Source organism: Pollachius pollachius, assembly GCF_949987615.1.
Source record: "Pollachius pollachius genome assembly, chromosome: 3".
Taxonomy (NCBI): Eukaryota; Metazoa; Chordata; class Actinopteri; order Gadiformes; family Gadidae; genus Pollachius; species Pollachius pollachius.
Window position 1 is genome coordinate 33843438 of NC_136936.1, and position 66687 is coordinate 33910124.

At 42.4% G+C, this 66687-nt stretch overlaps 4 protein-coding genes across 6 annotated transcripts in view; 2 read left to right on the forward strand and 2 right to left on the reverse strand.

Moving 5' to 3' along the window:
* Positions 1-5387: 5387 nt before the first annotated feature.
* On the reverse strand, positions 5388-10819 carry LOC307072744 (protein mono-ADP-ribosyltransferase PARP9-like). Its single transcript, XM_079732192.1, has 8 exons — positions 10707-10819; positions 8917-9837; positions 8201-8425; positions 7529-7738; positions 7221-7290; positions 6663-7102; positions 6288-6450; positions 5388-5986 (listed from the first exon to the last, which is right to left on the reverse strand). Exons 2-8 carry the CDS (start codon positions 9805-9807, stop codon positions 5655-5657), a joined length of 2331 nt encoding a protein of 776 aa, XP_079588318.1. The 5' UTR covers positions 9808-9837; positions 10707-10819; the 3' UTR covers positions 5388-5654.
* Positions 10784-27730, forward strand: parp14rs1 (poly(ADP-ribose) polymerase family member 14-related sequence 1). 2 transcript variants are annotated; one of them, XM_079732187.1, is made up of 16 exons: positions 10784-11004; positions 11269-11369; positions 13186-13477; positions 13613-13837; positions 14407-16604; positions 16737-16964; positions 17080-17295; positions 17440-17512; positions 17688-17834; positions 17994-18056; positions 23119-23295; positions 23591-23794; positions 25408-26016; positions 26156-26301; positions 26476-26650; positions 27033-27730. In XM_079732187.1, exons 1-16 carry the CDS (start codon positions 10824-10826, stop codon positions 27311-27313), a joined length of 5316 nt encoding a protein of 1771 aa, XP_079588313.1. In that variant the 5' UTR covers positions 10784-10823; the 3' UTR covers positions 27314-27730. The 2 variants fall into 2 exon arrangements, with proteins under 2 accessions (XP_079588313.1, XP_079588312.1); XM_079732186.1 differs by having other exon boundaries at positions 10785-11004; positions 13183-13477.
* A 2453-nt stretch (positions 27731-30183) lies between these two features.
* LOC307073365 (protein mono-ADP-ribosyltransferase PARP14-like) lies at positions 30184-38976 on the reverse strand. Of its 2 annotated transcripts, none has more exons than XM_079733156.1 (12): positions 38918-38976; positions 38528-38780; positions 37793-37893; positions 36917-37205; positions 36597-36821; positions 34993-36024; positions 34654-34878; positions 33649-34463; positions 33443-33556; positions 33071-33298; positions 32738-32953; positions 30184-32642 (listed from the first exon to the last, which is right to left on the reverse strand). In XM_079733156.1, exons 2-12 carry the CDS (start codon positions 38703-38705, stop codon positions 32598-32600), a joined length of 3468 nt encoding a protein of 1155 aa, XP_079589282.1. In that variant the 5' UTR covers positions 38706-38780; positions 38918-38976; the 3' UTR covers positions 30184-32597. The 2 variants fall into 2 exon arrangements, with proteins under 2 accessions (XP_079589282.1, XP_079589281.1); XM_079733155.1 differs by having other exon boundaries at positions 36917-37208.
* Positions 38977-59622: 20646 nt separating this feature from the next.
* esyt3 (extended synaptotagmin-like protein 3) overlaps positions 59623-66687 on the forward strand; it is an 18259-nt gene continuing 11194 nt past the window's right edge. Inside the window, exons 1-14 of the mRNA XM_079731589.1 lie at positions 59623-60207; positions 61215-61256; positions 61469-61603; positions 61968-62044; positions 62329-62398; positions 62683-62772; positions 62859-62914; positions 63115-63235; positions 64448-64627; positions 65368-65450; positions 65732-65780; positions 66161-66250; positions 66520-66582; positions 66678-66687. The exon at positions 66678-66687 is cut by the window's right edge and continues 50 nt beyond it. Of these exons, the coding sequence (XP_079587715.1) occupies positions 59887-60207; positions 61215-61256; positions 61469-61603; positions 61968-62044; positions 62329-62398; positions 62683-62772; positions 62859-62914; positions 63115-63235; positions 64448-64627; positions 65368-65450; positions 65732-65780; positions 66161-66250; positions 66520-66582; positions 66678-66687 (1387 nt within the window). The 5' untranslated portion in view covers positions 59623-59886. The remainder of the gene's footprint in view (positions 60208-61214; positions 61257-61468; positions 61604-61967; positions 62045-62328; positions 62399-62682; positions 62773-62858; positions 62915-63114; positions 63236-64447; positions 64628-65367; positions 65451-65731; positions 65781-66160; positions 66251-66519; positions 66583-66677) is intronic.

A 66687-nucleotide genomic window follows, 5' to 3' on the forward strand; every position in this document is an offset into this window, starting at 1 on the left:
CCAGTGAAATGACACTAGTGAAATTAACATAATAAATAATCATGGTGGGCCACAATGGCCAAAAATGCCAGGGCCTTTTTTTGGTCCCAGTCCAGCCCTTGTGGGGGGAAGTAGCACCCACAACCTCAGCCCCTCAGCGGTCAACCAGATGCTGATGGAGTTTATGATGTGCGCCAGACAGGCGTTGGTGGTCTTCTACCCGATGTACCTGACGGGGTACCTCAGACTCAGCATCAGCTGGGTGCTGCTGGGCATGATGATGGTCACCTGGGTGAAGAAGAATCTCCAGTAATTAGGGAATGATCTTGCGCCCCAAGGGGCGTTTTGGCGAAAGGAGGAGGCGTGTCCTGGCGCAAACGTTCCCCGGTGCTATTTGGCAGTTTCAGAAATCACTTGCGCCACAAACATGCACATGCATAATGTTGCTTGTGCACCTCGCGCATACACTTTTGCTTCTCTCATCTACCTAGCCACACATTCTTGGTAAATTATTTGGGAAAGAACAGCTGATACAGCGGTAATAAGTTGTACTTTTAAATCAATACATCTGCAAACACCATACAGCAAACACATATTTTCTTGACACAGACATCGTGTACATGCCCATAACTTTTAGGATTGATGAGTATTTGATCTTGAGAAAACATTGTTTTACCGCGAGGGAGTGTTAAAAAGAATGAATGAATGCGGGCGCGTATTTGTGTATCTGTAAAATAATTAATGAATGCGGGCGCGCGTGTGTGCATCCATCTGTTTAAACACACACAAACGTAAACACGTAACTCATAATACAGTCCATGGCAATGTATGTTAACAGGGGGACGCATGCATATTAGGAACACAAGTCGATAACGATAATGCATTCAATACTGATAAGAAACGCTGTTTATAATGTATTGCGTATATCATTAAATAGAAGCACAGTTACTGCATATATGTGTGTTAAGTTTTCTTTAGCGAAATTTATTTGAGAACTCAGTATTTCTGAAGTTGTGGAAGAAAACCTTATTCCATGTGTGAATTAGGCCATATTATTTGGCCATAAACAGCCATTTGAAGTTTGAAATGCATGTGCATGTCTCATCGGAGACTGCAGACACGCTGCCAAATATCAACTCGTCAGATTCAAATGCGCTCATGGGTCTTAAAGGGGATGGGAGCTGGCACTCTCATTGGTTTATTTCACGTTATTCCCAAACCACGCCTAGGGGTAATTAGGAGACTTTAGACCAACCCCTTTTTGATTTGCGCCTTGCGTTTCAGACCGTTAAAATACAAGTACTAACGGCTGCGGCCTGCTGCAATGCAATGGGAGGCGGGGCTTGACCGTCCAGCAGGTCAAGCCCCGCCCATGACACACGCTTGCCCCGCCCATGACACACGCGTCACATGCCAAGCTCTGCGTAGAAGTTCAGGGACAGTCGGGATTTCGGAAACTCAGGATGGAGGATATTGTGTTTTTGCAAGTATTAAATAGGTAGATTTCATCAAGGAGAAATGATGTCGGTGAGTGAAATTACGTTGCTACAATAAATGCATTAAATGAAAAACGTTATTCACATCTCTCGACTCGACTCGTGAACAATCACTATGTTTTCATTTGAAACGTCTGACATGCAGTGAAATGTCTCTAGTGGGATGTTTTGCACTAATTGCACAGGGTGTCCGCGCATCCTTAAAAAGATTGTAGTAGAGCACATTTTGAAACATTTGAAATTGTCAGTAATGATATTCAAGATAAGCACCAAATTCTAAAAATTAAGTGGGGACTCAAAAAATAACTCTTAATAAATTAATAAATCTTTTATTTACCCACAGGCTACGCAGGAAGGGGGAAGAGAGGGGAGCTGCAGGGGATTTACAGCGAGAGCTCACACCCGGCCTTCTGCCCCAACTTCTGCCAGATGTGCTTCCCTGAGTAGAGTTGTGAATTTATCGGTGAGTGTGTCTTATCTCAAAACATTTTTCAAAGCTCTGACAATATTTGATTTTTTTCATCCTTCATGATACGAAGCCTGCAAGGCTAGTTCAGGCAGACGACTCATGCTGCGCCCATCGTGATGAACTGATCAGTCACATGCTCTCCTCATTCAAATAAGGCGTGCTATTTAAACCCCCCCCAGCTTACCTGCTCATCCCAGGCTATGCTGCTGCTGCTTAGATCTTGCTGCTGCTGCTCCTATGGGGTTTTGGAAACCCACCTCCTACCTAGCATCCACCTGTGGGCTCTGTTTTTATGTTTCCCGATGGATGGGTCTGCAAAGCAGATCATTAAAGGAACGAATAACCAAGGCAGAGCCTGTCGCCAAACCTGCTGCAGCTATGCTCAAGGATGCCTGTGCTGTGCAACCATGCTCAAGAATATGCTACGGCAAATCGAGTAACATGTTATGCTTTCCTTTCAGGAGGGACAGAGATGACAGGACATGACCCTCTCTCATCATTCATGCTTCATTTATTTGTTTTCTACTGCTTATATTGGTCAGTTATATGTTGATATGTTTAACAGGCCAATAAATGAAAATAATTTTCTTGAGTCCTTGAGTCATTTTATCTGTAGTTAGATGCTGCAGATGATTTTTCAGTCTGTGGTGGCAAGATTGTCGTTTTCTTTTCTCATTCTGCTGGTGAGGTGGCATCAGACACAAGGATGCAAGGCAAAAAAACTGGGAAAACTACTTGGTGGTGGAGAGATGTACACTGAAGATGAGAGGCCATTCAGAACAACCACCAGGATCATCCACTTCATAACATCTTTATGGATCAAGAAAAAAGGCATTGAAATAACTTGGTCTGCATGAATGCTGCACCAATATTATATGTGTGTATACATATATATATATAGATGTATATTTTATTTTTTTTGCCTGACCTACTGAAACATTTCTTTTGGTAATGATTTGCATTATTTGCTATCACTGGCTTTTTCCAATCATCTATCATTATGATATTCCATGAAAAGGGTTGCACTTTTTTACTTAACCAGTCAACTGAGAACCACTGCCCTTGATTACCTGGACAAGTCCCAAAATACACTCCACATAAACGGGCACATACAGTAACAAAGGCAGTGACACATCAATACAGGTCATGATGCTGTATAGGTGAGAAGGGGTGAAAAAAAGTTTTTCAAGGTATGTTTTTTAGACTGATGCAGACCTACATCATTGGAAGATAGTAAAATTATAGAAAAATTATATAATGCTTTCTTTGATTGTTGTACAGTCTAATTTTTATAGCCTATATAATTGATGTAGCCTATAAAATAATCACTCACTTCTCTGCATTTTGCTGTTCTCGGGTTTCCGTTAATGACAAACAATGACAAACCTATCTATTAATAGCAAAAACACAATATGTCGCTGCAAAAGACATTGCAAAGACAGTTTTTATAGGGTGGTAGTAGGGGAAAATCCTCCCCAGGCGCTGTTTCTACTGAGTTTCCGAAATCCCGACTGTCCCTGAACTTCTACGCAGAGCTTGGCGTGTGACGCGTGTGTCATGGGCGGGGCTTGACCTGCTGGACGGTCAAGCCCCGCCTCCCGCTGCAGACGATTGTATTGCAGCAGGCCGCAGCCGTTACCCACTCTTAAAATAGGGCCCACATACTCACATTGTAAAGCGCTTTGGGTTCCTTAAAAAGCCCTATATAAATGCAATCAATCAATATTGTTATTGCTACAAGTGCTTTTATACTTAACATCAAGCACAACCTCAACAGTTCTACAAGCTCCATATATTGGTTAACATTAATAAGTAACAACAGATTCAGATTTGTTTGTTTAATCATTTATTTGTTTCCCCCAACACAAATATAGCCTGGTTGCCGAGCAACACATAAACATTAACAGATTACAAATCAAATCATTCTAGATATTTCAAATACTAGGTGATTGAGTTAACAACTTAGGGCTTTGATTGTAATAATAATAATAATAATAATAATTGATCAGTTATTTGTAGCGCTTTTCTAAATACTCAAAGACGCTTTACAAATAAGAAAGGAATACATACAGACATTACAGACAATCAAATAAAGGAAAAAGATAAACAACACCACAACAATAGGCAACACATTAAGAGAGCGGGAGAGAGTGGAAGAGGGCAGAGGATGATTTGTCAAATCTTGTAGGTGGTCCTGAAGAAATAGGTTTTAAGTTGACTTTTGAATGAACAGAGTGTATCAGAGTTTCGGATGGCCAGAGGGGGGGAGTTCCAGAGGGTAGGGAAGTTGACGGAGGATGGGAGTAATGTGTTCTCTGGAGGGGGAGTTAGTAAGCAGTCGGGCAGTTTTTGTAAATATTGCAATTTTTGAAGTATAGTGGAAGGGAGGCCATACAGAATGCTATTGCAATAGTCAAGTCTGCAAGTGATGAAGGCGTGGATTAGTGTTTCGGCAGCTGAGGATGAAAGAGTGGGTCGAAAGAGTGGGTCGAAGGCGTGCAATGTTGCGGAGGTGGAAGAAGGATGTTTTTTCTGACGCTGTTTATGTTTGACTTGAAGGAGAGCGTGGGGTCTATGATGATTCCGAGGTTTCTGACTAGGGGGGAGGGATTGACAGAGTGACCATCGATGCAAATTGAGAAGTTTTGGGAGGTGGGGATGATGGTTTTTTGGCCGAAGATGATAACTTCAGTTTTATTGCCGTTGAGTTTGAGGAAGTTGTGGTCCATCCAGGTTTTGATGTCAGTGAGACAGTTGGTGAGAGCAGATAGGATGGCAGGAGTAATGGCTGTGGTGGTAGGTGTGGTTTTGTAGGCTTATGAACGGTTGTCAGAAACACTTACAAAGCGGAGCGATACATTAAAGTGATGATATACTCTATTAGCGCTGATGGAATGCCTCTTGTCTAATCAAATTACTTTTTTCGGAAACTGAATGTTGTATAATATGACTAACCTGTATACAGAATTGGTACTATTCAGATTTGCATTTAACTTTATACTTGGAACAGCATTTAATGTATTTAAAGTATTTAATAAGGCTTTCATATACAGTGTACAATGTATACTAAAAGAGTTGTATTAGATTATGTTAAGGTTGAACTCTGTCTTTTGATATAAATCAACAATACCTTTAATTAATTGTTTATTGCTATTAAGTTATTGTAAAAGTTATTGAAAGCATACAGGCCTTAAAATACTTTTTGTATTAAGACCATTGCCTGTGTAAAAGTGTCACAGTATATCTAAGACCAATAAAATAAAATTCCTTAAAAGCTCATCCAAGGGAAGTCAGCTGGCATTTTTCAAACGTTTTTCATGAAGCTTGGAGGTTTGGGCGGGACATAGCTTTTCAAAAAGTGGGAGCCTTACATGCTTGTTATATCATAAGGAAATAACAAATATGAAATGGAGCATATGACATTTCTATATAATTTCTGTACATAATTAATTGAACATTGGTGTAGCACCTATACTGCGGTTGCTCCTGACTGTCGAGACAAAAACACAGACTCAAAAGGAGTCATAACTTTGCAGATGATGATGCACTCTGGCAGGGTTTGGTGACCGTTAAAAATCACAGAGATATCGGTTCCCCCCGATAAACTGTCGTAGCGAACCAGTGGATCGTCACCAACGGGAGGAGGCATGATAAGGTCACGTTTACCAGGGGTGGACTTTCCTGTCAGCACCTGGGCTTCAACGTAGCACCTATACTGCGGTTGCTCCTGACTGTCGAGACAAAAACACAGACTCAAAAGGAGTCATAACTTTGCAGATGATGATGCACTCTGGCAGGGTTTGGTGACCGTTAAAAATCACAGAGATATCGGTTCCCCCCGATAAACTGTCGTAGCGAACCAGTGGATCGTCACCAACGGGAGGAGGCATGATAAGGTCACGTTTACCAGGGGTGGACTTTCCTGTCAGCACCTGGGCTTCAACGTAGTACTGATACACATCCTGATGGCTCTGCTCTCCCCACAGGTCCACTGCACCCCTCACGCTGCCGGAAAAATAGATACCCTCTCCGTACTTGGGATCTGGGCGTGAAGGGGGCATTGCAGTCAATCACCACAACCCATATAGATGTTCTTTCAATATTAAAACATTATTGTTATTGTTATTTTAGCGTACTTTTATCAACAGTGTCTTGAGTGAAGATGAAAGTGAATTTACGATACATGCCATTAAGGAGCAGGGTACATTGTGTTCATGCCCCAGTCCTTTCGACTGGGAATTGAACACACCATCCCCCCCAGCCCCCTACCCCCAACTCAGCATTATCTCGGCACAACATCTAGGTCAAATGTTGATGAACTTCACATTTATTGACTGACATACCATAAGGTGGTGCGTATTCCCTCTGAAATCCGATGTCCTTGAGCATGGAACAAAACTGTGCAGGTATGCGTTGGTACATTCTCCGAGGGGGAGACGATGAGCCCAGCTGTTTTATCTTAAGCTCAAAGACCTCCATGAGAGCAGCGTTATCAACTGGTAAGATCTACATTGGAAATATGCCAAAAAACAAAGTTTAAACAAGCTAAACAGGTTGCAACAGCATACTCTGCTTCTATATAAATGTCTTAAATTGGAGTATTAATTGTCTTTTATGGGCATTTATGTATGTAGATTGTTAGTTCATATTTTGTGAAACCATATGCAAGTTTTCATGTTTTCTCTCACTTCTTTACTTTGTAGTAAAAAGTTTCTTACCCTCTGAATGGATAGCCCCTGTTCTTTGAATTGATGCTCTCTGTCCCTTGGGTCAACCGACGCTGTATTAGACATACTTCTAGTTGGCAGCATGGGCATGTGGGCCTTGACCCCTCTCGCAAACTCCTTCTGGACGGCACAGAGCATGGTCTCTGCCTTCAACACATGGACAATGACGTCTTTCGACGACTGCGCCTGGACTTTTATTTTCGCACAGCCCATCTCGAAGAACTCCTCAATCCAAGTGGCCGGTGCAGTGCCGCTGTTCAGCTGCTGGAGCTCCTCCACGCCGAGGTACTGGATGAAGTTATTGTTGACCGTGGCTGTGCCGGAGCAACGGAGGAGTTCCTCCAGCCAACACTTGGCCTCCTCGTTTGCTTGGATCAAAGCACTGCTTATCATGACTTCTGGTGCTGCAGATGTATTCTGCTCATCAAATCCTTATAAGCACAGTGAGGGGGGGGCAAAAAAAACAACCAAAAAGTACAGCAAGCTTGAAGTAACATTTCTAAAATATTTCTAATGATGTGAAGGATTTTAATGTGGCTTTCGTCTCACCCCGTGATAGCCCAGTTTCAGGGCCGGGAGAGCTCTGTCCCTGGAGCCCTCTTATTTTAGCTTCAAAGGCCTAACGGGAAGAGATATTTATATCATACCTTTTTCATAAAGTTATGATATAAACTATATCATGCTAAGTGGTAAGGGTAGCACCCTAAAACAACCTAGATGTCTTGTTGTTCAACAGTGACACATTCTAATTGTATTTAATCGATCAAAGATTTGATACGATAAATGTGAGTGGGATGGAAGGACGGCACGTCTTTGAAAGGACTAAACTATAAGCGTAGAATATGACTCATTGTTACCATGAATGTGTCCTTATCAGGAGGATATATGACAAAGTCAACCACCATTAGCATGTTCATGGCAGTGTCTTCCACTGCCTTTGTCATAATCTGGGCCACCTCCTGTTTAGTGAAGCCCAGACGACCAGTGCCGATAGCCGGAAAGGCAATTGACTTGTGTCTCCCAGCGTTTGCCATCTTTAAGCACTCTTGTATTGCATCGTAAAGGATCTGGGAATTGGAATAAGTGGACAAATGGTTATGAGAGGACATATTATAATTTCACACACACAGACACACATGCACACATCTACCCCACTACATATATGCACACAAACAATCACACACAAACATACATACAGATACACAGACACACATGCGTGCCATGTACGCAACAAGGCACTCTCCCTCTCACACACACACACACACACACACACACACACACACACAAAAATACATGTAAGCAAATACACACACACAAAACCATACACACATACACAGCATGACATGCACACAGAAATACATACAATATATAGATTTCCCAAGCATGAGCACTCTCAGGATAGATTAAAATGTATCATCCCACTATGTGTAAGTGAGTCTTTAAATTACATTGTTCGGTTTTTGGCTTTAACAGAGTAACGGAAATTGTTCAAATACAAATATATTGTAATTATAACTTGCTGTAGTTACCTCTCCAGCCCTGTTACCTTTTACAGGAACCAAAGTGTGATACACCTCTTTACAACCAAGACCATAGGATTTAGTCTTCAACACAAGGGGAAGGGATGTCTTTTTTTTATACGTTTTGTTAATTTCTTCTTGCATTTTGCTCCCAGCCTTCATCAGGATGGCGTTTGAAACTTCTCCATTTGATAGACAAAGATTATCTCCTGTTGTGTTCACAATGACGTCGGTCTGAGAGGGGAGGACAATAAAGAATAGGGAAAGTGAAGCATTTGGAAAATGATCTTACGTTCCCCGCATTAAGACCGTAGTGGATGATGAGGTATATCATTAGTGTTCCTTCAGCATAAGTGTTTAAAGATCTCCTATTATACTACTTTTCTGGTTATTAATGACTCCTATAGAGTAACCTGACACGAATCACAGCACAAAAAACGATGTCGATTTTCAAGAAACTCTTCCTCTCATCTGGGCACTTTCAGCATTCTCTGTCAACACTCGGCTTCGTCCTTCTCCGCCCCCCAGTCCCCCTCCTGCCAACCCCACTCTGTTGTGATTGGTTACCTTAAACATGACTGTAAATCACTATAACAATGTTTATAGGTCATAAAAGTCGAAAAAGCACAGGTGCTCTTTAAGGAAATTCATTAATCACACTTTTTGTAAAAATATAAAAAATATATCCTAAGACTTAATGAAAATAAATAAAGATTTATGCTCACCTCCTGATCCTGAATGTTACCCTGCCTGAGGGTCAGACGGACATTCCCGATACGAACAGTCAGGGGGGTTTGGAACGTTTTGGCTCCTCTCATATTGGTTTTGCTCCGGACCGCTTGGCTGACTGGTGCAGTCATGCTGCCAAATGCTTGACGGCAGGCTCTTTCCATTTCTTTTACAGTAGGCTCATCATTATTCACCAGGGCGATTTCGCATAGACTACCTCTGTGGTATCCGCATTCAATGTATTTTTTCACTGTGTCCACGATGATGTCGGCACATTTATCCACGGGGAAGTTAAACAGTCCAGAACTCAAAGCAGGAATGGCCACAGACCTGAACTTGTTAGCTTCAGCCGTACGGATGATGCTCTCCACTGTTTTCCTCAAATCCGGTTCAGCCCGTTGAACTTCATAGATATTAGGACCAGGTGATAGACGTGGGCCCACAGCATGAATAATCTTCAGGTATGGGAGACTCCCTTGATTACCGATAACTGCATCTCCTGTTTTCAAAGCACCATTCCTCTTTATGTAGTTGTCACTGTCACTCTGTATGTCAGGGCCGCCCGCCACACAGAGTGCCTGCGCAAGACCACCATAATGTTGCAGATTCTCATTGGCAGCATTGACGACAGCCTCTGTGTGGAAACTGGTGAGGTCAGCCCTCCACACAGACACCTGTGCCCCTTTGAGCTGGATGGAAAACCTTTTCTCTGCAGCCATTGGTTGATTTCTGGACCGTGCAAAGTCTTGGCCCATAGCAGAGTCCATACCAAGGATATCTATGCTGCATTCATATTTGTATTTTAGGACATATTTTATGGCAGGACCGTGTAGTCTTAGAATCTTGATCCCATTCCCATCAAGAGGCATTTTCATTTGGTTTGCCATATTAAAGAAATTACTTGAATGAGGTGTGCGCTAGAAAAAAATAATAGTAAAACATTATTTATGTTAGTAATGGCTTATGTTTTGAACAAAATCTAACAACAGCTGAAAAAAAGTACACCAGTTGCAAAGTAATACCTCACCCTGACAATTCTAAAAATACACCCAAATGAACATTAATTTTCTGATTGTAGTTTTCTAAATGCAGTTAACAATGCCTCCCGGTGTCTAAATAAAATAATGCAATATGGTAGATGTGAACAATGGTATGCCTGGTTGGTTCTTATCGCGATAGGGGTCGGCTTAGCTCTGGAGGTGGAGCAGTTGTCTTGTAACTGAAAGGTTGCCAGATACCCAGCTCCTCCCAGCTAAGTGTTGATGTGTCCCTGAGCAAGACACTTAAACCTAATGGCTCCTGACGAGCTGGCTGTCGTCTTGCATGGTTGACTCTGCCGTCGGTGTGTCAATGTGTGTATTAACCGATGTAAGATGCCTTGGATAAAAGCGTCTGCTAAATGCCCTAATTGTAATTGATACTGAACAATACCAGAGCCTATCCCACTGACTGAGTTATAAAGCAGAATAATCCTCACCAAGGTAATATGGCGTGTTCGATACATACACGATGTTTTTTTTTAACCTAATATCAGATCACTAAGCACCCAGGTTTCATATTACAAGGCCAGAAGCCACTGTTGACGACATAGAGTGAACTCGCAAAACTATGGGCGCGGTACACTGACTCGGCGAGTAGACCTAAAACACAACGTGTTCACTGGTTCAAAGTAACATTTAACTAAACGTCGAATACATAAACGATCTAGCGCCTGATTAAAGTTGTTTTCTAATCGTTTGCATTCATTATAAACACATTTCTGAGAATCATACGTAATGGTACTCACCAGCAAAAGTGGTTTCAAGCGCTTGGAAAGTGAAAGTGAGGGAAGGTCTCCACGCCCAGAAAACGAGACGTTTAAAGAGAAACTAAACCGAAAGCACCCAGTGAGTTGGCGTTTACGATGGACGACGACGCGTACTCGTACGCTCTGGTCGTGGAGCTCGAAGAAAACAACGTTCTCAGACTTAAAAACAAACTACTTAAGTATTTCCAGAGTAAAAAACAGGCCGGCGGTGGTGAATGTCAAATTCAGTATGAAGACAGAAGCAGGACCGCGGTGCTGCGTTTCAGAAAGGAGGAAGGTATGCCTAATAACTCATGCTTTACTTTGTAGTCCAATGTTTCGCTATGGGGCGCCTGTGGTTCACCAGTTAGAGCGCGGACCATTAAGGCCCAGGCCTGACCGCCCCGAGCCGGGTTCGTTTCCTGCCCGCGGTCCTTTGCTGCATGTCTTCCCCTTTTTCTCTCTCCCATACCTTCCTGTCTGACTCTACAATAATAAGGATGAAATCTTTTAAAAAATATATAAAGAATGTGTGGCTGACGGGGTTTGTTTTCTCATCCAGACAGGGCGAGGGTTGTGGCTCAAGAAACCCATGAGATCGTCCTGGACAAAGGGAGGTTAAAAGTGACCGTGCACTTGCCTGAGGAGAGTCTCGGGAGGCCTGTGAGTAGACGACACTACCACAGACCGACTCTGGATCAGTTATTACATCAGTCTCTTATCGGTTGACTTTGTAACACTAATGTTTATTGTCGTTTGAGTAAACGAAGCATTTTTTTTAGTTGTGTAATTTGTGTGAACAATGTGAATATAGGTATCTCGGATAATGAAGGGAGAGGGGCTGGTGCGTAAAATAAACCGAAACTATGATGCTATTTTTATAACATAGACGTCACTTGTTGACTGCTCCAAAGAAGTCGACAGGCCTACTGAAGATTTAATGTTTTTTTATATGTATCGCTGGCTTTAGAGGCAAAACACACAAAAAATGATGGATTCACTCAAAACTTAACATACAGCCGTTGGCTAAAGTCGTAGGCAGATCATATGAATATTATCTAAGGTAGGTTAGATAATATGGTTATTATAGTGAATAACAAAAATAAATGTTACATAGAAGGACCACTAGGGGGTATCCTATTCTAAGTAAATGGGTGATGTTTAAGCAACGTCTTTTTCTTTTCTTTTTTTGTCTACGAATATAGTGTTTTAATGATATACTGTATATATATAGTATATCATTAAAAAAAATAAGTATATATAGATATATATAGGCCTATATATATATATATATATATATTTATTTTTTTTAATGATAAAACTGACAAACACGCTGCACATGTTGGGGCAAGCAAGGATACGGAGCGGGTGAAAAACTCCTTAAAAGTGTGTGTGTGTTTGTGTGTCACTCTGTTCGAGCCTGCACGAGAGTTCAATGTTGTCATTAGCTGTTACGTCTTTCTGACCAATCGCAGTTCAAGGCCCACCTGAGCTGTACCACTTCAAGAGGAGCCGCTCAGTTACTCCCCTCTAGACAAAATCGACTTGTTTGCGACGTTGACTTGACAGTTTGTGTGTGTGCGTGTGTGTGTGTGTGTGTGTGTGTGTGTATGTGTGTGTGTGTGTGTGTGTGTGTGTGTGTGTGTGTGTGTGTGTGTGTAGGCGTTATTCGATTGCCTGGTAATGTGTATAGGCCTACGTACGGTAGGAATATTCATACTGGTTTAAATAATAAATGTTATAGTATTTCCCATCTTTGCTGAGCAAGAGTTCTGTTCCAAAGTTCAGTGATTGAAACAAATTAAAGCCTGGGCTATTGAAGTTTTACGGTAGTCCTACCACTGTCATGCACCTACCCGATGTCAAGTGGACCGGGTTGAATTCACTGCGGGTCTCTCTTCTTATATCCATCTTACCAAATTTATTTTATTACTGTCCTTCTCAACACGCTCAGATCTCACTAAAAGGCTAGCAGTATGAAATCAAGGGATATTTAGAATAGAAAAAAATTGCGATTAATCGCGAGTTAACTCTGACATTAATGCGATTAATCGCGATTAAATATTTTAATCGCTTGACAGCACTAATATATAGTATATGTAGTGTTCCCATCGGAAAAATCAACCTTGCATCTGGTATGACATTGCCGCATTACAACATGTTCGGAAATATAATTAAGTCTAAACAAACCTTTAGTTTATTGGGTGACATAATTAATACTAAATATTTAATGTTTGAAATGAGGACCATTCAACCCTCAGTTCAAGTGTTGAACTGTTTTGGTCATTTTCTTTGAGCTCATGAAATCTCATCTGAAAAGAGAGATGTTTTGATGCAAATGTTGCCAAATAAATGTTGTTTAGCACATTAGCAGTTCCAAAACAAAAACATCATACAAAGCACCATTACCTTTGGACAGATAACATTATTTGTGTTTATATACGATAAGTCTTATGAGTCTTACTATACTCCATAGCAGTTGACAACCACTTCCAACAAAGAACAAAGCAACTTGGATGGACGTGCAGCTGAGGAGGAGACCCAGCTTTTGGCGGTGAGCAGGGAAGAAAAGACAGAAGAGCCAGCTTTGGGTTCCACCTCCGCTGTCTTACAGAACATTCCCCAGGGCATGAACAAGGAGTTCATTGAGATGTTGGTGCTCAACATCTGCAAGAACATGTACAAGTCACCGATGACCACCCAACCAGAATTCAGTTTGGAGATGCTCTCCGAGACATGCTCCACTGTGGTTTCTTTCTCGAGTGCAAAAGGTTTGCTTTACTCTGTATGATCTAAAAAACACATTACTTAAATAATTCTTGTCATGACAGGTACTAGATATATGCTTACATTATCTATGAGCTAATGTGCAGTTCTATTCTCTGTTTTCTATTCTTCTCCAATAGAAAATGATGAGTTCATTGCAAGCTGCCAAACAAACAAGACCTTCTTGAACAAGAAATTAACTGTCAGAGCTCTGGAAGTCACATCCCAAGTCAGAGTTGAGGATGTGTCAAATATCAAGGAAGATGTCATCCTGCTGTACTTTGAGAATGAAGGTTGGGAGGTTGAACAGGTCACCCCCAATGAAGAGGAACAGTCTGCTGTCATCTTATTCAAAATGGCTTCAGGTATTTATTTTAGTACTAAAAGGTAGTTGATGGTATTTAATTTGATTGTATTAATTAATTTAATAGACGTAAATGGGTTATGGCATAAAATGTATGCATACAAACAGAAATACATACTGTACATTCATAGATGCATGTATACTAGGGGTGTCAAACCTACTTCACAATGAAGTAGGTTCGGAAAGCAAATCTCCACTGTTCTGGACTGATTGAAGTCATAGGTCATAGTCATAGCTTAAGGTGCCATGCTACACAGCAAGTAACAATGACGACTATCCAACACATGGTTGAATGCGGATCGCTGGTCAGTAGAGAGCATAAAGCTAGAGATTTGCGAGCAGAGTAAGCAAGGAGTTGTAAGATCCCCCAGCACCATTAAAGTCTGGGATCATAAGGATTCTGCATAGACAAATGTAAGGCCAAAATAGTGGTTGATCAATCAGTGACCGTCCTGTTATTATATTAGTTAGTATGCAGTCTATTTAATAATATAATTTGTTCAATCAGTTTAACCTTTATTTCATATCATCAAGTGTATGTGAAGTTAAATAATGTCTTTACCTCACTAGCTGTTCAAGAGATAATCATGAAGGAACATCACATCGCGAAGAAATGGGTCAAAGTTTTTCCATTTTACGACTCCTTGGGAACGGTTCTTTATGGCAAAGACCGACCAACACCAAAACTACCCGCTGCCTTCTCTCAAAGCATACATTCCCCGCTCTTGACGTACCTCCACCAGAAGCAGGAAGCAGCAGAGATGGTTTGCGGTCACTTGTCAGCACTCTTCTGCAATATAGACCTCCTACCCTCATCTGTGAGTTTCAGCCCTCTTCCAGCACTGCTCGAGCAGAAAGATGTTACAGCCAAAGACATCAAACAGTGGAAACAATCAGTGGAGCAGGCCTTCACACAGGTCTTGTCCAGGTTCAAAACTCTGAGGCTTCAGCCTCCATCATCAGCATGGGAAGAGTGTGAAGCGCAGATCAGAGAGATTGTTTTAGACAAGACCGTTGAAATCATCGCTGAGAAAGCTGAAGGTACATTGTCAGTGGTCGGCCTTGCAGACGATGTGACCAGACTGGAGCCCAGATTGAATGACCTCTTGACCAGGATTGAGAAAAGGGCACTGTGGGAGAATTCAAGTATTACACAGGAATTTGAGATATCCAAAGTAATGTTTCACTTACTCTGTCAAGATGGCCTAGCTGACCAATTGAAAGGTTTTTACCCAGAACTGGAAATATCATTTCAAGATAAAATGATCTTAAATGGTTTTCTACAGGAGGTTAACAAAGCAGTTAATCTGGTTTTTAACAGAGTGATTGCAGTAAAACGGCAGAAACTCGAGTTGGACAACACTCTTTTCCAGTTTTTGAAGGATAAGGATGAGGAAGAGCTGACAAAAAATGTCTTCACATCTAATGGAATTCATGCAGCAGTTGAGATTGATGCTACAAACCTGAACATCATTGCTGTTTCAGACGACATTCTGAAAAATGCTGAAGATCAACTGAAGCAAGTTCTGACCTCTAAGTACATTGATACTCGTGATAGTTACATCTTGAAGAATCAGGAGTGGCAAAACCTAGTCAAATGTTTGGAAGAAAGCAACAATACAACCTCGAAGAAGATTGTTATTACAACATCTAGTGATCATCAATTTGAGAGAGTAACAGTAGTTGGCTACAAGGATAGTGTAATACCAGTTTTCAAAGAAATTGAAGTGTACTTCCACAAGTATTCCCAAGTTATTGAAACTCATAGGGTCAAGTCTGACATTATTGTAAGATATATTCAAACTCAAGACAATACCTGGTATGAAAAAGTGAAGGACAAAGTGGATATTTCTTTTGAGAAGGAGGCTGTTAACTTCAGAGGTCCTAGAGAAGATGTCATGAATTGTAAAAGCATCCTAGTTTCCATGATCTCTAAAGTTTGCTTTGAGGAATATCAACTCCCCCAGCCTGGGGCAAAGGAATTCTTTCAAGAAGAAAAAGATATGTATGTTTCTACATTAAAGAATGAAACCGGTTGCTTAGTCCAGTTGGTGGAGGCTAGTGGACAAAATGACCTGCAACGCTCCAGGCCCATGTACGATCTTCAAACATTGGATGGCATTGATATAGTTGTTTGTAAAGCTGATCTATGTAGCTACACAGTAGATGCAGTGGTAATCAATTCAAATAAGAGCTTGAAACTTGATGGAGGCATTGGAGGAGCATTTGTGGCTGCCGCTGGCTCTTGCTTGCAGGAGGAATGTGATCAAATCCAGGGAGGGGAGCTGAAGCCAGGAGACAGTGTAATTACTGGTGCAGGGGGTCGGCTTCAATGCAAAAAAGTAATCCACGTGGTGGGGCCCCAGTATGATCAATTTAACCACCAGAAGACAGTGGGGCAGCTGAAAAGAGCTGTTAAAGGAAGTCTAGAACTTGCTGAGATGAATGGCTGTCAATCTCTGGCCATCTCTGCCATCAGTGCCAACATGGGGTTCCCAATAGACCTGTGTGCCGACACCATCGTCAAAGTGATGAAGGAACATTGTGAGGACCACTTTGGTCAAAACACCCTGAAGCAGATCCATTTTGTGAGCTTGGATGACCATGCAGTTCAAGCTTTAATGAAAGCTGTGAGAGACAAGTTTGGAAACCAAGGAAGAATTGGTTCTCGACAGAGTGTTCCTGACAAACAAAATAAAAACTCTTCCAAACCACTGGGGACCGATGTAGGAATGAGGATACAATTAGGGAATATTGAGGATGCTAAGGTAATTATTTATTTCATATATTAATCCAAAAAGCAAATTCATACAAGTATTTATATATAAGTACAATTGAGACAATGACATAAACATACTAGGAAAACTTGAATAGATAACATTCTGTTTTCATATTTTCAGACCCAGGTGGTTGTGAATGTTGTGGGAGAAGAGCTTGATCTGGAAAAGGGAGCCGTTTCCAAAGCTATTCTCAGTGCAGCTGGACCAAAACTTCAGTATTTGGTCAATGAACAGAGGAAAACAGGAGACATTGGTGATGTTATCGTTACGGATGGTTGCAAACTGAAAAGCAGCTGGGTTTTTCATGCTGTAGTCCCTGCTTGGGACAAGCAGGGCAACGCTCTCAAGGTAACTCATTGAACAGTGGTTATTTATATTTATTTACAGATTTTATAGCGTGAACCCCACTTTCTTTTGGATAATCGATTGAGAAGTGAAAAGGCATATGTGGTATATCCTACAGATAATGAGAGGGATTGTTGCAGACTGCTTGAACAAGGCAGAGAAACATGGTTTTACCTCCATATCATTCCCTGCCATTGGCACTGGAAACCTGGGCTTCCCCAAAGACCTTGCAGCATCTGTAATGATGGAGGAAGTCTCAAAGTTTAACAACCAGCCACGGTGCTTGAAGACGGTGGTCATTGTTCTCTATCCGAAAGACCAAGAGACCGTCCAGGTACAAAAATATTTACATTAACACATGTGAATCAGGATCTAAAACATAGTGGTACGCCTATGCTACGCAATATATTTGAGTTGATTTGCTTTTGGATTGTCATGATGGGTCATTGATGGCAGATCCTTTTGTGTTAATCTGCAGGTTTTCACTGATGCATTCAACAAACAGCTCCCGACAACAACAAATGTTCCAGCCCCTACCCAGTCCAAGTCAAGTAATGTCATTTTGTATTGTAATAATACCAAGGCTCAATTCACGTCTCTCGTTTAGTTTAGTTTAGTAAGTCTCACTATGTCTTATTTGTTAGATCAAAGTGTGTTCTCTGCATGTGCATTTTAACCTGCTCAAGATTGTTTATCTCGTTCATACTGATTGTTTTGTGTCACAAGGTCTCTTCTCCAAAGTAACCTCAGCTTCGGGGCTGCATGAGATTACAATCGGACATGTGAGAGTACAGGTTGTGTCGGGGGACATCACTAAGGAGACCAGTGATGTCATCGTCAACTCTTCCAACGAATCATTCACCCTCAAGTCAGGTAAATAATACGCGGTCAGGAGACATGCTTGGGTAAAATAATATACTTCATCTTATTAAAATGATTAACTATTACTCAGATACAACTTATAGTTACACAGACATAAAAATGCATGGAGATTAGTATCTATTAATGTCTTGTGTCTTTCTCATAACCCAGGAGTGTCCAAGGCAATTCTGGACGCAGCTGGTCCAACTGTAGAAAATGAATGCAAAAATCTAGGTAAGGACCATTCAAATTCACAAGCCTTTGATTATATTTTTTATATGTTTTTTAGGTTTTGCCACAAAATCAGAGAAGTGGGGCATGACGATTCCCTCAGCTGACAATTCAATACGATATACAATATTGGGTTCACGATTCAATATTATAACGATATTTTGAACAAAACTTGATTGAAGCAACTGTATGACAGAGACACAAAATATGCAAAACAATGCCATTTGCCCTATATTTCCATTTCTTATGAAATTGTAAACAAGATGTGTTATAGTAACATGATATAGACAAATCATCTTGCCACAAATGGCAATAAAAAAAAACCTTTGTCTCATGCCGCTTTTCCACCGGCAGTAACATGTCAACTCGACTCGCCTCGACTCGGCCCGCCTATTTTTATGTTTCCATTGCCAAAATCTGGTACCTGGTACTTTTTTAGTCTCATCTCCATCGAGGTTCCATAAGGGCTGAACCGGTACTTTTGTTGGACGTAAACAGGCTACTTGCCACTGATTGGCCAAGGAGTTACGTCACTGGTAGTTTATAGCAGTGTTTACTAGCATATCATCGCAAGATGAGCAACTTGTCACAGCAAATGATGTTACAATTTATAGGCGACCCACAAAGTAAGATATCCTGTTCACGATAATGAACTACGAAGGGCACTAAAATACGTAATAGTTTACAAGTCATACATGTATGCATGATGTGTGCGACTGAATTTTACGTCTGGTCGCACATGTGCCCTTTTTTATTTTTTTATTTTTACACGTTAAACGGAAGGGGAGCGCCGACGAATCCGGAATCTGTAGCAGGCCAATGAGTGTGAGAAGGATAGGGAATGGCCACTAAAAAAGCCAATCTGTGGAGGGGGAGGATCCTAGAGATGAAATATCGAGCGAGCGTATACGTCTCTGAGTCTGTGAGAAGGAGAAAGATTTCATGACCTGCTGCTACGTGTGTTTGAACAATTCGCAAACTATTGACTCGTTCTTCCGACCTACGGCTAGTGTTCCATTGCCAGAGTCCTGCATGGGTCTTATTTTGCAAGCCCACACCCGCCCGTACCCGCAATACCGCATCCGACCCGTGTTCTGACAGTAGCGCGAATTACATTCCGCACCAGACCCAACCCGCTATAAATTGATATCGACGCCCGACCCGCACCCGAAGGAAAATTAGACACATTCGATGGAACGCCGGGGAATTATACACTACATCCCACTACATTACATCATATGTGGTGTTTGGCAGTGTTGGGAAAGTTCACTTTCTACGTGAACTAGTTCAAAGTTCAGTTGACAAATTTTCAAATGAAGTCGTTCATAATTCCAAATTTTGAACTAAGTTCACATTTCCAAAAAATTAACTAAGTTCATAGTTCTTTTTTTCAATATGTTGCTGTGAGCTATCCGTTTTTTCTGGTATTTTGAACATTGAGCCCCCTTTGTGGTTTGTCTAGGATGAAATAGAGTGGTTGAATCAAGTATCGTAGCGAAATACAGTTTCTATCGTGTTTTATTGCACATTTAGCGCATTTTGTAAATCCCATTGATTTCTGTTGGAAGACTCATTGCTCGTTGGCCGGTTCTAGCCCTACTGATGAGATGGAGAACCGAGCGAAAAGACTACAACCAAACGTGAACAGCCCCCCCTTTCCGTTTCCGACCAACAAGCAATGATTCTATGAGGTATTCTAGTCCACTGAGCTATGAGCCAGAGAGCTAACGTTATGGATTGTACATATTTATAATTCGAAATTCGTCTAAGCCTTTATTCCACAGATACTCTAGGGTCTATAGAAAAAACAATTTAACAGCTCTCGTTTTGAAGAATAATCGCCGCGCCATTCGTTTCAATGGGAATTGCGCCGGTCTATACTTTCAAAATAAAGTGTATATATTTATAATTTGAAATTCGTCCCAGCCTTTATACGACAGATACTATTGGGGCTGTAGCATATAACCATGTTTTCTGATTACAGTTTAATGTAACAGTAAGCTGGCAACACCGCATCTGCAAATTAATCACACGGCAACCGGTCAAGCAACACGGCGATCTGCGCACGCATCCGCTGTGTTGATAAACAAATAACCCCCATTTTGAACAAAGTTAAGCCAAGTGAGCGTGCCGTTCACAGACACCAGAATGAACGAGGTCACAGTAACGTTCATCAGGCAGTAATACAGTACGTTCAGTTCACGTTCGCCCAAAATATGAAAGAGTTCATGAACTATCGTTCAATGAACGCATTCAGGCACAACACTGGCGTTTGGTGTGGTGTTTTAGATTGCTGTGCAAAAAAAACACATCGTCCACTGGTGACGGTTTGAGTTGACTCCTCCGCACCTAAATAACATATCCAGAACCGGAGAAGACCCACTCGCAATCGCAAAACCCGCGTCCGACCCGCACCCGTGTCTGACACAGTACATTATTTTTCAACCGTTTCATCCAAATTGTGCGGGTCACCCGTCGGGTACCCGAACCCGGTCAGGACTTCATGTGCCATAAAGGGCTTTTCACATGGGAGGCGTTGTCACGCATTCTGCATTCTCAATGGAGAAGCGAGCGGGCAGAGAGGAGGCGCAGCGTCCTGTCAAGCGGCACGACAAGCGGGCGCATTCCCGTGAAACTGTCGCTTCCGTGCTCATTGAATGCATGCGTGCACACGTGGAAACAGTTGGTATAGATGAGACTCACAATAAAATGTGACACTGAATTTGAAACCGCACATGTAATTACTGCATCTATTATCAAAATATTTTTTAGTAATACAGTGAAAAAATCAGAGAATCACATTGGCATGTTGATTTACGGTGTGTGCCCCTAAAATTTCTGGTTGTGCCCCTAACATTTTCAGTTAGGGGCCACAGTGCTCCTAGTGACATCCTTTTGACATATATCTTACTACTATTATAGCAAGCCTGTTCCACCAGTTAATCAAGTTACTCATGTGTGCATGTGCCAAGCAGCCTGCAGCTCACACACACACTCAGCACGCAAAAACGCATACATACACCGCAAGCACGCACATACACACCGCATACACACACTGCACGCACACGCACAAACATACATGGAAACGTACACACACACACACACACGCACAAACACGTGCACACACCGTACGTCAAGGCAAAGGCAGCGACACACTCGCCGAGCTAAGACGTTATGTTTTAAACATAACGGCTCTGCCATCGAAACACGCGCAGGTAAGAACACACACGCACATGCACACACCCCAGCGACACCCGCCCAGGTAAGACGTTATGTTTTTAAACATAACGGCTCCGCCATCGACACACACGCAGGAAAGAACACACACACACGCATACACCGCAGCGACACACCCGCCAAGGTAAGACGTTATGTTTTTAAACCTAACGGCTCTGCCGTCGACAAACTCTCTCAGGTAATACGTTCTGATTATAGACTGTAGAAATTGCGATAAATGAAGTGAAGAGACATTTCTCACCTCGACAAGCAACGGCGGGTCGTTCATTTTGTCATATAAAAAACGTTAAATTCAAACATCGCACCGACCGGCATATCAACACATAAGTCACGTGATCTTAAAGAGACAGTGTCCCTATAACACAGAACGAAAACATGTCAATAACACAGTATGGTGAATTATGTCTATAGAGTCCACCACAAGACTACACTTTGTTGCTCAAATGTAATAATACACTCCTCCTTGAGCCTCCCGAAAGAGAGGTTGAGTGTGCGCAACGCACGCGCAAAAAATCGAGTATTGCTAATAACAGGGACGTTTCAAGGAGATTCAAAGGACTTTGCCAGTTTGTTAAGATTCCAGATGAATTATGACATAATTTATGTCAAGATGTAAATCAGCCAATGTTTTTGTTCAACTCACCTCCTCTGACATTGGGCAGCTGACCATCAATTACATCCATCATATCCAAAACAAGTGTTTAGCAGCTACCATAGGTAGACACCAAACCAGGTAAGTGCATAGGAACTGCCACGGCTAGGTAGCTTCTTCAAATATTTCCCAAAACAAACAAATCCACAAGTTTTGGTCCTGTGTGTACACACCACTGTGCATGCTCACAGACTTAGAGACTGAAGCGAGCAGTTTGAAATATGCGTGAAGATAGTGCCGACGTTATAGGCCGTGATAATTCTGAATGCAAAGCAAAACTTCAATAAGATGCAAGGGTAAGTGTGGGGTTGTTTGCTGTAATGATTTGAAAGCTCGGGATTCAGAGTTCAGAATAACCACACTGATTATGACACAGCACTACCGTTGCACAGAATTATTCTTGCCCGCTTCAGTCTCTTAGTTCACAAAACAAACTGACACACACACAAAAACACAATCTACCGATACAGTTCATGCAATCTAGCGCAATTACAGGGTAGGTTAAAGTGCTCTCTCTCTCTCTCTCTCTCTCTCTCTCTCTCTCTCTCTCTCTCTCTCTCTCTCTCTCTCTCTCACAAATAAGGCGCACGTGGCGAGTAGTGTTAAGTAGATCTCATTAGTGGCTGTAGTCTCGGACAGCCAGGCCTAATGACGCCAGTGACTAATACCATTCAGTAGGAGCATCATATTATAGTATCAAAACAAATATAACAATAAAATAATACAATAATTACACTACCAATTTCATCTACTGACATACAAATGTGTATTTGTATTATTTCCAATGGTTGCCAACATTTTAAGGCCTTAGAGGAAACCTTAAGAGGGTGGACTTGTGTACTTGGCCAAGTATAGCATTGCTATCGTTCAAGTAATCATGACCTGTGCAGTGAAGCAATGACTGAAGTCATTTCCGTGATTTCCGTATATTATTATCATGTGTTGTAGCTCTTTTAATAGTGGAGAGACAACACATATACTATCTTTGTCCCTATATCTCTCTTTCTAAAGTTTCATTTATAAACACACACAAATGTTGGTTTGATACCCATTTTAACAGATAAACTTTTGAAATGTTTTGAGATGAAATATGTCAGTCAAAACACAATGATCACTGCAGATATGTTTTCTTCTTTACAGTTAATTGTAAATATTTCAATTATATTATATGAATAGGTGGACAGCCCAACACAGGAATGATATTGACTACGCCAGGAAACCTGATATGTAAAAAGATACTCCACTTGATTGGACGCAACAACCCCCAGGATATCAAAGATACGGTGAAAGCTGCTCTTGTATTGGTTGAACGAAACCAATACACTTCTATCTCTTTTCCTGCTCTGGGTACAGGTGAGATGGAATGTGTCATTTGATGCTTAGAGACCAGTTGTGGGTAAAAAATAAATATATTGTTGAGGTTGTTGAGTCTGATTACTATGTAATAGTATGTTCCACTATTATAAGTAGTCTAATTATTACTACTACTACTTATATTATATTTCATTCCAGGATTTGTTCCATCATCATAGAATTTTGCCTATTTTTTATGGTTTTGATTTTAAATGACCATGCCAATACCAATCAATTTTAAATGCTTTGGTTATTTCTGATGGTAAAATAACTAATATTGTGTCTCATTTTTAAGGTCAGGGTAATGCCCAGGCAGGGAAGGTGGCTGATGCCATGTTAGATGCAGTGGTGGACATGGTGGCACAGAGTGCTCCGGGTTGCCTGAAGGTGGTCCGCATCGTCATTTTCCAACAGGCCATGATGAAGGAGTTCCACAGTAGAATGGAGAAGAAAGCAAGCTCGGACAAGCACAATATTTCGCTACTTGGAAAATTGAAAGGTAAGCAACTTAATAAGTATGCTTTAAAGCAGGGGTCTGCAACCTATGGCACAGGTTTCAAGGCTGGTACGCACAGCAAATACAGGTATATGAATAAGTATTTTGTGTTAGCATAATGTCTGATAATCCTTTAATGCAGTTGCCCATTTAAACCCTTTTGGGCAATTTTTCGTGGAGGCCACGGGCGGCAGTTATTTCCTTGAATAGGGGTTCACCATGCCAAAGCAGGGGAACATGGTCATTATTATTACCGTATTGACTAAATTATAATTGTTATTTTCCTGGTAACGCGTCTGAAATAGTGGGGTCTTCATTTTACCAGCTCCATCTGGTTCTATGCTGCTTCCCTTTCCTTTGAGAGCCAGTCCTGAACAGTTAAAGTCTTTAGAGTGTTTTTGTTTGCTCTCTACTCTGTTGCGGTATGCAAGCAAGGTTTCAGGAGAACGACACAACTTGTTGTTCTCCCGAGACCTTGCTCGCACACCGCAACAGTAGCATACTTTAGTAGACAACAAATTGCCGTCACTGTGTATGGCCTAAGTTCCACACACTTCCTATCCTACGAACGCGTGGATTCTGTGATCTTAGCGGAGGTTCTTCTCCTGCAGTGCCGGTCTGGCGTATGTGTGCACCCCTCCTCAGCTCCCTCCTATTTATCGACAGTAGCGCGTCCTGGATTTTTTTTATTTTCAGATAAAATAATTTTCTTTGTTTTGATCTTAATTTTTAATCTTTTTTTAATCATGAGTCATGAAAAAGGGGGGTTTCTCTTCTAGTCAAAGTTGTCTTTTATTCGGGTCAATACAGCATTATGCAGTGCAGAGGTTTGTTGAAATGCCAAAGAGACTTAAAAACACAATCTTAAACAGAATTAACAAAGTATATCTTTGTGCTCAAACTGAACCCTAACTGTCCATGATGAGCTCAATAAGAGCTCAGCGTCGGCGGTGTCATTCATTCCCTTTGGAAGGAGTGTTGGACCTTAACCTAGTGTTGCCACTGCCAACACTAAAAATACTGCCACTATTTTCCCAATTCACCCTCGCACAAATTACAATATTTAAAACATTGACGGTTTTCCTTGGTACCAATTATTCCCATTTCAGTCTTATTTGTGGCCTGAGATAATTTTAATTCCTCATGTTTAGATTTGTTAAGTTTGTTTATGAATAATTCCTTAATAAAATATACAACAACTGAACTGAAAGAGGGGGAAATATACAGTTAAATGAGCATAGCCTATTTTCAAATGTGTAAAATATAAAATATGCGATAACAATCCGCATTGGAAAACCATGCATTTTTATTTATTATTGGCATAGGAAATTAAAAGAACTGCTGACCCTTGTTCTAAAGTATATGAAGATTAGTCCGGGAGGAGTTTTCTAGGTGGATTTGTGTTATTTTAGAGTAAGATATTTATAGTTTATCTTGCTTTCTATAGAGAAGGTTTGAATATTTGCAAGATCATTGTCAACAGCTAAATTTTGTCATAAATCGGAATCAGAATTATTTTCTGGAAAAGTAAATTTGCATATCCAAGGAAGGGAAATGGCATAAACAGTTTTCAAGTAAAAGCATTTTGACTATTTTGTTTTTATTTCATGGTTTAGGCGGCATCTCAGCATTTTTTGGTGGAGGAAGGGAAGCCAAGCCACAAAAACATTATGACACTTCCTCTCAAGATCTCAAAATTGAGCCGGCCCACTTCCACATATGTGGTAGTTCACAGGCTGAAGTAAACAAAGCGAAAACATGGATCAAGGATCTGATATCGAAGGAGTATATCAAAAACTCCATTAAAGACAGAGTGATTCTCAGTTTATCCGATTCAGATAGCCTGCGCATTATGGACATTCAGAATACCATGAACGTTATTGTGCAAATTGAACGTAATGATGCCTGTATCAACATGGAGGGGCTCACAAAATACATGTATAAGGCCAACACTGAAATACAGGACATTTTGAAGAAAGTCAGAGATAAAGAAGAGATCAAGAAGATTCTAGAAACCGTTGACTGGCGGTACCAGCTTCAGGGGCTTCAATTCCAGAGCTTTGACGACCACTCCAAATTCCTGCTTGAGCAAGCTCACCACAATAAGCAGCCTCATGTAGATGTAGACATCCAGGGCCGAGTGCACAAGGTTGATGTGCTAAATGGAACTGCCACCGACAACCAAGGCGACAGCATAGAAATCACACGCCATGACTTGCTGAAAGGTGCGTTTTTCTAACTATCCAATGAGTAATTAATGGTTGGTAAAATGGAAGCTAAAGCAATGATATCAATTAAAAATGTATAATTTTGATTCTGAGATTGAATACATATCCAAAATAATGTATGATTGTAACATTACAGATCAAGATATTGTAAACTTGCCAAAGCACTGGGAAACAATGCAAAGCGGCACTTCATGTCAAAGTTTCACCGTCCTGCCCGAAACTGCGGAATACGATGAAGTACTACAACTCTTCAAGGCCACAGTCCAACGAAAAGTTATTAAGGTACATTGAATTGGTGAAGGATAGACTTTACCTGAAGGGTTGTGATTTTTCCAAGTTAATAATGTTTAACTCCTACCTACCGTCAATTAATTAATTTCCACAGTGAGAACAATAAATTAAGCTATTAAATACAATACAACACAATACATTATATAATGTGTTTTTAACCATCAGATTGAAAGGATTCAGAATCCCTTTTTGTGGAAGAGCCTTCAGCTTAAAAAGGCTGACATGAAATCAAGAAATGGTCACCCGAACAACGAGAGGCGCCTCTTCCATGGAGCCTGCTCAACCTCTATCCGAGATATCAACCGATACGGTTTCAACAGGAGTTACGCAGGAAAGAACGGTGAGATGAGGCTTAAGACCATATTGCAAGCACCACACTAGCTGTTTCTGAGACAATAGTTATGGCAACATGCTATATATGAAGTTATGCTAACACTCCCCAATGTCAAAGGAAAAGCACACTTTTAAAAAATGCATTTTAAATGAAAAGTCATTTTAGTAGATTACATAGAAGTGACACGGATTGATGGATTGCTTTCTATCAATAGTCTAGTGTAAGCTTGAACAGCATATATCCTCACCCCTACATGTCAAAATGTGTCTACCTGAAATGTGGCAGAGGATTTTTAGTACATTTTGATAGCGGGCAGGGTCTAACTAAAACAGGGTGTTTTGTTGACGCCCAAATCAGCCTAACAACTCACTTTTTCTCCCATTTTCAGCTGCCCACTTTGGCAATGGCACATATTTTGCTGTCAACGCAAATTATTCTGCCCAGGATACTTATTCTAAGCCGGATGCTCAAGGCCAGAAGTGTGTGTACCTGTGTCGTGTTCTGACGGGAGATTTTACCACGGGAGCTCGGGGCATGGTCGTGCCTCCAACAAAACCCTCCTCCTCTTTGCAGTATGACAGTGTTGTCAATGATATCAACCGCATTCAAATGTTTGTCATTTTCCATGACACTCACGCTTGTCCAGAATATTTAATAACATTCAATTAGTAGAACACATGAGAGAGATCGCCAAATTGCGATTCTTTAAACACACTTCTTTTTTTTCTTTCACCATGAAACTCTTTAGCTCTATGATGTGTGTACAATCAGCCATGTCAACACTTAAATATGTTAGTGTTGCCTGAATGTTAAAAAGGTGAAGGTTGTTATATATACTACAAAATCATGTCCGGGGATTAATCAGATATTGTAAGCAGGAGGATATAAACTCATGCAAGTCTTTATCAATGTGCATGAGCCATGCATGCCATTCATTAAAATTTGGTTTGATTCTTGGTGTCCATTCCTATCTGTTAAGATGAGAAACTTGAGAAAAATCCCCAATCCCTACCTTCTCCTTAGCCTGACTAAACCATGTCCACGATGTCTAACTCTGAAACCTAATTAAAGCTCTCTTGGACTGCCTGGGCTGTACTTTTTGGTGTTCTAGTTTCCAACTAGAAGGTCAATCTTGAGAAAAAAGCTATTGAAAGCAGTCTGATCTGGTGGCTATGGTACTGCTCAAAGCCTCACATTGAAGCTTAGAAAAGTTATCATCTCATGTCTGTCCACAAGTACAATAGAGTAACCTAAGCTAATGGATACACTGCACAGCAAGTGATGTTAAGTATTTACAACTATTTATAAAGAACCTTTTCAAAAGGCAATGTTCCAAAGGGCTTGAACAAAGTAAATACAGAAAGATACATTGAGGTCAATTGGACAGATACACACATATGTCACATACATAATACAATTACTGCATGAAAACGGATACATTTTATTTCTATTTTGGGGATAAACAGAATAATTTCATTAAAAGCTCATCTAAAAATGTGGATATTCAGAAAGATTTTAAAACTGTGGATCGGATTGTACAGGGCAGACGGTTCCAGAGAGGCCCGGTCTAGCTTTCTTCAAGGGACCAGGAATGGGGACCTGACCATGAAATACTTTAAACGTAACATTAACCACCTTTCTACACAAAGTTGCATTGACAGCCAGTGCAAGGCGCATGTCAAAGGTGACGACTTTCTGGCTGGGGGACCTTGCCTGGGTGTATGAAGCCGAGAGTGAAGGACCACTGCCCTAAGTCTGACAGTACATGGATTGGTACCTGCTACGTTGGTGAGAGAGTGGGGGAGGTTGGGCATCGTTTCAAACTGGCTCCCAGAGGTCACTCAGTGGTACTGCACCAGGATGGGATGGCGCCATTCCAGTGGGATCAGAAGCCAACCTTCCCAATGACACCTACCAGAGCTGGGATCATGGAGTAAGGAGGTCGCAGAGGGAAATGGCAGCCGCCTGGTGGCTTTCAATACTTTTAACTTCCTCAGGGACGAGGAATATATATATGAAGCCACATAGCGACCCTGCAGGACTATAATCAGAGACTTATGGGGAGTTCCTATGTAGCCAGTATCCTGCCATAATTCAAACCTGCAAAAAAAAGTTGCAAAGGCTTGTAAGTCTGGGTTTGAAAACTCAACACCTTGCAAAAAAGGTTTTGCAACACTGAAAAAAGAGATTATAGCCTGAAAAAAACAAAACAATAATCTTCTTCATTTTCACCAACACATTTTCAGAGTTTGAAAAATGTTACCAGCGCATTTGCAGAGTTTCAAATCTGGCACTGTTCTAACAGTGTATTTCATTGTTTCCCGGTTTTGAAACCTTGTAAATGTGATTCTGCAAACAGGTGTTCATACATTGAGAAATAAGTTTTGAAAGGTTGAATATTTATTTTTAAAAACTTGTAAAGGTGTAAATTTACACCATTGAAATGTATTTTTTCAGAACTGACCTTTCAGCGCTGGCTTTTCAGAGATTTGACCACACAGGCGCAAGCTTTGAGTCACGTGATTATTGGCAGTGTTCTGTCGCGCATTCGTTTTGAAACTCCTGACAGTCAGAGGTCTGAAATCGTTGAGCTGCAAAATGGAAAAAAAAAACGTTCCTGGGGGCGGGACCATTTGGCTCTAAACCTATTGGTTGCTCTCTGCTGACGTACCTTCCAATCACATGTGCCGTTGACCGGGCTGTGCGTGATTGACAGTGCTCTCTGACGATGACAAGAATAACAAGCGACCTGCGCGGTTGATTTTGTTTTCCATTTTCTCGAACCATGGCTGGGTACGGAACCTACGGAACCCGTAAAGGGTTCCGTAGATTTGCCAGATTTGAAACTCTGTAAATGCGCTGGTGACATTTTTTAAACTTTGAAAATGTGTTGGTGAAAATGATGAAGAAGATAAAATAGAACACAAAATCATGTTTGCAGACGTTTGAAAAAAAAAATCAGGCTATAATCTTTTTTCAGTGTTGCAAAACCTTCTTTACAAGGTGTTGAGTTTTCAAACCCAGACTTACAAGCCTTTGAAACTTTTTTTTTCAGGTTTGAATTATGGCAGGATACTGGCTCCATAAGTTCCTGGGTGGAAGGAGTGCCCTGATTCAGCTGGATAGGCCAGGTTCAGAAAAGGATTCTAGGATAATAACATCTGGTTCCCTGGTTAATTTTCAGCCATCTTGTCCTCATTGTTCAGCGAGCTAGCCAGTCGTGCAGCAGAGCCTTGTAACACCACACTATTATAAAACCCAGATGGTGGGATGGCCACCGTCTGGGTGGCCTACGAACTGTATTCGCGCTAAGATGAAGCATGCCTAAATGTGCTGCTCGAGTTATTGCTATTATGACTGTTCTAAATACAATGCTGACAAAAAGTGTGGTGCTTTGTTCTGAATATTTAAAGTATCTCACTGAGTAGTTTCTTATTTCCTAGTTATTTTTATACATCCACAGAGTAGTAAATCAATCAAACTTTATTCATAAAACAATAAACAAAATGGTGATACATGAGGGAGATCAACAATATTAAACGCAAGATTTAAAAATAGCTTTAATAAGATTTTATAGTAGTTTTTTAAATATATGAAACGATTTTGAAATGGCAACGGTTCTAGTTTGCTCATGAATATAAATGTATAGATAGTTGATATTTACAAATGTTTCCATCTGAATGAAGCAGCCTTGCTTTGTATGGGTCTACCTATGGACTTAATACCATAAGCAGGCATTACTGATCATAAACAATAGGCTATCTAAAGTTACAATATAGAAAAACCCCTTTTCAATTAGGTTGTTGGCTTGTTAACCAAAGCTTAAAACACATACTCAGGGCCAACCTTTTAGTACAGTACTAGGTTTATCAGAAATCTGGTCACATAATCAGAAAGGGATGGACAACCTGATAACATAATATAACAAGGTTCCACTACATACTTTCAAATTACTTGAATCAGGAAATATCTAAAGTGTATTTGTACACATCTCAAAATCTACTGATTAAATACTCTGATTAAAAACTTTCAGCTTTGATTCAATAATTGACATTCTACTTTGCCATGCAAGTCCACAATGATGAAATGAAGGAGTACCCAGGGGTGCAGACTGGTGATGGCCAAAAAAAGAAAATAAGCATGGCGCCAAGACCCCTTCCTATGATTCATGCTACATTTTTCTATACAAACTCTGTTTAAGTAGGCATTTTTCTGCTGCAAAGCCGGTACGGTCCCGGCTTGGCACACCCTGCAATTTCACCTTTTTCTTTTGCCTGTGTAAAACCACGGGGGTATATTCCGCCTTCGTCAAGGAGCAGGCTTTTTTGAATGAGTAGACTACATCTGAGTGTAGACTACGAACGCGATTAACTATTTACAAGTGCAAAAACGCCAACATATTCTTTATTTTGCTGACATGTTTTATATCCCGACAGTAGCCTCATAAGCAAGTTCCTCGCCTGCTTTCTAGTTGATCACACCATCTTTTCCCATTTTCATTTAATGCGACTGCATCACCTTCTCTCCCATGATGGTCAGCAGCTTGCAGATTTCACCGTCTCTCCAGGTAGAACTACTCATGTTGCTACGTCATCAACACCTCTACCCAAGTCCCGCCCCTGGTACCGCGATGTACCAGGGGCCAGGGGCGTCTAATTGCATTTAAATGAAAATGATACCCCCAAATATGTGTAGGGTTCGGGAAGGGAAATTGGGGTGCGAAATCAAGCCGGTATATTACCTCGGTCAGTATAAACGCGTGGAGAATGCCGTGATAAAGGCGGGTATAAGATATTTGGCAGGGTAAAAATGACTAGTGACAAAAGCCTGTCAGTGATGTTCAGACCTTCTACATTGATGAAAAACTAAATAGATCCTTTGTGGTACGGTCATCTCGGCTAGTCATGACTCGGAGAGTGGTAAATGCTCACCACTTGGTTTATTACAACAGAGACACAAGGTGAACAAGTTTGCGTTCTGGAGGTGGTTCATGAAGCATCTCTTGAACACAGGTAAGAAAACAGTTTATATTGGAAGTAGGCGGAATGGTAAATAAGCCACGCATACATGTTCTTATTTACCCAGGTAAACCTTGTCTGTCTTGGCTTTAGCGGAAATAAAAAAGAGGCCATGTTTGTAGTGATTAACTTATCTCCAAACTCATAAAACCTTATATGGTGTTGTCCATTATGTGGAGAAGAAACCATTCACAACTGTTGTTAGCTTGACACATGTCATCAGAAGAAGCATAGACTAAAATAATTTTCATCAAAATGAAGCAGCGTTAACAATTACAAAACTAAGTCTTATCTATTAGAATTTTTTAAGCAAATAAGTGACGTACAATACCCCCCCCCCCCCTCCTAAACTCCAGTCAACCCCACCAAAGCACATTACTTGTGCATTTTTACATGTTTACAATAGAAAATAAAGTTAACTATATAAACGCCATCATATCTAACAATGTAAGATTTCAAAACGGCGCAGGTCAGATCAATGGAGAATCTTTTTTTTTTTTAAATGGAAATTTGTCTTAAATGATTGTCAACATTGTTTTCCAGTTGCTTTTGACCAAGGGGTACCGTGTGTGGAGGTGCGGAGCTTCGTCTGGGCAGCGGTAGACTGCGGCTTCCAACAGAAAGTTTAGCTTTTCGGACCCTTTTAGTATAATGCTACGGTGTGTGTGGATGGTGAAGATCCGTCTGAGCACCGATGTATTTAATGTCCCTCCGAGTGATGGTTAGGCATCGTGTTAAAAACAGGATTCAATTAAGGATTTGCTTAAACAGACCAAATTGGATGTTTGTAAAAGTGCTCTTATTTGTATTGGTTATTGAGTAAAAAGAGTTATATGTCCGGTTTCCTTTTTCAGAATAGGCATCACTACATGTTCCTTTCCTTATTGTCTCTGTTAGCACACAATCTGCAGAAGGGTGGATGACTTGTAGCTCACTTAACTTCCTGTCGAGAGACGTTTCTCTAATTCTTGATTAAAAACCTGCAGGTGAACACATCAACATCCACTGTCAATAACACAAGCCACATTTGTTTTATGTATGTGTGTACTTCTATATGAAATATGCCGGTCTCTACCTGGATTGTCTCTCTGTCTTTTGGATGGAGAACGATGGCAACCTTCTTCAAGCCCATCGACTGTTTCTTAAACGCCAAGACTTCTTCTATCATTACAGATGCTGCAAGGTCTTTGGGAAAGCCCAGTTTTCCAGTGCCAATTGCAGGGAAGGATATGGAGGTAAGACCACGGTTCTCTGCCTTGTTCAAGCAGTCTTCAACAATCTCTCTCATTATCTGTGGAATATAGCACAGATGCCTTTTCATTTCTAGGTAAATAAACATCTGCCGAAAATAAAAATGCACACATAATGAGCGCTGGATCTGGAAATAAAATAATAATAAATGTGTTACCTTGCAAGCGTTGCCCTTTTTGTGCCAAGGAGGAACCACTGCATGGAAAAGCATGTTGCTTCTCAGTTGACATGCACTTGTAACAATGACATCACCAAAGTTCCCAGTTTGGCAAGTGTCACTGACCAACATCTGAAGGTTGGGTCCTGCTGCTTCAAGGATAGCCTTGGAAACGGCTCCCCTTCTCAGATCAAGCTCTCTACCGACAACATTCACAATCCCCTCGGTCTGAATATAAGAATGACAAAAGTATTTTTATTTTATTCCCAGTATTATTTCTAATTATTATAGTTTATTTCTGACAGGACATTGAACTTTTGATTGAAGATTAAAGAATTCAAATATAAATTAGGATAGAAAATAAATTATTACCGTAGCATCTTGAATATTCCCTTCCACCAATTCAATGCTCAATTCCTCATTGGTGTCCAGTAGCTGGAGAGAGTTTTCATCCTTTCCCAGAATTGGAGATTGCTTGGGAACACGCTGTTGAAAATAAATTATTCCTTGGTTTCCAAATGAATAAACTCTTGTATAAATATGCTTTTGGGATATATACATAGAAAATAAACAATTACCCTAGCAGCTTGAATAAACCCTTCCATTGATTTTAAGCTCTGTCTGTCAGTAACACTCTGCTGAGAATAAATAATTCCTTGGTTTCCAAACGTGTGTCTCACTGATGTCTCCAAAGCATGAACTGCATAGTCATCTGTGCTGACAAAATGGATCTGCTTCAGGTTGTTTTCACCAAAGTGGTCCTCACAATGTTCCTTCAACACTTTGATGATGGTGTCGGCACACAGGTCTATTGGGAACCCCATGTTGGCACTAATGGCAGAGATGGCCAGAGATTGACAGCCATTCATCTCAGCAAGTTCTAGACTTCCTTTAACAGCTCTTCTCAGCTGCCCCACTGTCTTCAAGTGGTTAGATGGATCATACTGGGGTGTGACCGCATGGATCACTTTTTTGCATTGAAGCCGACCCCCTGCACCAGTAATTACACTGTCTCCCGGCTTCAGCTGCCCTCTCCGGAGATGGATTTTATCACATTCTTCCTGCAAGGAAGAACCAGCAGCCGCCACAATTGCTTCTCCAGTACCTCCATCAAGTTTCAAGTTCTTATTCGAATTGATCACCACTGCATCTACTGGGTAGCTACATAGATCAGCTTTAGAAACAGCTAAATCAATGCTATCAGATATTTGAATCTGATAGATGGGCCTTGGAAGGGGCTGGTCATTTTTTCTGGTATTTCTCAGAAATTTAGAAACATTAAGTATGGGTCTTTCTTTGCCATAAAGAGCCGTTCCCAATGAGTTGTAAAATGGAAAAACTTTGAGATGTGTCTCCCCAAATTGATGTTTTCTCTTGATTATCCCTTCAACATCTAGTGAGAAAAAAGATAAGATTGGATTAAATTAACAAATTAAATACGAATTTAGGGTAACTGTATTAGATGCGGCCGGTCTTATTGATACCGCCATTTTTGGCTGTTGCATCTATTGTATTATATGAAAAAAATAATAGAAATACAACATGCTGTTGAATGTTGTTTTAAAGATACTTAAAAAAAATACCTGTATCCATTTTGAAGGAGATCACAGCAGACTGTTCCTCTTCATTTAGTGTGAACTGTTCAACCTCCCAACCTTCATTCTCAAAGTACAGCAGGAGGACATCTTTGCTGATGTTTGACACATCCTCAACTTTAACTTGGGATGTGACTTCCAGAGGTCTGACAGTTAATTTCTTGTTCAGGAACATCTTGTTTTTCTGGCAGCTTGTAATGAACTCATTATTTTCTGTTAGAGAAGTATAGAGAATACATTTAAATTCTAGTTTAACCTTGCAGTATAAAGGCAGACCATTAACTGAGTCATAAAGAATATTTAGTAATTTTTAAACCACAAAAACACCTTTTGCACTTGAGAAAGTAACCACAGCGGAGCATGTGTCAGAGATTATCTCCAAACTGAATTCATGTTTTGTGGTCATCGGTGACTTGTAGTTTTTGTGGATGTTTTCCACCAACAACTCCATGAACTCCTTGTTCTGGTCCTGGGGAATGTTCTCTAAGACAGCTGAGGTAGAACCCAAAGCCGGCTGTTCGGTCTGCTCTTGCCTGCTAGCCGCCTCAATCTGGTTATCCTCCTCAGCTGTAGGTCCATCTAAGAGTTTTTTTTGTACTGCAAGCACTTGTGCCATTACCACAATAGCTGCATCTGAAACCTCATGACTTAAACCTTTTAAGATCAATTTGTCTTCAAATGTCATTTCTAGGTCTGGGTAATTATCTTTGAACCGGTCAGCAAGACCATCTTGACAAAGCAGGTGAAACATTTCTTCGGATATCTCAAATCCTTGTGTAATACTTGAATTCTCCCTCTGCACCCTTTTCTCAATCCTGGTCATGAGCCCATTCAACGTGGGCTCTAGTCTGGTCACATTGTCCGCAAGGCCGACCACTGACAATGCACCTTCAGCTTTCTCAGGGATGACTTCCATGGTCTTGTCTAAAACAATCTCTCTGATCTGCGCTTCAGACTCTTCCCATGTTGATGGTGGAGGCTGAAGCCTCAGAGTTTTGAACCTGGACAAGACCTGTGTGAAGGCCTGCTCCACTGATTGTTTCCACTGTTTGATGTCTTTGGCTTTAACATCTTTCTGCTCGAGCAGTGCTGGAAGAGGGCTGAAACTCACAGATGAGGGTAGGAGGTCTACCTTGCAGAAGAGTGCTGACAAGTGACCGCAAACCATCTCTGCTGCTTCCTGCTTCTGATGGAGGTACGTCAAGAGCGGGGAATGTATGCTTTTAGAGAAGGCAGCGGGTAGTTTTGGTGTGGGTCGGACTTTGCCATAAAGAACCGTTCCCAAGGAGTCGTAAAATGGAAAAACCTTGACCGGTGTTATCCCGATCAGATGTTCCTTCTTGATTATCCCTTGAACATCTAATGAGATAAACATCATTATTTACATTTAAATGTACTTGATAAACAATAAAGAAGATTAACAATACTAACGATTTATGATACTACAATCGAACAGCGGCGAGCGGTCCATATACGCTTTGAATGCGGCGCATTCTCAGGCCTCTTAAACGACACAATAATTTGTATTGAAAATCATTTCCATGTTTTTTCCTTAACAAACATTGTTTGTGTTAAAAGATTATTATTACCACATTTGTGCTTTTCTCTTCCAATAATTTCATTTTCAAACAACAGAGTACAGTTGTGCAGCTGGGTTTCGATATAATAGATCGAAATTTAAATTTGTAAAGAAAACTCCCACAGCAGCATAAGAGTTGTTTTTGTGGGTTGCTTAAGTGTGTTGCTTGAGTGTGTTGCATATTTTCAATATTATAAAGCATCTCCCCATGTTTAGCCGATATCGGACACGGCTGATAGCTAGTGTGTGTTTGTTGGGGGGGGGGGGGCTAGACACCGCTTGCCACTGCAACCTCCATGTGAACATGCAGCACCGCCTTAAAATAACTATGCACTACTAATGAAGACTTTACCTGTGTCCATTTTGAAGGAGATGACAGCAGACTGTTCCTCTTCATTGGGGGTGACCTGTTCAACCTCCCAACCTTCATTCTCAAAGTACAGCAGGAGGACATCTTCGCTGATGTTTGACACATCCTCAACTCTGACTTGGGATGTGACTTCCAGAGGTCTGACAGTTAATTTCTTGTTCAAGAAGGTCCTGTTTGTCTGGCAGCTTGTAATGAACTCATTGTTTTCTGTTAGAGAAGAGAATGCATCGAATATCAAGTGAGTGATGATAACCGTTAATATATAACATGAATATTTAGTAATTATAAGATCACAAAACAACCTTTTGTACTTGAGAAAGTAATCACAGTGGAGCATTTGTCGGAGAGCATCTCCAACCTGAATTCAGGTTGGGTGGTCATCGGTGATTTAAAGTCCTTGCAGATGTTGAGCACCAACATCTCCATGAACTCCTTGCTCATGTCCTGGGGAACGTTCTCTAAGACAGCGGAGGTGGAACCCAAAGCTGGCTCTTCTGTCTTTTCTTCCCTGCTCACCGCCTCCACCTGGGTCTCCTCCTCAGCTGCACTTCCATCCAAGTTGCTTTGTTGGTTTTTGGTAGTGGTTGTCAACTGCTGACAGAATATAGTTCACAACAACATCATACCAAAAAATACAAACTAATGTTCATTTTATACATCATTCTTCAGTCATTTTTCTGTGTAGAAGTGCTAATATGCCCAAAAAAGAGCCGTTGGAAACACTGGCATCCCAAAGAATAACACAGCCTATATGGAAAAGTTTTGAGATTCTATAATTAATTGGCTATCAAGATTAAATTCCCATCCCATTGCGGTTGAATAACTTCAAAAATAATCTCAGTTCAAATAACCGTCAAGCAAAGTATTTACTTAGACTTTTTGCTATTTTTCTCCTGCTTCATCACCTTGTTCATCCCACAGACACACTGGCATTGCTAAAGGCAGCCTCATATCGCACACATTTTTTGATGGAATGCTAAATTAAAACTTTGATTTGTGCGGTGCACAAAAAACATTAATGTGGTCATGGCTAAGCTTCCAAAATACATTAACAATAGGGAAAGTTACTTTTTTTGGGGGAGTATAAGTGATACAACGGCATAGACAGTATTGCTATGTGACGATGTAAGAATAAATGGCCTGTAGTGCTGCGTTGGATGAGTCTTTCGTCTACTTACCTCTCTCTCAGAGCTTCTGTCAGCCAAATGAACGGAGACCTTTATCACCCCTTCTTCCAAGACGATCTCATGAGTCTCTTGAGCCAGAACCCTCGCCCTGTCTGGATGAGAAAACCAACCCCAGGTGATGAAAAACTAATTTGATCCTTTGTGTTATCGTCGTTTCGGCCTAAGTATGAATAACACGTGGTTTATTCAGAGAAGGTAAACAAGCTTGCATTCTGGAGGTGGTTCATGAAGCATCTCTCAAACACAGGTAAGAATTCAGTTCATATTGGAAGTGGGCTGAGTGGTAATAAGCTACAAAAAATTTAATTGACCCAGGTAACCTTTTGGTCTCTCTTGGCTTGGGTGGAAATGGCATAGAGTCCATGTTTCTAGTGTTTAACTTATCTACAAACTAATAAAACCTTATATGGTATTGTCCTCAATGTGGAGAAGAAAACTTTAATAACAACTTTAAGTTGTTAGCTTGAAACGTGGTCAAAATGAAGCATAGACTAAAAAGTACATCAATGAGAAAACCAACCCCAGGTTAGATACACATTTGACTACTGATGTAAATTATGTTAGTCTATGCTTCATTTTGACGTCATGTTATGAATGGTTTCTGCTCTACGTTGTTGAAGAAACCATTCATAACTGGTATATCTTGAAACGTGGTCAAAATGAAGCATACGCTAAAATAAGTTCAATAATCACTACAGAGTAAAAGCTTGAGTTAAGCATGATCACCTTCCTCCCTTCTGAAACGCAGCACCGCGGTCCTGCTTCTGTCTTCATATTGAATTTGACATTCACCACCGCCGGCCCGTTTTTTACTCTGGAAATATTTCACCAGTTTGTTTTTCAGTCTGGGAACGTTGTTTTCTTCGAGCTTTACGATCAGTGTATACGGATATGCGTCGTCCATCGCTGTCTACAATCCGTCAACTGCACTTCGGAACTTTAAGGCGTATTCATTCTGAATTCACTTTCGCTTTTAGATCTGAAAACAATGTGAACAAGAAGCTGAGGCAGTGCTACCTAGGTAAGTTATTGTATTTCAAATTAAAGTGTCTATTGAAACGTTACGAATGAATCCAACTTGTTTCTCCATTTTTTTTAAAAAATATATCAGTTTACCCTTTATGTTATACCCTGTTTTACCCTTATCACATGGTTGAGTCTTGCGTAGATCCAGATAGCACAGAGCCAGTGTTGCCAGATTGCCTGGAAAATCTGGCCCAATCTGGCAACACTGCACGGAGCGCGCTACTGGACCGGTGAGACACCCGATTTGGTTCCCCATTGGAATTCCTGTTCCCCCTCGAAACGCCATGTTAAATGACTCCGCCCACAGGACCAACCCAGAACAACTGGATCCACGGAAAGCCAAGTGGTACAAAATAATTGACGAGTTGCGTGAGATTGCACGCGAAAACCAGATTTCCCTATTGTTTCGATCTTCTTTTCTTTAATTCAGTTAGTCATTCTTTTTAATGTCAATTAGTTAATTGCATTTGTAATATATCAGATCTGAGGATCTGTTGATTTGTTTATAATGTTGAATAAATAAATGCCATGCTTTGTTGTTGAATTGTTATGTGTCCATGCAACAGTTTAAATAGGTCGATCCTCACAATGACAATCATGTAGGCCTATTGCTTATTTTATGGGCATGTCGTGCAACAGATAATAGGTAATGAGGTAATCAGCTTTCAGGAATCAATATTTTGTTAAGTGGTCGGTGAATGGATCATTGATTTGTGTGAAATCATGAATGAATAGGCATTCTGTGCTGCTTAGTTGTTTTTTTTAAATCATATAAATCATGCATTTCTTTGGAACTAATAAAGAAATGACTCTGAAATCTTGGTTGGACTCTGCTCTTGTCTGTTTTGTCCGATTGAGGCAATATAATAATATAATTGTAGTGCGTATATACTGTGATTGTAGCCTAATTGAAGAGGGCGTCTAACCAATTTCGATGGGTGCGAAGTGTATAAATTATGGTGGCAAGGCTGTACATGATCTGGGAAACTTGTTTGTCACATGGATTTATGTTGGATTCGTGGAAATGGACAAACGCATGTATACCGAGCTACTAAACTACAAAAGTGATGTCTCATATCCCCCAGGTATTTCTAAGGAGCAGAAATGTATCATTCGAAGGCGCTCCGCCCGTTTGCTACTGGATGGTAAGCCATGGTAACGCTATGCCTACCTCCAAAATAATTCCCTGATATCCTGCTCTAACTCAATAGTTTATCAGAATAAAGGACGTGTTTCTTGTAGGCTACTGACAACAACCTTGTTCCAATAGGTGATACAATGTATTACTGTAGTGAGCCAGAGAGCGCGCGGAGACCACTGTTTGTGGTCCGAACAGAGGCTTGAAACTATAAATTGACACAGGGCGGGAGAGTCCTCTTGTTCCGCGATCGGTGATCGGTGATCTCGTCTGGGGACCGCGTTGGACCTCTCTCTCTGCTCTCGGTTCCCCCTACTACAAACAAAGCAGGCACATAAATACACACTCCCTGATTGGCCTGATTGCGAGCAGGTGCCCGCAATCAGGCCCAATCTCCCCAGCTGATCCGGTGCGCTCCCAACCTGCTCATACTCCCCCTGCAGGCCAGACGTCGCACGTCCCCCCACAATTACATATCTTGGAAAAACGGAGGTGCGCAAAAAAGTTGTGGTTGGCGCGGAGGAGGCCAATCAGATCTTTTTGGATTTTCATGACAGTGCTCATGGAGTCCACTGTGGAATCCAAAAAACAAATATTCAGTCACCGCTAGGTTTTACTGACCTGGAATGGGGGTTGACTTGGATAAATGGGTAAATGGAATTATTTGATTGGAGTGTATAATATATTGAGCGTATCCATAGCTTGTCTTGCTTCCTGGGCTGCATTTCCCATGTCTGCTTTTGAACCATCAGGTTTCACAGTTTGCTAAATGGCAATACACCAGGCTCGCCATTAAAAAGGAGCCAGAATATATCCCAATCCATGTATGTACTAAGCCTTATCATTTTACTGAATACTTGTGAACAACAACCATGCTTATTTTGTGATAACAATGATACACATTTTGTGATTTTCAGGTTGACCACCCACTGGGGTTAGTTGGGATGGACTTGGTGGGAAAACTAACTCCATCTGATGATGGAAACATGTATATGTGTGTCATGGTCGACTACTACACCAAATGGTCAGAGGTCTATGCCATACCAAATAAGAGTGCTGAGGTGGTCACCCAGTGCATCATCAATTTTTTTTACAGGTTTGGTGCACCACAACGCATCCTCACAGATCAGGGCAGTGAGTTTGTGAATGAGGTTAGTCAATTTTGGCTTGGTGAATAAACCAGCACTGCTCTTCATGGTCAGGATGCTGTGTGTACCATATGCAACACAAAACACATCTGTTGCTAAATTGCGCAAATTAAAATACTCTTCATGTTTTTGAAACAGCTAAACTCCAACATTTGCACATTTTTAAATGTGAAGAGGAGTCTATGTGCTCCATATCACCCACAGACAAATGGTCTTGTGGAAAACTTGAATGGGACAATTCAGAGGTGAAGCTGTAATTAGAAAATGATTCAAAATGGATTGTAGAAGAGCTATTAGTAGCTCTTCTACAATATTGGTGAAATTTTAAAAACCATGATTACTGATGACAATTATTTCCTTGTGCCTATATAGAGCGTTGTGTAAACTTGTTGAGGACAAGCCCAACACATGGGTCTGCTACTTGGATGCAGTCATGTTTGGCCTAAGAACGAAGGCGCACCTCACCACCAGGTTCTCCCCTTTTTTTTAATGTTCGGTATGGAGGCACGTTACCCATGCGAAGTGGCAGAGGATTTCACGGTATGGCATGATGGGTCTCACTTATGTTAGGTAATTTGAGCAATCCAATTACATTCTTAATCTTAGTTTATTTTTCTATTGGAAAGGCGGACAGCTCAGTGGAGGACATAGTGGCCAACACAGTGGTGTCTTCAGGCATTGCCCTGAGGGAAACATTGGATGCCATGGTTCAGCTAAACGTCCTGAAAAAGCAGGACAAAAGGCAGAAAATTAGAAGGAGGTCTGCCTTCGCTGTTGGCCAGAGGGTTCTCAGGAAGAACATACGTATTCAGCAGGGGAAAGGGGGGAAACTGGAGCGCACCTGGCTGGGACCATACACTATTTCCAAATTGGAAAACAAAAGTGCAGACTTGCGGGATGACAAGGGAAGACAACATCCCAAAATTAACACAGACCACCTCAAACCCTTCACAGATCCCTTCCCTCGAATCCCTCACAGAATACCACCAACTCCACATGAAGAACCCCCTCTGAAAAAACCTCTCATTGACACTATCCCCTCAGCACATTCCCCTTTACCGGCTCCTCTTGACCTCTCCTATAACCCCACTGCCTGCCAATCACCACCTGCTCCATCCTCTCTCCAATTACCTTCACCAATACATTCTCTGGCCACCAGCACACTGGACCCGGTAATCCCAGAGGATGACGTTGTGCGTAGCCGTAAGTGATACATACCCAACAGTGGCCTTTATTTAAAAACGCTGTTTGTTAAGGTTCCTTTGTGTTACAGGCATCATGGACGCGTGGAACGGTAACAAAAGCCATGTTATACTCTCAAGAGTTGGGGCCTACAAGGTCTTTTACCAAGACCTCTTCCAGCTGGGCCCTGGACAAGAGTTCGAGAGTGAGGTGCATATTCCTTGATTTTCAAAGGCATTATGGCTTCACCTACAAAGTATTAATCTTTTTTAATGTTGATATAGGTAATTAATACATTCCTCAGTTTGATGGTGAGGCAGCATGGGGCATAAAAGGCCTACCACGTGGACACATTTGCGATGACAGCCATGTGGCAGAAAAGAAATCCAAAACTGACGGTGTGCTGAAACAAGATGGTGGTGGTGGTGGTGCTGCTGGTCACAGCTCTAGTATTGAAAGCAGAATGGTTTATTTGTTCACAGTGCTGCAAGTGCAAGCCACCAGTTATCACACAGTTGATGTTGAGGGTTATTTGAGTGAAAAGGTGAGCTTAATGACAGATATAGAGGCTATAATTAGCCTATGAAAGTCATTATTTGTAATGTGTTTCTCAGCTGGATGCCTCTGCCTATAACTGCACAAATATGTATTCTTGCTGACTCTCTAGGAGAGTCGGCAGCAAAGAAAAAAAAGTGTTTGAAGACAACAAGGTAAACTAGCCTATATTTTCCCACACCAGTGACATTTGGTCACATTGTTGTTTATCTGTAACTTGAATTGTTTACTAGTAACAACTTAACTAACTTTTCTTTAGAGCACTGAAGAGAAAACTTGGTGTCAATGTGTCAAGATGGACATGTGACACTGTAGCTCATCCACTCCAAGAGGACAAAACATCTTGCGGAGTGTTTGCTTTAAAAGTAGGCCTAGGCTATGTGACATGGCATGTCACAAAAATTACATATCGGTATATGCTATATCACGTATTGGGGGACCTGTGAATTATGGGCTCACTCTCACACTTTCAGTTTGCAGAACACATCCTAGAAGGGTCAAGCTCAATTCATTTCCCGACATCCAATATAGATGACCTGAGGAGGGAAATAGCCACCACCATTATGACTGGATCTGGTAAGCACTTCAAATCTTTACATCGACGCACATTCCTCATAAGAGTACAGGTCAGGATTGAACCCGTCTCATCAGCGTGTTGGTCGCGAGTGCTACCTCTCCACCATGTGGCTGGATTAGGGATAATATAACCTAACCCTATTATTCTAGACTTTGCATCCCGTGTCTGTCAAATTCTTTTAAAAAGTTATCTTAATTCGTAGATGACTTGAGTGACTTGTGTCATTTCTGTGGGGAGGAAGACACCTTTGATAAAACGGAAAACGTTACTTGGGTAAGTAGCATTATACAGTATTATTGGCGTGCAGCCCCTATGAACCTGCACATATTTATAAACCAGCCTAATGCTACCTTCTTTTTTTTTTCAGATTGCGTGTGATGCCTGTCTGAGGTGGTTTCACACAGGGTGTGTGGGAAATCCAGCCATGGAGGGCAATTATGCCTGTTATGCATGCCTTCATGCCTGCTTCCAATAAATAGGCTACTAGGGCTTGGCAAGTTAGCGCCTATTTAAGCGTTAACGCAAACTTTTTTTTTTTTTTTTCTTTTCACAAATTGACGCATTAACGCACGTTATTATTATTATTATTTTTCAGGCTGTAGCGGGTTCCAATGAATACGAGCAGGCAGAGGTGTCGTCCCTCAGCGGGAGATCGTTTTAAATGTCTTCTAACGAAAAACACAAATACTCGAACTATAACAAAAAGGGTCCGTTCCGAGTCGTCTCTTGTGGATTCGGGTATATTCCACTTGCTCGGGATCTCGGGGGTCCGATCGCTCCGAGGTTTCCTTCCTCACTACAACACAAAGCAGAAACATAAGTAGACACTCCCTGATTGGCCTGAGTGCGGACACCTGCTCGCAATCAGGTCCAATCCCCCCAGCCGATCCCGTGCGCTCCCAACCTGCCCATACTCCCCCTGCAGGCCGGACGTCGCACGTCCCCCCCACATAGGCCTACTTTGATTTTGAAAGGTTTTGCCCACAGAATGTCAACATTCTTTTTGGTTTTTAGTTCCGCTTACTGTACATTCAATTACAATTGCAGTAAGTGACAGCCTGTTTACAATTCCCATATCTGTGGCACTGCTTATTTGAATTTAACTACACTTCTAGTAACTGTTGGTTTACAATTGCAGTTAGTGGTCAGTAAGTTTCATTTTCAAACCACACTGGGTGAGTCAATAAAACTCACTTGGCCTAGTTATTGCTAATTAGGTACATTTGGTATAAATGATAATGTTCCGGAGCCGCGGGGGATTCTGGGAGTTGGGGTAGTCAGTTGACAAAGGGGTTATTGTTGATTTGTTCTGTTGTTGGGGCTAATGGGTTCGGGATGTTGTGTGTTAATTGTGTGTTGTTCCATTGTTGTGTGATGTGTAGTTTGATCGGGACCATTAGTGAGAGTGTTGTGTGTGTTGGTCAGGTGTCCCGTGTTTCTGTTATGTTCGGTTGGTTACTAAAGGCAGTCCGTTAGTCGTGCGGTGTATGGGGCACGGAACTGCATAATTGTTCATCCTGGGCTCCCGTCTCGTCCTTCCCGTGCTGCCCGCCACATTGGTGTCAGAAGTGGGATTGGCCTGCGCGCGTGGATAAAGGATTGGGATTGACGGTCGAGCCCATGGAAGCCCCAACCGACGCCGACGCACCCTGCGTTGTGGGAGCGCAGCGGCCCACGGACGGAGAAATGGCAGCGGTCAACCGCCCCCTGGTGGCAAGGACGGCGGTGAAGCTGCCGAAGTTCTCCGGGGCAACGCAGCTTGAGCCGTACCATGCTCAGTTCCGGCTTGTTGAGTGGCACAACGGCTGGGGTGCCGGGGAGGCGGTCGTCCACCTAGCCCTGGCGCTGGAGGGGACGGTGGTGCAGGCGCTCCTGGACCTGGCCCCAGAGGACCAACGGGACCTCCGGTCCTTGATCCGGGCGTTGGAGAGGCGTTTCGGGCAGCGGGCGGCCGTGAACGACAGCCGGGAGCTGCTAACCAGCCGCCGCCGCCGGGAGGGGGAACGGTTGGGGGCCTCTGCAGCGGATGTACTGCAGTACGCCCAGCGGGGCTACCCCGACTTCCCTGCTGCGGCTAGGGAGGAACTAGCCCTTCAATCGTTCCTCCAAGGACTTGTCCCGCCGCGGCTGGGACGGCACGTCCGCCTCACAGGGCCTCCGAACCTCGAGGTGGCTCTTGAGGTGGCGGAACGGGCGGAGCGGGAGTTTTGCGAGCAACCCAGCCTGCAGCCGTCCACAGAGGATGATTGCCAGGACCAGTGTGGTCCGGCCAAGTACTGCTGCCGCCGCTGTGGTGCCCGGGAGGACGCGGCTGGGACAGCCCTCTCCCGTGGCACAGTGGCATTCCAGTCCGGGCAGGACAAGGACCGGGTCCGGAAACCCAGGCCACCGGACCTCGAGCCGGAGCAGTGTCGGTGGGTCAAGGATTGCGGGCGGACTGGACAGCGTCCAGTCCAACCCGGCCCCGATGGCGGTGGTCCCCGACCACACCCCCAGGACTAATAGGGACTGTTGGAGACGGGCGTCCCAACCAGGGAGGAAGGCTGCGCCGCAACGGGGCCGCCGCTGGCAGGGGCCAAGGCGGCGGCGCCGACCCCCTGAACATTCGGGACTATGTGTTGGGTGTTGGGGTCGACGGGACGTCTGACCCCTAAAGTGGGGGCTGTGTGGCGACCACGGGTGTGGGCGCCATGTTCCGGAGCCGCGGGAGATTCTGGGAGTTGGGGTAGTCAGTTGACAAAGGGGGTTTTGTTGATTTGTTCTGTTGTTGGGGCTAATGGGTTCGGGATGTTGTGTGTTAATTGTGTGTTGTTCCTTTGTTGTGATGTGTAGTGTGATCGGGACCATTGGGGGCATATGGGCACGGAACTGCATAATTGTTCATCCTGGGCTCCCGTCTCGTCCTTCCCGTGCTGCTCGCCACAATAATGTGTCATTCCATTTGATAATCTCATTCAATTTAAATTGGAATGGATAAAAGTATGATTAATCGCGAGTTGCCTCACCAAACTATGCGATTAAAACTTGTAATCTTTGTCCAGCCGTAATAAATACATTATTGATGGAGACTGTTTCCCCTATTTTTGTCCTTTAATCGTATTCCTTTGCAAAGATTGACAATGAATGGTCTTACAAATACCTTCATGATTCATTGCTTTAATATAATGAATAACGTGTGTGTCTGTGTGTTTATAGTTGTGTGTGTGTGTGTGTGTGTGTTTATAGTTAAAATCAACGTAGCAGACTAGCAGCCACACAGCCTGGTGTGAGGTTTGTCCCATTTCGCTTTCCGTACATCCAGCTGTTTTCCATTTGCGTTTCTTCAAGTACGTACGGTAACATAGCAACTACGCACAGCTCATCAGTAAATCAGCGTAAGGGGGAACATGAACTGGGGGGAACCAAATCAGGTGCTTCACCGTCAGTCGATTAAATTTGACACGTAGTCGTCAAAGAAGTTGAAAAATCAGAAACGAAAAGTGATGGAAATTATTTTAGTCAATGCTTCATTCATTTTGACATGTTCAAGCTAACACCAATTATGAATGTTTTGTTCTCCACATTGTGGACACCAGTGCCGTGTTCCAATATCCATACTATCCGTACTCACTAGCCTAAGTTTGAGTATGTAGGGCGTTCCGATTCAGATCGGGCGAAAATAAGTACCGAAAGGACCTGGATGGTGTACTCAAAACGGTCAAATCGCAAAGTGTGCATCGATGTACAGTTTCGTACTCAACGGCAGCCATCTTAGCTACATAGCGGAAGTGGGTGGAGCCAGACTGAGCCAAAGTCTTTTTTTTTGTAGTTTTTATAGCTTTTTATAGCTGCTAAGCTTAAAGTGTTGACCGTTCAAAGCGGGATGTTTATTGCGGGGGAGGAGCGGTGGCAGTCGTGATCGTAATTTCCGGTTAGTGCACCACAGTGTGTATTCGTATAGTGTATAGTGTATAGATTTGGAACAACACTGACATCTGAAAATAAGCGCACTTAGTGAGTACGGATAGTGTACTTCGTTTAAGTGTACTCATGGAAGTATGGATATCGGAACACGGCACAGGCTTTATGAGTTCTTCGATAAGTTAAACACATACAAACATGGCCTCTGTGCCATTTCCGCTAAAGTCAAGACAGACAGTTTACCTGGGTAAAGAATAACCTGTAGGCGTGGCTTATTTACCTCTCCGCCCACTTCCAATATGAACTGTATTCTTACCTTTGCTCGAGATATGCTTCATGAACAACATGAACCTTGTGTCTCTGAATAAACCATGTGTTTATGGAAATTGCATTGAATGAAAGATACAATTTCGCACGTTGAGCACACAGTTGTGTGACTCGTTTATTTCGTTAGAGAAAACAGGGATCCAAAACGTGCTGCAAGTGAACATATCCCGCATCGGGCTCCACGTCATGAGATGCTCGTAATCCTTAAAGGGACAGCGATCCCTGAAACACTGAAACAGTAAACGACATGCCTAACACAGTGTAAAGAACAACACATAACAAAATACTGTAGGTGAATTATGTTACACTCACTACATGTTCAACATTTACCACTCTGAGTCATACCTAGCCCAAAATGAACACAATCAAAGGGGTAGTTCGGAATTTTGGACATAGGGCCTGATTCCCAAGTTAGCCTTGGTGTTCTTTATCATTGGAGACAGTTTTCAACACATTTCTTTCAGTCCTTCTAGTTGCAGAGTTCGCTCTTGCTAGGCTAGGCTAGCGCACGGCAACGGGCAATTATAGCCTGCTAATAAAACAGTCTTACCCACTCCACAGTACACCTGAGGTAAATTAATTATAACGCCAGACTATAGATGTAAATGTCTGTGTTGATAGAATAATGTTAGAAATAAAACTAACCTTGCATCGCATGAATCATCGCATTTTGAGGGAGTACTTACTCAGCGGCAGCGGAATTTAACCTAGGTATCAGTCCGCTGCTGCCGTAGCCTACTACCAGGAATGTAACACTGCTGCTGAGCCACAGCAAGTCCCTCAAAATGCACTGCAATGCAAGGTTGGTTTTATTTCTAACATTATTCTATCAACACAGTTTACATCGACCGTCTGGCGTTATAGGTGATTTGCCTCGGGTGTACTGTGGAGTGAGTAAGACTGTTTTATTAGCAGGCTAGTATTGCCCGTTGCCGTTAGGGTGACCAGATGTCCCGCTTTGTGCGGGACAGTCCCGCATTTCCATGACTTTGAACGCGTCCCGCAAATTGAGACGTTGTCCCGCATTGTTATTGACAGTCAGACTCGATCATCTAGCATTTATCAAATAGCTGCGTGCGGAGACAGCAGGGCTGTCATCAGGGGGAGGGGCAGGTTGTTTGATCATGTCAGTCAATCAAACTGGGACGCGGGCGCCGGTTAAAGGCACGCGCACCAACAATAAACAATCAGGTCAGAACGGCAGGAGATATGGCGGCGAGCGCGAACCGTACGACTACCAAAAGAAAATGCAGCTACAACAGAGACTGGGAAAAAATTCATCCCTGGGTGAAACCAGTGCAAGGGGAGTCTTGTAAAGTATTATGTGACGTTTGCAAGAGTCAATTTTCCATTTCACACGGAGGTGAATTCGACATTAAAAGACACAGAAAATGCGAGAATCACAAACAACGGGTTGCTCAAAAGGAGGCTTCCCAGTCAATGCAAACATTTCTGCTGAAACCCAAACAGGATTCAAATTCAGATAAGGTAACAGCAGCTGAACTGACTAGCGTTTACCACACTGTGAAACACTCCCTATCATACAGGTCAGAAGACTGTGGTAGTAAGCTAACATCAACCATGTTTCCAGACTCTGACATTGCAAAGAAAATGACATGTGGTCGTACAAAGGCAGCATCCATAGTTACAGATGTGCTTGCACCTGCCTCTGTGGAGAGTTGTTTGAGAGATTTAAAAACACCAGTGGTTCAAGAGGTCCCAAGTGATAAAAAAGTCCACACACCATTTTTTTCAGTGGCTTCAGATGCATCTAATCATGGCTCTACAAAACTTTTCCCACTGTCTTTGAGATATTGGACACCAGAGCTGGGTTTGAAAAGCAAGATCCTTGACTTTTATGAAGATAGCCATGAGTCAGCTGCTGCCATACACTGCCAGATTAAAAGCAAGTTAGAGGAAAATGGCCTGCAACTGGACATGATTTCAGCTTACACAGCTGATAATGCTAGTGTAAACTATGGGAAAAACAATTCTGTTTTCCAAAAACTGAAGGAAGACAACAGTGGCATCATCAAGGCAAACTGTATGGCCCACATAGTACACAACTGTGCAAAGCATGCTGGAGACATGCTGAACATTGACATTGACTCTGTAGTGAACAAAATATTCAGTCACTTTTCAGTGTCTGCAAAGCGCACAGAGGAATTGAAAGCAGTGTTCGCCTTTGTGGAGGAAGATTATCATGTTGTACGGAGACATGTATCCACAAGATGGTTGAGTCTGTGGCCTGCTGTCCAGAGGCTACATGACTACATAGCTGGGCAGCTATCAAGAGCTACTTTGTGTCACTGGGAGAGAGTCAGTGCCCAAAAGCACTGTGGCAGCTGTTGAAAACGGATCAGGATGGTGAGGGGCAACCCCTTGAGCTACAGGCCTACCTGGCATTCCTCAATAACATACTCAAGATCTTCCATGATGTTGTGCTGCTGTTGGAGGGACAGGATGGGACCATCTGCGAGCTATATGACATAATGCTCACTCTCAAGACAAAGCTCCAACAGCAACAAATTGATTCCTTTTTTGGAATGGAGACCAGGGCTATTGTCCAACAGTTTCCTGACCAAAAAGCAGCAACAATCAAACATGATTTTTCCAACTTCTACCAGACTGCACTCAACTACCTGGAAAAATGGTATGACTTCACAGACAACAACTACCAGAAGAAGGTTGCATGCTTGGCGCTGAAGAGCAACTTCACATTTTCCCAGCTCAGTGATGCCGTGGAGCCCTACAGATAGGGAGAAAACTGGACATGGATGAATTGTATGAGGAGTACTGTGTGACTCTGCCACGCCAGCAGGAAATTGTGGAGAGAAGAGCTCCTGTTCTGGAGAAGTGGTTGATCTTGCTTAAAAGCACAAAGACACCAAATCTGACTGCTGTTGCATCCTTTCTCTTCAGCATCCCCATAACCAATGCTTCTGTAGAGAGAGTGTTTTCCCTCATGACTGCAGCCTGGACTGATCAGAGGAACCGTTGCTCTGTGTAGCTTATCAAGAGTGAAATTCAGATCAAGACCAACTTTGAATACAGTTGTAAGGAATTCTACAGCTATGCACTTAAGCAGAAGGCCTTATTAGAAGCTGCAAGCTCAAGCAAAAAGTATAAAGCCAAGAAGAACATCGAAGGTAAGATAAACATTGTCTAAAATATAGATTAGAATATTGTGAGCACTGAGCCAGTGTGGTGCTAGATTTTAAGACGGTGCTCTATTCTTGTGTTTCACCAGCAGGTGCTTTCTGTGGTGCTGAAAGTGCATTGTCTCTGTGGGCCTGGCCTGCCTGCAGTTGTTTCTGTGATGGAGACAACTGAAAGACATTTGATGGACACAACTTTGAAGAAAATCCAGCCAGGTGTTTTCCTTGGTGCTGGTAGAGCATTGATTGTGTTACTATGTTTAGTAACAGAAGTTTTTGTTTCCTCCTGACCAGTTTTGATTTGTATTGGTATTATGGTTATTTTTTGTAGTGCCTATTCCTAATTGTATTACCAGGTGTGCCTTTGGTTGGCATTGTCCAGTAAATGCAGATCATTTTAAAATGCATTTATTTTATATAGTTATGTGTGTTATGTGATTCTGAGCTGAGTGAGTTTTGTTTAGTGTGTATGTTTTGTTCAGATAATCAGCCTATACTTTAATGTGGTGTTTGAGTTGTGCTGGAGTTAGGTTGTTGCTCTCTGTTGTTGGAGAAAAGGCACATTAAAGTTCAATACTTGAAATAACAATTGTAGCCTTGACTGTCTGCTCTGTTTGATTGTATACAGTCAGGTGTGTTAACTTGAGGCAAAGCTCCATGCTTACTATGTTTGGTCTGGTCACCAGAGGGCTGTCATCAGGGAGCGGGCGGGGTGTTTGATCATGTCAATGAAACTTGGTCTCGGACGCAGGTTAAGGGCACGCCCACCACCAAGAAGCAATGCAAGGGCGATCCTAGTCAATGGCCTAGGGCGGCAAATGCGTTGAAGGCGCCCTCTGGTGGCGGCCTTAATTAATTATGAAATATAGTTAAATAAGCGAAATAAAACACGTTTATCAAATATGTTTCTAAATAGAACGGACAAGGGGGGAACGGGGGATTATCTGTTATTGCGGACTGAAACCCCCACTGAAGGTCCCAGGTCGCTTCCTCTCCCCCCCCCCCCCCCCCCCCCCGCCCCACACTTTGTCCCGCATTGTCCCGCACAAACGTAGTCTTTGTCCCACTTCTGGTGAATTGGGATCTGGTCACCCTAGTTGCCGTGCGCTAGCCTAGCACGAGCAAACTCTACAACTAGAAGGACTGAATGAAATGTGTTGAAAACTGTCTCCAATGATAAAGAACACCAAGGATAACTTGGGAATCAGGCCCTATGTCCAAAATTCCGAACTACCCCTTTAAGGATCAAATTAGTTTTAGATCAAAGGCGGGGCTACAGAAATCTGTATGGGAGAAAAAGGGCAGACGGTTAATGACCCAGTTTTTCTTTCCTTAGAAAGATATATATTTATTAACGGAACTGCCTTTGGTACCCAAACATGTAATCAATAAATGAGGAGACTAATGGATGAACTGGGGCGGCTGTTTACTACACTCATGTCCTTATACTTATCTATTCGTCACAGCCAGGGTAGGTCTCTAAATACTGACACCTAGTGGTGAAAAGTGATAGCCGGTTAATTCGTTGGTCTGTGTCTTTTCTGTGACATTTGACATCGATTTATGTGTTTAGAGCCAGCGAAGCATTCATGAACGGCGGTTGCCAAACTGGAAACATATTGACGATCATTTTAAGTACCACTGATTGCACCCTTTCAATGCATTCCTCAAAACAGATTTTGAATTCGTCTTTTTTGCCAGAAAACCACAGGAAAAAGTAACCAGCACCTCTGACATCCATACATCATTGATCAATGACAGTAGGATATTAAGTATTGGGTAACTTATAAACACTAGACTACACTAGTGGCGTTTTTCCACTATACTTCCCGCTTGAAGGTGTCTGTTTAACTGATTATGTGCTAGTCATGAGTCGATGAAACAACAACACTAACACGTTTATTGCCTATTTAGTTGATTATTATAGCCTACCATGCAATCTAAATGATTTGTTTAAGACACATTTAATATATTTGGATGGTTTCCGACGGACAGCGACACAGTGATATCCGAGATGATGGATTCAGTTTGATGTTCAATATGTTCAATATATTCTTTCTTACTTCCTAATCTCCAAAGCTTGATGAGAACAGGGTAAACAGAGTCCTGATAACTCAATTGACAATGTTTCACACATATTCACCAGGCTGCTATAATAACACACGCGAGTCCACTGTTAACTGGTTACCGCTTTATTGAAAGCCCGGCAGCATTCCCCCGACAGTGTTGCCAACTCTCGCGAGACAAATAAGCAACTCTCACATAAAAAAAAAAGCCATTAAGAAGCCCAATGCCTAAAAAGGCGCCCAAAGCCGCTGTAACCTGTCACAGCCTTAACAGCATAGCCTATTTGCATAATGAGTGAAATAATTACTTTTCCAAAGCCAAAACTTCCTTTATTTTTCAAGTTTTACAAAAAAGAAATCTAAACATCATTGTACAAGACACACATTTGTGTGTGTGGAGAGAGAGAGAGAGAGAGAGAGATCCTCCTGTACTACTCAGAATCCAATATCCGTTAATCTTGATGAGAATGGTTTAGCATTCCTTCTATGCTTTTCTGTGCTAGCATGCTGCTTAAGGTCTGCATGGTGTGCTCCAATTTCTGCCTTACAGAACCTGCAAAGAGCCTTACTGTTATCCCCTGTAACGGGACGAATCCAATCCTTGAGCTCTCTCTCCCTCTCCCAGTCAGGATTGTTTTTTTTTCCATACTTCGACCACTTTGTGGGCATTACGCCAATTCTCACTATGAACCACTATCGCTAAAAGAAACTCTGTAACTTGCATGCTATGCCAGCCAGCTTGACTTTGTTTGTTGAGATTTACCCGCGTCACGTTAGGTATCATGCACGAGCGAGTTTGCGTGCGCAGTAACGCGCGAATGAGAACTGAATAGATGGATGGATGGATGGATGGAGAAAGATAGATAGATACTTTATTGATCCCCAAGGGATTCAATCCTAATCTAATAAATATGCCTACTGTTCACCAGCCTACAAAAATGTGAAGCACCGAGTCGCGTATTATTTTTGGCTTTAAGCAACCAAGTTTCTAAAAATAAGCCCAAAATACCGCAACCCGCGACTCCACATTTTTCCAAGCGACTTCTTGTAAATACAAGCCCAAAGTCGCGTATTATTAGCGGACTTGGCAACTATGTCCCCCGAGTGTCACGTGCCCCCCTTCCGTGCATCGGGCTAAACCTTCCCCCGGCACCTAGGTTCCTATCACGTTATTATTATTATGAACTAAAGTGCAATAATACCACATCTCCCCTTTCTAGAGAACAAATGGTAGACTGCCTTTGTCTCATCAGACCTTAGAGGATTATTCTGCCTCTTTGTTGAAAGGTCTGTCCCTATCTGAACCCTGTAAGGAAGAACAAAGTAAATAAAGACAGATTATTTTAACATCAAAATAAAATACTGTTAAATTCGAAATACTCCCCATTGTACAAAACTAGAACACGAACAGTACACAGTAACACATTATTTCCTTTTTTTTAGATCACAGGTTAAGTCTACCAGGTACAACTATAGCTCTCCCAGACCTGGTTCTGAGAGTGGGAGTCTCAGTAGGTGAAACATGCGTTGTCACAGCAGGTATCACCGGAGCCTGCTCAGGAGTTGTCTCTGGTATTAGCTGTGTTGGAAAACCTCTGTCTTTTGTAGGCGTGTGTAGAGGTATCAGGTAACTGCGGTTGCGTCTCACCACCCCCTGGGGTAGATCCACCAAGTAGGACCTTGGAGTGGATTGGTTCTGAAGCACAGTTCCTGATGTCTTTGTGTCAGTTACCCATACCCGTTCTCCAGCCGTCAGAGCACTGAGAGCTTTGACACGGTGACGCCTGTTGTAGTTTTCAGTGTCATACCTCCTCTTCTCTCTTTCCTCCCTATCGAAAGCTACACCATCAGGCAGTGCAGGGTCTAGCTGAGTGGGAAGAATTGGCACTGTGGTGCGAAGACGCCTACCCATAAGGAGTTGAGCTGGACTGTATCCACTCTGAAGGGGCGTGGCTCTATAGGCGAGTAGAGCCAGGTAGGGGTCTGTTGCCTTCTTCAGCAGATTTTTGACAGTCTGTACTGCCCGTTCCGCTTCACCATTACTCTGCGGAAACCTTGGGCTGCTGGTGACGTGTCTGAATCCATACGAGGCTGCAAAGCCAGCAAAAACTTGTCCAGAAAATTGCGGCCCGTTGTCAGACATCAGGACCTCAGGAATACCATGCCTGGCAAAAATCGACTTGAGATGGACAATGACATCGATGGACCTGGTGTGCGATAACTGTGCAATTTCAACATACCTGGAGAAGTAATCAACCACAAGCAGGTAAGTTTTGCTCCCCAGGAGGAACAGGTCTGCCCCCAGCTTTTGCCATGGTCTTTCTGGGCATTCTGATGGCATGAGTGGCTCCTTGCGATTCTGTCGCTCTTGTATGCATGCCCTGCAGTTGAGCACCATTTCCTTTATTTGCTGACTGAGACCAGGCCACCACACAGACTGACGAGCACGGCTTTTGCACTTCTCCACACCCTGATGTCCTTCATGCAGTTTTGCTAACACGTCGTTCCTCATGGCAGCAGGTATAACGAGCCTTGTATCTTTCAGCAATAAGCCGTCTTTCACTGTGAGTGTAGCTTGCTCTGGCCAGTAGTTTTTCAGTACAGGTTCCTGTTTCGCATGTGCTGACCATCCTTCTGAGCACAGGGTCATGACAGTGAGCAGACACCGTCCTCTTTCAGTTGCTCTTTCAGATTTTCCGCATACATGGGCGTACAGGTAGTCCTTCTATGACAGCGTCTACATAAATGTTTGTGCTCTCCATCAGCCCCTGTTCCTCTGTAGATATGCGTGATTTCACAGGTGAGCGTGACAGTGTGTCTGCTGTCCAAAGTGATTTTCCTGGAACATGCACAATGGAGTATGAATACCGCATCAGTCTCATCCTGAAACGCTGGATTCTCGGTGGCAACAGATCCAGTGCTTGTGCTCCAAGTAGGCTGAGAAGGGGTTTATGGTCAGTCTCCATGCAGAACTGTTTCCCTATGAGGAAATCCCTGAACCGTTCACAGGCCCATGTGAGGACAAGAGCCTCCTTTTCCACTTGTGCATACCGTTGCTCAGTTGGAGTTAGCGACCGCAATGCATAAGCCACAGGCCTCCATTCCTCCTCCCACTTTTGAAGAAGAACGCCACCCAGCCCATATGACGATGCATCGGCAGACACTTTGGTGTCTCCGTTCGGGTCATACATAGCAAGGACCGGAGGAGAAGACAGTGCTCTCTTTAGCGATGTGAACGCCGTTGCCTGATCCACGTCCCAGACCCAACAGTTTTTCTTAGAGAGGAGGTCACGGAGTGGTTTGTCTGTCTCTGCTAGCTGTGGAATGAACTTTCCCAGCTGATTGACCATGCGGAGAAAACTCCTCAACTCACCGACATTTGTGGGCTCTTTCATCTCCGTGATGGCATCTGTTTTTCTTGGGTCAGGGCGGATGCCCGCGGATGTGATGATGTGACCCAAGAAGACTACCTCACTTGTGGAGAGTTTGCATTTGTCCACATTAAGGGTGATGCCCGCTTTCTTCAGTCTCTGTAGCACGCCATGGAGTCCAGCATCATGCTCTTCCTGGTCGCGTCCCCACACCAGTAGGTCATCAATGTGGCAGACCACCCCTTCTAGCCCCTCAATGACCTCAGCCATCATGCGCTGGAAGTGTTCGGGTGCTGAGGCAATACCGAAGGGGAGGCGGTTAAAATGGAACCGCCCAAAGGGTGTAATGAATGTGGTGTACTTGGATGATTCTTTTGTCAGCGAATCTGCCAAAACCCCATGTTGGCGTCCAGTTTGCTGAAAAACTTCGCCCCAGCAAGCATTCCAAGGCTCTGGTCTACTGACGGTAGAATGTACTTTTCGCGGCACACATACACGTTCAAGCCAGTCAGATCCACACACAAGCGTACAGACTCCTTATCCTTCTTGGGCACGACCACCATGCCGGCACACCACTCAGCCGGCTCCTCGACACGGCTGATGACGCCCAGGCTTTCCATGCGCTGGAGCTCTTCCTTGACTTTGCCAACCAACGGTATAGGAATTCTCCTGGGGGTTTTCACAGAAAATGGCACAGCACCAGGTTTAAGCTTGATGGCGTATGGTTGTTGTATCTCACCTAAGCCACTGCAGAGTTTGGGATAGCATGCCTTGATGTTCTCCATCTCTATGCTGTCCACACGGATGAGTAAACCAAGGGCCACAATGGCTGGCCTCCCGAGCAAGGGCGTTCTCAGGTTGTTGACCACATACACCTTCTCTGCTGTCTGTTTAGTTCCTTTCCTCAGCTGCAGTCTGACGAATCCCGACACATCCAGAGGGTTTCGTCCCGGACCATACAGGAGTTTCTCTGCTTTCTGGAGAACAGGCTGCTGTGTGCCAGGAAAAATGCTGTTTAAAACAGTCTGTGAAACGACAGTGACATCTGCTCCGGAGTCAAGTTTGAAAGTGACAAATTTGTCCATAATGCCAATATCAACAGTCCATGGACCAGCATCAGATGAAGCAGAACCGAGAAAGAAGCTCTCACTTTCCTCTTCCTCAATACCATGCACAGCTTTACCTGCAAGGCACACGCGCTGGTAGTGACCCATCTTCCCACAGGAATGGCACTTGGCACTATTGGCAGGACACTCATGCTTGGGGTGCGAAGTGCCTCCACATTTATAGCACTGAAAGCGTTTTGTGGTCTTGCCCTGGCTGTTGAACGGCATTGTACTGTTGTTTTTGGTTTTGTTGAATTAAGGATATTCTTTTTCTTCGTGCCGTCTGTTTTGAAAAACTCTGTCAACAGAGAAGGCATCCATCTGCTTTACACCACTGGTATCACTCCTCAATGTGTTTTGCTGCTTTTTGACCGCCTCTGATTGCCTCGCCATATCAATGGCTTTTTCCAGGTCTAGATTTTTTTCCATCTGCATACGTTCTGAGAGCCGTTCATCCGCCAGTCCTACCACAATCCTATCCCTGAGTGGCTCGTCGTGCAACGTTCCATAATTGCAGTGTTCGGCTAGGGCATACAGGGCAGTGACGAAAGCATCTTAAGTCTCATTCTCTTCTTGCTTGCGCATGTTGAATCGTGCACGCTCATATACAATGTTCTTCTTCACCACGAAGAACGACTGAAAGCCTTCCTGTACTTAAGTGTAGCTGCGCAAGTCTCCGTCACTTAGCTTCAAGCCCCTTAACACGTCATCGGCTTCATCTCCCATACAATAGATCAAGGTATTCACCTGGTTGTCATCGGAGCTTGCTGTTAAGTTGCTTGCTTGGCGGAACCTCTCAAATCTGCGTATCCACTTTGGCCACTCGTGTGGTTTGGAAAAATCAAAGGGCTCCGGTGGCTGGATGTTAAACATAGTGCCGTGTGTGGTAGCCATTGTGCTTGCTCCTTCCCCACCACGCTCGTCTCCACTTTCACTCATCCGCGACGCTCACCGGTCTCTTTTTTTGTATTTCCTTCCAGGTGGATCGTCTTTTACTTTTACTTGGTACCGTATAACAGCACTTCTGACACCATGTCGTGTTTTCTGAATAATAACACACGCGAGTCCACTGTTAACTGGTTACCGCTTTATTGAAAGCCCGGCAGCATTCCCCCGAGTGTCACATGCCCCCCTTCCCATGTATCAGGCTAAACCTTCCCCCAACACCTAGGTTCCTATCACATTATTATTATGAACTAAAGTGCAATAATACCACAGCTGCCAAAAGATGAAAAAACGCTGAATATTGATATCTTATATATTGTGAAAATATTTTCAAATGTCCAGTCTTTTGACTAATCTGAACGAATTATATCCTATTTCAACAAGCAATTTTGCTTGTCAACTAACCCCACAGCGGTGTGCTTCTTTTAAACCCTTATTACCCTTTAATTAGGCTTATACAGTTATAGGGAGGAACAAAAAATGAATAATAAAGCAGTCGAGAACCCTCACTCTTTGCGCATGGCAATGCACTAAGACTATGCAAATTGTATTCGAATAGGTCTATATTCCTACAATCCGAGAGACAACCAGGGCCCACTTGAGGGCGGGGTGGGCTCACTTTGGCTCACTGGACCATCTTGGGCGCGGTACGGTACGGCACGCCTAAACTGGTAATGCAAATCAGCGTGGCACGGTACGGCAAAAAGTGCCTATTGAAAAACGCCATTGAGTCACCAGTCTATTATCTACAGGTCATCAAATGTTTTTTCTACGCCGGTGGGTGGTTTAAGTTGGAGGGTGGGGGCCCAACATGATATTCTTTTATAGGGCCCGAAATGTCAAGCAACGCCACTGATTGTTTACCTCTTAGGCTCCAGCTTGTTTTTAATTGTCTAATTTGCCTAATTAATATGGCTGGTGTTTGAGTTGTGTTTGGTGTGTGCATAAATGACTTATATGTGCTTGTAGCAGAGTTTCTCATGTTTAATTTGATATGACTATTTCTACATAATAAGGGCAGTGCTGTATGCCTTTTGCTGCGAGAGTGATCACGGTCTTCCCAAATCTGGGGAACCTCTAGTATATGTTATTTTAGATTAGCTATTGGCCTATACTTGGGTGCACTTCTTACTTTACATATTGGCATTTACATGTGATTCATTAGGCGTTGAGGAAGCACAGATAGTTGGGGTTGATTATGAGTAGGCCTGCCGTGATGGGACCTGACTTACCCTTCTCCCAGTCCACACACCCATCATGACGTCACGCCCAGGTGTGGCTGTTTCGGGAGCATTTATTGTGTCGACACTCAAACACGGAAGTCAGTGAATGGCAGAATAAACAAACCATCACAAATCCCGGTGGATCGCGACCCGCGAGCCTATACACCGACATTCTACGACAACAATATCGACGAGTCGCAAAAAGGTAAAGCACTCACCTGTAGAATAAAAACCGAAAGGAACAATCTGGAGGACGCAAGGATTATAGTCGATAAATCTGGAATGCGAGGGCGAGTCAAGGCAACCTAACCAAGAGGCACTTGGACAGAAGAAGCGCTTAGAAGGATATACTGCAAGTGGGACATGGCCATGAACCCAGGGCGACCCGTGGACGCGCTGGGGGGCAGCAGCACGCGCCATCTAAGCCCCTCGGCGGTAAACCAGATGCTGATGGAGTTCATGATGTACGCCGGACGGGCGTTCGTGGTCTTCTATCCGGTGTACTTGACAGGGTACCTCGGACTCAGCATCAGCTGGGTGCTGCTGTGCATGATGATGGTCACCTGGTGGAAGAAGAATCGCCAGTGGAAAGACGTCCGGATCGGAACTGCAATAGACTTCGCGGATAATGAAGCACATGAGATCAATAGGGAGTTGACTAAATCGTTGAGCATGGCCACATGGGTACGTAGAGTGTTGTGTTGTGTTGTTTTATGTTTGGGTGAGTACAAAGATTGCCGACTGATGACTTCATACACTGCATACCATTAGAAGAGCCCCCTAACTTGGGGCAATAATGAATGCAACGCTAACACATTGCAATGCTTTTCCAGACTTGACTTATCCATTTCCGTAATGCATTTTATTGTAGCTTTTCATGTTGATACTGCCTACTCCAACATGTTTGATATTTTCAAGACACAGACACATGAAAGCATACATCCAGGCTCTACTCTGTAGGTTTGACCCATGCACATCTGCAGTGACCTCACCGTGACCGTGTTCAAGATGTTTGAACGGGAGGTTACCCGGCCAACCTACTAACTAATACAAGGCACATGCACTCTTGTCTCTTGGTGACTCAAACGTCGACTCCCTTGGGATGGTGTGTGTGTGTGTGTGTGTGTGTGTGTGTGTGTGTGAGAGAGAGAAATAAATATACAATTAATTTAATAAGCTTAATTCCCACAATAAACCAAGCCTCTGTATCCAATAAACCATGTCTTCAATTAGTAGTATTAGTGTTAACACCCAGACCCCTGTTACAGTTGGCAGACTTCATGAGGCCCCATGGTAAGACTGGAGATTACTATTACTCTGAATGAACTCAGGATGATTTCATTCATTCATCACGTCACTTCACCTTAATTTGTGATATGGAGACAAAGCCGTTTTTACAATGTTGCGAACAATGTTATTACTGTGTCAATGTAACATTGCATGATTCCCCTCATGGCATGATTCATTTTGATTTACATTTCTGAGGTTACAATTGAAGGTATCAAATTGATATTCAAATAAACAATATTTAATGCTAAATAATAATGTAAGGGTTATACAAAGTCTGAAACTATTGTGCATGTCCCACTAAAACCTGAATGATGATGATGATTGATTTACAATAAAGATAGTGTCATTCGTGTGAGTGTATCTAATATAACTCTTAACTTTTTATCCTCCCCCCCCCCAAGGTAAAATTTCCTGATGTCGAAAAAGTAGAATGGATTAACAAGGTACATTGATAGACTGTTTGTGGTGTCTAGAACCTCTGAAACATATGTTAAGGTTTAAAAGATGGAATACACAATAAGAACCAGTTTGAATGTTGCTGCAAAGTTCTCATTTCTCTTCAATGGCCTATTATTCGCTTTTGTTTTCGTCTATAATATAATCTATTGTTAGCATATGATGTGTATTAGGTTCATCTATTTCTCTGTGTGACCAGGTACTGGAGCAGGCCTGGCCATTCTTCAGCATGTTTATGGAGAAGCTCCTCAAAGAGAAGATCCAGCCTGCTGTCAGGTTGTCTAACTCGGCCCTGAAAGCCTTCACCTTCACCAAGGTCCACTTTGGACACAAGGTGAGTCTGCTCTCATCTCTCACTACTCTTGGCAACTCTCATCATGACATTTTTCAAGGGTACATATTATACCACCAGGTGTTAGTGTGAAGAGCCTTACAAGCCGTTTCGAAAATCTGCACAATATTACATCACTAGTGGTCGTGTCCATTTAGTTCTGTGCTGGATAGATCAGTCTACCAGCCTACCCAGTGGACTGAAGTAAACGATGCTCATCTATTCAGCACAGATCTAGGTCTGGATATTGGTCCAGACGGGGGGTTTACCTCAGTTCCTTGAATGCTGTACAAAGACGCCACTAGGGCAGAACTTCTCAGCAGCATATGTCGCCTTCTCATCACCTGGTTCTTCTAAATGATTCCAGCCTCTCAAGATCACTGGCATGAGGGCCTACACTCACGAAGTTGACAAGAGAGAAGTGGTTCTTGACATGAATATATGGTGAGTCAAAGTCTATGCATCGGTTTCTTCTGGTGAAAAATGCTATACGCTTGTTGGATACGATTTTTTTTCTTATTTGATTTTAGTTTTTAACAAATTTAGAATAAGAAAAAATAATAATTTTCATGTCGTCAGCTGCAACTCAATTAAACAATTATATGTGACCGTTTTGTTTAGTTTCATTGCATTTTAAATTGTATAATTGCATTCATTGTTTAGCCCCACATTGATTTGCCATTATTTGTGCAACTTTCTATTTAATTATTTGTACATTTAATTTGCAGTTACGATGGTGATGCTGACATTGATGCAGAAATAAAGCCTCCCATAGTAGCTGGTGTCAAAGGACTTCAGGTGGCCTTTCTGTCCTTCGCAAAACTTGAACCATACTATATACATCTGAACACTTTGAATAATATGTCTCATTGTTTTAACAATTCAAAACAATACACACATTCCCTCACAATATATATGTGAAAAATTGTAACGGATATGAAACATTTTTATAAAGCAATAAGTTTGAATTTGTTATTTGTAAAGATGCATTAATTTTATTTGCAAAAGGTACTGTTCTATCAAAATATTTCCGATGAGTAGTCAGTTAAGGTGATGCAATACATTGTTTTTAACATGTCCAGTTCAAAGGAATGCTGAGGGTTATTCTGGAGCCTCTGATTGGTCAAGCCCCGTTGGTCGGAGGAGTCACGTTCTTCTTCATCCGCCGGCCTGTAAGTGTTTCTGTACTGGAGTAGCTCTCTCAACATGATTTCCCTGTACAGGTGATCTCGTTTTAAGCCATCCAACCTGATTTCAGACGCTGCAAATCAACTGGACCGGCATGACCAACCTGCTAGACAGTCCCGCTTTCAGGTGTGTTGCTCATTCCCTCAGAGTCAGAGTGAATGCTTGATAACACAAGGCCATAACATCTAGTGACTAGAGCATTTCATTCCCAGCCAAAAGGTTCTGGGTTCGATCCATAGTGTCCGCAGTCTATCTGTAGGATTCGTAAGCACCTGTATTTGGATTGAATGACCCTTCCCTCTCTCTCACCTGTTCTCTTTCACCAGTTCGCTCTCTGAAGAGACCATCATGGACATCATTTCCTCTATGATGGTGCTGCCCAACCGGATGTGCATCCCCCTCATAGATCAAGTCAAGGTGGACCAGATGAGGTTCCCCCTACCTCGGGTACGGCACTCAAAACACATTTGTTATGCTGTGTTGCCCTAAGATGGAATGTTGATTGTGTTGATGTTGATTAACCTTGGAATGGCTGGTTAGTAATTGCTATCAACATCATACTTTTGTGGTTATATAGGGGCCCTATAGTATTGTGTTGACCTACTTGTCAACCTACCAGCCTACCTGTAGACTATGCTCACTGCTTGGCTGATCCATCCAGCTTAGGTCTGACGATGGACACACCCACGATTGATCGCTATATTTGGAAATAATGTTGTCATTGCTTATCAACATCACCCATCGTGGTGCTTTTATAACTTTACTTAATTACTTGCTCTTCCAGAATGGTTGTCACATGTAGAGTTAAACAAAATAAGATAATGGTACAGGAATGCAATGGTGAAAACACCACTATTGTCCGTACAAGCTAATTGGAATGTGGTCCATGCACATTATCATGTTACAGACAGGCCAGATATGTAGCATCACAAATAAGGCTTCAATTACCATTTGAAAATGATTGACAATCATTGTAATTGGTTGATCATATAAGGTTACCTTTGGTAAACCTCAACATAAGCATGTTTTACATTTTGTGCAAGTAAAGCTACTGTTAAGTGAGTATTTGTTGCCAATGTGACTTCATCCTGATTGCCATCTATCAATAAGTTAGAGTTTCTGCTTGTGAACTTATTATACAGTACATTATTTCTTAACTCTTTTATGCAAGGAGTTTTCAATACAATGTTATTTTCAGTGGCCCCAGTGTTATAAGTATAAACCCATAACCCAGGCAGTGGTGGCATTCCCAGTTGAGCTACAAAGGACGGCATGGACTTGTAGTTGTAGTTTATGTAGATTGGCCCATCTAGCAATCAATCAAACTTTATTTGTTAAGCCCTTTTTAAGCACAACTGTAACACAAAGTTCTTCACCTTGGGAACAACACAACAAGAGCATAAAATAAAGTGAGTTTAAAATAAGAGTGACTCAAATAAGAGTCAAAAAGCTAGCTTTGTATAGGAAGCAAGTCTATTTTGGAAATTCCAAAACATTATTTTCTGTCCCGAAATGGCTGTGTGCCTTGGGCTGACCGTGCTAAAGTTCCAAAATACCCCAAACTTTGAAAAGGAACAAAGTCGAGGGATCCCTCCTTCCAGGCATGAATAGGAATGAAGGTGGTCCCAGTTTCCAAATTGAGTGTGTTTGCTCTTGCAGGGGGTGGTCCGGGTGCACCTAGTGGAGGCCAGGAACCTGGTGCCAAAAGACACCTTCATGATGGGTATGGTGAAGGGCAAGTCGGACCCCTACGCAGTGCTCCGGGTGGGCAACTCGCAGTTCAAGACCAAGACCATCAAGGAGAACCTCAACCCACGCTGGACCAACGAGGTGTATGAGGTATGGGGCAGGCTGATATACTCTATAATGATAGGTTGTTTTATACGACCTACTTAGGATAACAATATGTTTTGATATATTTATTGCCATTATAATGATCATATATCTGTTTATACTTTATTCTTTAGTATGAAAGTCTTCCTCTCCCTGTGTGTCGGTGTCAACATGTGACAGGTGTCCGAATTGTCCTTGTTATGACTAGGGTATTTATCATGTGGTTTACACCAAGACAATTTGTAGCAGTATAATAACATTCTCCATGTAAGATAAAGCAAAAGACTAGCGGAAAAGATGTCTTATGATTCGGTATAATTACATTTTTATCCCGATATGTTTTAGTAAAATTACTCTCTCACCTAATGGTACTCATAGTATGTGGCACTAACATATCCCCGTTGTATGCCGTCTATATGTTTTTGAGTATAAGTAAACTTGGTGTAGGATTGGAAATTGTTCAGTCTTTCTCTCCCGCCTACCTGTAACTTGGTAACATGTATCTGGATTTGCTAGTGGCTTTAGGTAAACTCTATAAAACAAAATGTCATCAAGAAAATGTAGTTATCAGAGGGTATATATACATTTTTCATAGAAATAAAATTTGCTTGGCCAATGCAGACAATGGGTTTCATTCAACATTTATCAGCAACTTTAAATCCCATTGCTGTTTGAAAAAGCCTCCTCTGTGCACGGTCACCGAGGCCCCACCACCATGAAGACAGTGTTTGTCTGTCCTTCCTCAGTTTGTAGTCCACGAGGCCCCGGGACAGGAACTTGACCTGGAGCTGTTCGACGAGGACACGGACAAGGACGACTTCCTCGGAAGGTTAACATGACCGTCTATCGACAGATCTGTCTGTCTGCCTCTCTATTGGTCGGTGGGTCAGTCTTTATGTACCTGACTGCCGATCTATCAGCTGGTTGGATGGTCTGTTAGTTAACTGCACCTGCCCGGGTGCATAGCTATGTGTCTGTCCATCAGTCAGCCTGTCTGTCCATTGATCGGTCCACCTGCCTGCCGGGCCTGTTTGGCTGTCTTGTATAGATGTGTATGTGTAAACGTAGAAAAGAATAGTCAGCTGAAGTCGTTTTGAACTCCCTCCGCAGTCATATCCTGGATCTTGGAGACGTGAAGAAGGAGAAAGAGCTGGATAAGGTGAGGGGGAGGGTGTGGTTCTGGTTACAAAGGAAATCAACGTCTTTATTGTAAATGAGTGTTAACTTTCAGAATGTTTTCATGTCCGCGGGAATAAAGTGACTCCTAAAGCTATGCTATATAAGTGGTCACTATAATAGCTCAGTAATGTATTCTTTACCTTACCAAATGTTAAATAGTTAATTTCCAATAACTTTCTTATATCCAGTTAAACCTGAAATGAGTGTAGATCTACACACTTTTAAGGATAGTATGTGTAGGAACTCAGGAGTCAATGTGTTAAGACCAGGATGTGTTACATATACTGATTTGTGGATGTGCTGTTTATTATATATGTACTGTATTGTGTTGGATATAATGAATATTGTTCCCTGTGACAGTGGTTTACTCTGACTAATATTAAGAGCGGTGAGGTGCATATGAGGCTCCAGTGGCTCTCTCTCCACACTGACCAGAGCCTCTTGAATGAGGTACAGTGCGTTAAACACCTAGTGACCTCACACACACACACACACACACACACACACACACACACACACACACACACACACACACACACACACACACACACACACACACACACACACCATAAAGACAGTGATTTTCGACATTGTTTTAGAATTCAAAATAAAAATGTAAAACTTAAAGTGGTATGTCCTTTGGCCTCTGCACAAAATTGTCCCCCTTCAGGACTTGTCTTGTATAGAAATGAGTTAACCCTTAAACCCTTTACTTACAGACTACTGATGGTTGTGCCTGTGCCATGATTGCGATTTATTTAGACAATGCCTCAGACCTTCCAGTAAGTCTAATCAGACATGGCTACCAACCATTTTTTCTCTTGTGATCTGCAATGGCTTGGGTCCGTTCATATTGCTGTTTTATTTTATATTTTAGAAAGACAACA

Coding starts and splice junctions, on each gene's coding strand:
- LOC307072744 (XM_079732192.1), bottom strand. CDS start 9,807: ATGGCAAACCAAATGAAAATGCCTCTTGATGGGAATGGGATCAAGATT. Junction 8,426..8,916: donor GTAACATTCAGGATCAGGAG/GTGAGCATAAAT, acceptor CTCCCCTCTCAG/ACCGACGTCATTGTGAACAC. Junction 5,987..6,287: donor GGAATACGCACCACCTTATG/GTATGTCAGTCA, acceptor CTTCACGCCCAG/ATCCCAAGTACGGAGAGGGT.
- parp14rs1 (XM_079732186.1), top strand. CDS start 10,824: ATGGACGACGACGCGTACTCGTACGCTCTGGTCGTGGAGCTCGAAGAA. Junction 11,005..11,268: donor GCGTTTCAGAAAGGAGGAAG/GTATGCCTAATA, acceptor TTTCTCATCCAG/ACAGGGCGAGGGTTGTGGCT. Junction 18,057..23,118: donor AAATGAATGCAAAAATCTAG/GTAAGGACCATT, acceptor TTATATGAATAG/GTGGACAGCCCAACACAGGA.
- LOC307073365 (XM_079733155.1), bottom strand. CDS start 38,705: ATGGACGACGCATATCCGTATACACTGATCGTAAAGCTCGAAGAAAAC. Junction 33,299..33,442: donor GGAATATTCAAGATGCTACG/GTAATAATTTAT, acceptor TCTTATATTCAG/ACCGAGGGGATTGTGAATGT. Junction 32,954..33,070: donor AAAAGGGCAACGCTTGCAAG/GTAACACATTTA, acceptor TATATTCCACAG/ATAATGAGAGAGATTGTTGA.